This window comes from Rhinoraja longicauda, chromosome 6, assembly GCF_053455715.1.
Source record: "Rhinoraja longicauda isolate Sanriku21f chromosome 6, sRhiLon1.1, whole genome shotgun sequence".
Lineage (NCBI taxonomy): Eukaryota > Metazoa > Chordata > Chondrichthyes > Rajiformes > Arhynchobatidae > Rhinoraja > Rhinoraja longicauda.
In genome coordinates this window covers 70,966,719-71,038,807 of record NC_135958.1, presented here as the reverse complement: position 1 = coordinate 71,038,807, position 72,089 = coordinate 70,966,719, and the positions used below count along the sequence as shown (strand labels likewise).

Sequence of the window (72,089 nt, the reverse complement as noted above, 5' to 3'; positions counted from 1 at the left end):
GGCAGGTGGTTTGAGGGGGAGCAGGTGCGTTGGTGGTTAAGGTGCTGTAGATGTTGTCTATTTTGCTTTGGAAGAATGAAAGGAAAGTGGTGCATTTGTCAACTGTGAATGATTGGGAGATGGTGTCCAGGGGGCTGAGGAGTTTGTTTATTGTAGAGAAGAGTGTTTTTGGGTTTCCGGAGCCAGAGTGAATTATTTGAGAGTAGTAGGTGGAGTGGGCACGGGAGAGGGCATCTTTATAGTGCTGTATGTGGTCTTTGTAGACTCACAATGCAGGAGTAACCTACGGCACAGATCTACTTGCACTTTATTCTGTTTTAAAACTGTTCCAATTTGTTTCATTGGGTTGTTTAAATTAATACTGACTAGCTAATTAATTTATTGCATCGTATGGGAGGCGCATTCCCAATCTCGTTGTACCCCTGTACAATGACAATAAAGATATATTGTATTGTATTGTATTGTTTATATATCTAAAAAACGGAGTTACTCCAGCATTGTGAGTCTACATTGTAAACCAGCATCTGCCGATCCTAAATATATATAAAATACATATATGAACTTTATTCAGAATGTATAAGTATGTAGAAGATAGACACAAAAAGCTGGAGTAACTCAGCAGGACAGGCAGCATCTCTGGAGAGAAGGAATGGGTGACGTTTTGGGTCGAGACCCTTCTTCAGTCTGTCAGAGCCTGGTTTTGTGTCTATCTTCATTTTAAACTGGCATCTGCAGTTCCTGCCTACACATACACATTAGGGTTGCCAATTTTCTCATTCCCAAATAAGGGTCAAAAGGTGATGTCACCGCACCGAGCCCCACGTGACCTCACCCAGCCAGCGGCCACGTGCTCCCGCTCCACCAATGGTGGCCGCCCGGGCCGGGATGCAGGCTGCTACGCAATCTCCGTTCGGTGGCGCCCGGGCCTCCAGCAGCCCCGGGGCCTGCAGCAGCGTCCAGGCCTGCAGTGTCCGGGCCTGATACGGGACAAGGGCGGTCCCGTACAGGACAAACCAATTTAGCCCAATATTAGCCCAATATTAGCCCAATATACGGGATGTCCCGGTTCATACGGGACAGTTGGCAACCCTAACACATATATATATATATATAGAAAAACCTATATATAAACACATACACACATGTATATACGTGTGTGTGCATCTGATACACACACACGTATATATATATATATATATACACACACGTGTGTGTGTGTGTTTATATATAGGTTTTTCTATACACATACACTGACTTACTCCAGCAATTTGAATCTATCTTCATTGTAAACCAGCATCTACAGATCCTTCCTTCTGAATAAAGTTTATTTTATATATACATAGCAAAAACTCTTTTTGCATTATCTTCAATTATTCAATAGTGTAGTCAATACCATTCATTCCTAGAATATATGAATTATAGATATATATTGAATAATTGAATATATGTATACATATTCCGAATAAAGTTCATTTTTGAAAAAATGACGAAGGCCTCCAGGAGGCGGTGGGGAGGTTCGGACTCCGGCCGCGGGTGGCCGCTGTTGGCGGCAGTTACACCGACGCCCGGCTCCGCGCTCGGGCCTCTCCGTCCGCCGCGCACTCTCCGCCTTTAAAGGGCCCGACGGCGCGGCCGCCCGTCCGCCGGCGATGGCCGGGGTGTCGCAGAGGGAGGCGCGGAAAGCAGCGGTGCGGCGACAGAAGCGGGCTGTCGAGGAGCAGCGGGCCAGGATCAAACTGGTCAGGTTACGCCGTTTACTGTGGCCGGCGTCCGGTGAGGGGAGGGGAGGAAAGGAAAGAGGGGGAGAAGGAAGAGGGGAGGGGAGGGGAGGGGAGGGAAGGAGAGGAAAGGGGGAGGGGAAGGAAAGGGGGAGGGGAAGGAAAGGGGGAGGGGAAGGAAAGAGGGAGGGAGGAAAGGAAGAGGGGGAAGGAAAGGGAGAGGGGAAGGAAAGAGGGAGGGAGGAAAGGAAGAGGGAGGAAGGAAAGGAAAGAGGGAGGGAGGAGAAGAAAGGGAGGGAGGAGAAGGAAAGAGGGAGGAGAAGGAAGAGGGGAGGGAGGAGAAGGAAGAGGGGAGGGAAGGAAAGGGGGAGGAAGGGGAGTGAGAACCATATTTTTCAGTGGAGCACAAACATAAAGCATATTCCAGGGCAATTTATAATTTACCATTTCTCTCTGTTCTACAACACTCCACAGGGTTGTGATAGTCCTAATGACTGTGATGGTCACTGTGATAGTCCTAATGACTGTGGTTTAACTCTCCAAAATGCACCATCTTGCACTTTTCCGAATTAAACTCCATTTACTCTTCCTTGGACCACTCACTCAATTCTTCGTAACTTCCTTTGCCGTCTATGACATCACTTATTTTGGTGTCATCTACAAAGTTTGCTAACCATGCTTTGTCCATTCTCGTCCGAACCTTTGATGTGGATGACAAACAGCCCAAGCACCAACCCAAGGCACACCATTTGTCATGGACCTCTAGTCTGAAAAATGGTATTCCACTATCACCATCATGTTTCCTACCATTAAGCCAATTATATAGCCAATTAGCTACCTTGCCTTGGATCCCATGTGACCTAACCTTCCAGAGCAGCCTGCCAGGTGGAACCTTGTCAAAGGTCTTGCTAAGTATGTATGACCAATGTCTACTACCCTGCCCTCATTGACCTTTATTGTCATGTCATCAAATTAGTGAACTCCATTGCATAAAGCTCTGCTGGCTATCTCAAATCAACCCGTCTTTCCAAATGCATACTATCTTATCCCTCAGATTTCTCTCCAGTAACATGCCCACTGCTCTCTCGTACCCAGGATTTTCAGAAATAAAGGCACAATATTGGCCACTCTTCTGCGTTCCAGCACCTCACCCGATGGCTAAAGACGACGCATATATATCTCAGCTAGGGCTCCTACAATTTTTTTCTCTAACTACCCACTGTGTTCTTGGATATACCTGATCAGGCCCTGGAGATCTGTCTATCTTCACACCTTTGAGATATCCTAATATAATGCTGACTATCCCCAACACAACCCCATTAACTTTTCAGAGCTCCTTGGCCTTCATGTTGTTCTCCAAAATAAAAGCCGCCATAACAAAAGGAGAAACATTCATTGAGGACTTTGCCTTTCTATTGTGGTCACTAAGGAATCCTATTCTTTCCCTCATCCTTTTTTATACTTATTATATAGTATTATACTTAAAAAATCTATCTATTCTGACAAAGCTATGTTATGCCCCCTTTTTGTCCTGAGTTTCATAACTGTACTCCTGCATGCTCAACACTCTTCCAGGGATTCACAATGCCAGCTGTCTGTACCTTGCCTATGCCTTCTCCTATTTCTCTGACCAGAGCTTCAAAATCTCATCATCCACAGTTCCCCACTCCCGCCAGCCTTACCCTTTACTCTAACAGTGACACCAGAACTCTTGCTAATTCACTTTTAAAAGTCTTCCACTTGTCAGACCTTCCTTTTCCTGCTCCAATTGTCAGTTCCTGTTTAATGCCATCATAATCCTCCAATTTAGAACATTAATGTGAACCAGTTCTGTCCTTTTCCGTAACTATTTTAATACTAATAAAACTATATGATCACTGCTCCCAAAGTACTCTCCCACTGATACCTCAGTCGCTTATCCTGTCCCATTTTAGAAGAGTAGGTCAGGCTTTATTCTCTCCCTAATAGGGCCCTCTATATATTACCAGAGGAAACTTTCTTGAACATACTTAAATTTGAAATACTTGCGAAGATTTCACTATTCACTGCAAAGGAAAGTCACATGCCAGCTCTATTCTCTCTCGCTGTTGTTAGACAATAGGCGTAGGAGTAGGCCATTCGGCCCTTCGAGCCAGCACCACCACTCAATGTGATCATGGCTGATCATTCTCAATCAGCACCCCGTTCCGGCCTTCTCCCCATACCCCCCTGACTCCGCTATCCTTAAGAGCTCTATCTAGCTCTCTCTTGAATACATTCAGAGAATTGGCCTCCGCTATACAAGCCTAGCCGCTCCAGTCTTTCAACATATGACAGTCCCGCCATTCCGGGAATTAACCTAGTAAACCTACGCTGCGTGCAAATTTGGAGACCAAAACTGCACACAGTACTCCAGGTACGGTCTCACTAGGGCCCTATACAACTGCAGAAGGACCTCTTTGCTCCTATACTCAACTCCTCTTGTTATGAAGGCCAACATTCCATTGGCTTTCTTCACTGCCTGCTGTACCTGCATGCTTCCTTTCAGTGACTGATGCACTAGGACACCCAGATCTCGTTGTACGTCCCCTTTTCCTAACTTGACACCATTCAGATAATAATCTGCTTCTTATTCTTACTACCAAAGTGGATAACCTCACACTTATCCACATTAAACTGCATCTGCCATGCATCTGCCCACTCACACAACCTGTCCAAGTCACCCTGCAACCTCATAGCATCTTCCTCACAGCTCACACTACCACCCAGCTTTGTATCATCTGCAAATTTGCTAATGGCACTTTTAATCCCTTCATCCAAGTCATTAATGTATATTGTAAATAGCTGCGGTCCCAGCACTGAGCCTTGCGGTACCCCACTAGTCACTGCCTGCCATTCTGAAAGGGACCCATTTATCCCCACTCTTTGCTTTCTGTCTGTCAACCAATTTTCTATCCATGTTAGTACCCTACCTCCAATAACATGTGCTCTAATTTTGCCCACTAATCTCCCATGTGGGACCTTGTCGAAGGGTTTCTGAAAGTCTCGGTACACCACATCCACCGGCTCTCCCCTGTCAATTTTCTTAGTTACATCCAGAAGATTAGTCAAGCATGATTTCCCCTTCGTAAATCCATGCTGACTCGGAACAATCCTGTTACTGCTATCCAAATGCTCCGCAATTTCGTCTTTTATAATTGACTCCAGCATCTTCCCCACCACTGATGTCAGACTAACTGGTCTATAATTTCCTGTTTTCTCTCTCCCTCCTTTCTTAAAAAGTGGGTAACATTAGCTACCCTCCAATCCACAGGAACTGATCCTGAATCTATGGAACATTGGAAAATGATCACCAATGTGTCCGCAATTTCTAGAGCCACCTCCTTAAGTATCCTGGGATGCAGACCATCAGGCCCTGGGGATTTATCAGTCTTCAGTCCCATCAGTCTACGAAAACACAATTTCCTGCCTAATGTGAATCTCCTTCAGTTCCTCCGTCACCCTAGGATCTCTGGCCACTAGAACATCTGGGAGATTATTTGTATCTTCCTTAGTGAAGACAGATCCAAAGTACCGGTTCATCTCGTCTGCCATTTCCTTGTTCCCCATAATAAATTCCCCTGCTTCTGACTTCAAGGGACCCACATTTGCCTTGACTATTTTTTTCCTCTTCACATACCTAAAAAAACTTTTACTATCCTCCTTTATATTATTGGCTAGCATACCCTCGTACATCATCTTTTCTCCCCGTATTGCCTTTTTAGTTTACTTCTGTTGCTCTTTAAAAGAGTCCCACTCCTCTGGCTTCCCATTATTCTTTGCTATGATATACTTCTTCTCTTTTATTTTTATGCTGTCCTTGACTGCCCTTGTCAGCCACGGGTGCCTCTTACTCCCCTTAGAATCTTTCCTCCTCTTTGGGATAAATTGATGCTGCAACTTCTGCATTGTTCCCAGGAATACCTGCCATTGCTGTTCCACCGTCTTCCCTGCTAGGGCCTCCTTCCAGTCAAATCTGGCCAGCTCCTGCTTCATGCTTCTGTAATCCCCTTTGCTAAACTGTAATACTGACACTTCCGATTTTCCCTTTTCCCTCTCAATTTGTAGAGTAAAACTTATCATATTGTGATCACTGCCTCCTAATGGCTCTTTTACCTTGAGTCCCCTTATCAGATCAGGTTCATTACACAACACTAAATCCAGAATTGCCTTCTCCCTGGTAGGCTCCAGTACAAGCTGTTCTAAGAATCCATCTCGGAGTGTTTGTGGAACAAAATGCCAGAGGAAGTGGTGGAGGCAGGTACAAGTGTGGCATATATGACATTTGGACAGTTACATGGATAGGAAATATTATGAGGTTTATGGGCCCGGCCAGGCACAGGTAAGTGGGCTTAGCTCGGCTTGCTTGGCTTATTGGGTCGGAGTGCCCGTTTCTGTACTGTACAGACCGGTGAATCTATGATTCTAAATGGGTAAATTGCATTTCTTAACATTTTACACGTGCTTATTAACTCTTTTCCCCACTTGATGGGTGTGCATCCCTTAACCATTAAGTTCAATGGAGCATATTTCTAATTAGAATGGAGAGAATCATGGTAAGTGCCCGGGGGAAAATATTATGCATCTATGCTTTAATTATAAAATGTTTGCACTGGAAAACTTTTTTTTTTAGTCCCTCAAAACATGATTAAAGCCCATGAATAAGTATCATGTTGTCCTTTAATGAGGCATTAATGGCATTCTTTATCCTAATATTAAAACATCAAATGCCTGGAGAGCTGACATTGTTCTTGTCATTACCACATGGAGACAGTGCCATTACATAATAAATTACCTGTTGGCTTTCCAGCGCATTTATTCTCCATCATTGATCGTTTAACACCAGAGATTATGTATTTATAAAATTGCATTTTAATCAGTTCCTGTAAAACATGGGTTGACATTTTTTGCTTTCACACAAAATGCCTATGTGGTAAACAGTTGCCTATTTCTACTGCACTGCCATAGGTAGGTAACAATGAGGATGAAAAGGATTGGAAATTTCACTGTGTCAATAAGATTTTAATTGTGGGTTGTGATATCTGAATGATGAAAAGCCCTCAGCAATATAATTTTCTTCCTAATGTTATATGTGCATTAATTTTAATGGATGTGCAGGTTTGTAAACATGTTTAAACCAATTGCACAATGGAAGAAATTGTAGCCTGTGAACTTGAAAGGTGCCTAGAGGGCACATTGAGTTGTGTAACTTGCAGAAATTTAAGGTGATCTCTGAAAAATGGTAAACAGGAACTGCAGGAATTGAACGATAAAACTCACCTGACTTCTCTCTTTACAGTTTTGTAGTGCAAGGATTGAGTATCTATTAGGTGATAAACTCACAGAATCAAGCATTCTTTACATTGAGAATTTTCAAACTGTTTTCTTTCGATGTCCAAATTGTATAGCGTTTAACCTTAATTCTAAAGACCCAATGGTTGTAACATTAATAATTTGAAATTGTGAAGAAAATCCTTTTTACACCAAAGATAGCCTCAAAATGCTGGAGTAATTCAATGGGACAGGCAGCATCTCTGGCGAGAAGGAATGGGTGACATTTCAGGTCGAGATACTTCAGACTTAGTCGGGGGAGTCAGGTCTCTTTCCCCTGACACTCAGGCTGAAGAAGGGTCTTGACCCGAAACATCACCCTTTCCTTCTCTCCAGAGATATTGTTTGTCCCACTGAGTCACTCTCGCATTTTGTCTACCTTAGAAAATATCTTTGTAATTGCAAAACCTTTGCTGTTTTGAACTCTGTTATACCTACCTGTTCTAGATTCATGTTATAACTATTCAAAATGTGCGCTTGAATCTGCATCAGCAGCAACTGGTGGTAATCTGTTTACTCATTTTAAACTATCCCTAATTTATTCTCCTGCAGGTCTCTACAATTCTTCAAAAACCAGAAGAGCTACGAACAAAGGATGACGTCACCCTGCTTTCAGCATGTGTTGACACTGTGCAGGAGTTGGAGAAGCGAAAACAGAAGACTGAGGCACGAAAGAGGAAGCTGGAAGAAGTGGGTAATTTGTACAATTTTTCGTACATGGCTGCTGAATTCCATTCAAATATCGATTAGTTGCAGCACGAGACCTTTTCCTGATAGACAGTGGTTTATATTAGGGAATCAATTATTTAAAAAGCTAGAGATAGGCACAAAAAGCTGGAGTAACTCAGTGGGCCAGACAGCATCTGGAGAAAAGGAATGTGGCGTTTTGGATTGAGACCTTTCGTCACATTCCTTTCCTCCAGAGATGCTGTTTGATCCGCTGAGTTACTCCAGCTTTTTGTGTCTATGTTCGGTTTAAACCAGCATTTGCAGTTCCTTCCTACACATTGAAAAAGCTAGAACTAGTCTGCAGTTAAGATCAATACCTGGAGTTATTTCAACGGCGTACAAATAGATTTGTATTCCATCGCATGTATCAAAGTCTCACAGCATCCTATGCACTTTCAGCTTTGTAACCTAATCCTTTAATTATAGTCACCTTTGTTCTGTGGGAATAGTGGCAGCCAATTAGCCATTAATAATGTCCCACATTCACTAAATACAATAATTGGATAATCTGACTTGGTTGGTTGAAGGATAAATATTGGAAAGTACTAAAAATAGCTTCCCAGCCACTCTTCAAAATAATGCCATGGTTCTTTTATTATCTATTCATGGCACTAAAATAGCTGCTGCCATCAAGTATTTTTATCAGAAAATTCAAAGTTCTTTTGGGGAAAGAAAACGTTAGATTTTCTGGAAAATTAACATATTTTCAAAATATAGAAAATCTGAAATAAAAACAAAATGTGCTGGGATACTCAGAAGGTCAGTCGGATAAAAATTGTAAAATGTCCCTAATGTGAAGGATAGTGCTAGCGGGCGGGGATCGTTGGTTGGAGTGGACTCGTAGGCTGAAGGGCCTGTTTCCCCTCTGACTCTATAGACAAAACTAAGACCTTGGAGTTGGGCCCTAAAGAATTTCTAAATCAAGGGAGCTGCAACTGACACAATAGTTATCAATGTTGGTGACCCTTTCATTACCTAAAGAATATGTTAGAGTTCAGTACAAAAGCAAAATGTTTCTGCTGCTTGACAACTGAAATGTGGGGAAAAATGAGTACTGGAAATACTGATGAGTGGCCATTGACTTGAAATGTTAACTGTTTCTCATGCCACTGCTGCCTGATCAGCTGGGTATTTCCTGCTATTCCCGTTTTGATGTCGGAGTTCATTCATCCACTCCCTGAGCCTGTTATTCCAGGAATCGGTTCTTTGGCAGACAGACTGTTCCTTATTCTGAGCCAAATAATGAAATGAAGTGTAGATTCTTTTACCTGAGGAGAGCAGTGAGGTCTAATCTCACGACCTTGATGTATTAACTATTATTGGAACTGAATGTAAAGAAATGAAAGTTAATTTAATTTTCACTTTCACCATAACAATGCATAGTGAGAAACTATTAGCTCTATTATTCAGGTTACAAATTTACCCCCACTCAAATAAACAATAATGTAGGATGATATTGAGGTGTAAAAGAGGCTCCCGAGGTTTTGCAGGCCCTTTTGATTAAATGTAAAAGATACCTTGCATTTGATGAGCAAGGGAATTCTTCTAATGTCTCACCTAATATCTATCCCTCAATACATATTGCCAAAAAGGAATAGCTAATTATTTATCTCTCAGTGATTTGTGACCTTGATGTGCAATTTTTGTCTACCCAGAACAACGATAGCTAAACTTCAAGTCACTTAACGACTTTTGAATAATTTGATTATCTGAGCACATGAAGTGGATGCACATCCTTTCTTTGCCAGAAGTACAACTAAAACTTTCCCAGCTCCTCATCTCCACCAAGTCAATCTCCACCACCACACACTCTACACTGACAAACTGCATCACTGAAATAAAATCTTGGCTTCAATCAAATTTCCTCAAACTCAACTGCAACAAATCTGAAATCATCATCATTGGTCCAAAAACGCTCACCAAATCCACCCAAAACTTCATCCTCAATATTGATGGTCTCCCAGTATCCACCTCCCCTCACATCCGGAATCTTGGAATCATCTTTGATCAAACCCTCTCCTTCGACAAACACATCAAACACATCACAAAGACAGCCTTCTTCCACCTCAAAAACATTGCCCGTCTCCGTCCATCCCTCTCCTTCACAGCTGCAGAAACCCTCATCCACGCCTTCATCACCTCCCGTCTGGACTACGGCAACAGCCTCCTCTATGGCTCACCCTCAAAAATCATCAGTAAACTTCAATACATTCAAAACTCCGCTGCCCGTCTACTCACCCACTCCCTGATCCGTGACCATATCACCCCCGTCCTTTACAAACTCCACTGGCTCCCCATCCCCCAGAGCATCCAGTACAAAATCCTCCTCATGACCTACAAAGCCCTCCATAACCTGGCCCCATCCTACCTGACTGACCTCCTCCACAAGCACACTCCCACCTGCACCCTCCGCTCTGCTGCTGCCAATCTCCTGTCCCCCCCCATCCGGACCAAACTCAGATCCTGGGGGGACAGGGCTTTCTCCATCGCTGCTCCCAACCTATGGAACTCACTACCCCAAACCGTCAGAGACTCCTCCTCACTCACCACATTCAAAACATCACTGAAGTCTCACCTCTTCAGCACTGCCTGCAACCACTGAAGGTCACCTCACCTTCTGTCTCCTTTCTCTGTTCGTTTACTTATTTATCTATTTATTCACTTCTCTATGTTCTAGAAATCCCTGTAAAGCGTCTTTGAGTGTTTGAAAAGCGCTATATAAATGTAATGCATTATTATTATTATTATAAATAGATTATGACTCTCACAGAGAATGCAATATGGACAATAGCCACTTGCGGTCCACACCAGGATTAGCCAAAGTTACAACATATGTAAAAACAAAAGGATGATTAACATTTCTACAAATATTTTAGAGCATAAGCACATTTCGAGGCAAGGCACTTTAATACAATTTCATTATCAGAGGTGTCATAGTTCAAATGAAATATTAAACCAAGGCCCTGTGGTGCTTATTCTACTGCTTCTTAAGTTAAGAGTTCTCTTGCTCTGGTAGTAAAATATCAACACTAGTAAAACAGATCACTTTTCTCACTTGGCGTCTTTCCTGTTTTGAAGCAGATTTGTGGGTTCGCTATATTATAGACGTAACTAGATTTCTGTGATGTCTTGCTGAATTTGTAAAAGACTTTGGTGAAGCTGCACTTGGAGTATTGTGTTCAGTTTTGCTCACTCTGCAGAGAAGATTTATGATGTTTTTTTCCAGCACTTGAGCTACAAGGAAAGGGTGGGAAGGCTGTGGCTTTATTTCTTGGAGCACAGGAAGCTGAGAGATGATCTTATAGATGGTGTATAAAATCATGGGGGAATAGAGAGGGTGAATGCACAATCTTTGTCCCCGAGTAGGGGAATCAACAACTGGAGGGCATAAGTTTAATGTGAGAGGGAAAAGATTTAATAGGCACCTGAGGGCAATTTTTTATCGCAGAGGATAGTGGGTATATGGAAAGAGCTACAAGAGGATGTAGTCGAGGCAGGTACAATGACAACATTTAAAAGACATTGAACAGGTAAGCGGACAGGAAAGGTTTAGAAATATGGGCCAATAACAGGCAGATGGAATTAGTTTAGATGGGGCATCCTGGCATGGACAGGTTCAGCTGAAGGGCCTTTTCTGTACTCTCTGGCACTAATTTGAAGTCATTGGGGTGTTAAGATGAGACTGTCACGCGTTTAGAGCGTTTATTTAACTAACTTTAAGCAATTTGCAGAATGCTATTCTGCAAGATGTCGATGCAGAAAGGGTGCATGTTAATTCTTTACATACTGATATATTTTTTGTGATTTTCCTATGTAGGTCATAGATGAACCTGATGAATTGAAGAAAAAAATTAACCTGCTGGCAACAGCTATTCAGGCAGCACGATATTTAGTGATCTATTCTGGCGCTGGAATCAGCACGGTAAGGTAGTGATGTAACTAAGCTAGGAAGAAAAAAAGAACCTGTTATTTAGAGCTCATTAGAATCAACTGTTGAAGCAGCACTTTGTAGTCACGGCAAAATGGAATCATGAGAGACTGTAGATGCTGCAATCTGCAGGAAAAAACAAACTACTGCAGGAAATCAGTGGGTTGAGCAGCATCTGTAGAGGCATGTGAATTTTCTGTGTTTCCGTGGATTTCCGCATTTTAAAAATCTATTTCCCGCGCTTTTTGCATGATTTCCGCGTTTTTCACTTTGCCAAAATCGTGTTTACCAACGGAGAAATCGGATCGGAAAAAAAAGAAAAGAAACGATGTATAGACTTGTAATGAACACTAGGGTTCTGCTAGAGGTCGCTAGGGGTTCCGTGAGAAATCTCTCGTGCCCTGGAAGTCTCCCCGAAAATGTGGCACCTAGGCTGGGCAAGGCAGCCAATCTTGGCCTCATCGGAACTTCCATGGCCAATTTGTCAATTCGGCTGCTAGAGGTTGCTAGGGGTTCCGCGAGAAATCTCCCTGCCCTGGAAGTCTCCCTGAAAACGTGGCACCTAGTCTGGGCAATGCAGCCAATCTCGACCTCATCGGGACTTCCACGGCTGATCGGTGGGTTGAATTTGCAACCTGTGGCCGGGGTTCTGGAACTCCAGCCTAGCTGGAGCCAGCAAATCGATTCCCATAGCCGACTTCCTTGGCCGGCTCAATAAACCAGCAAAGCTCTGGAACCAAGAGTGCCAGAAAATCAGTGATGGAACTGTAATGAATAAATATTAAATTTAAGTGCAAGATATATAACTAAATTAATTAAAACGGTTAAAATGTAAAACATTTCGATCCTGACTGCGGGTGCTGTCTATGGAGTTTGTCCCCGGGTGCTCCGGTTTCCTCCCACATTCCAAAGAAAGTTGTCATAGTGTCGTACAGTGCGGAAACAGGCCTTTCGACTCAACTTGTTCATGCTGATGAAGCTTTCCTGCATTTGGCCCATAGCCCTCTAACCCCTTCCTGTCTTTTAAGTCTTTATTGTATTCCCTTCTATTGCTTTCCCTGGCATTTCGTTCCAGGTACCGACTACCATCTGAGTGAAAACATTGCCCCTGAAAATCCTCTTAAATCTCTCTCCTCTCACCTTAAGCCTATGCCCTCTAACTTAGAATCCTCTACCCTGGGAAAAAGACAGTGTGTTCACTTTATCAATGCTCCTCAATATATTGTACTCACGATCACCCTCAGCTTCCTACTTCCCAAAGAAAAACGTCCCAGCCTGTTCCCATTGCTATCAGAAGAAACCACCAGAGGCAGTAAATTGTACCTTTCCTTAACATAGATGTGACTATTGTGATTTCATTAATTTACATTGTATTGAGTATCCATGTAATAATAACACTAGAGTGGTGTAGTTTTCTGGGAGAGGATTTGTATAGACTTGTAATGAGATGCAGAAATTGGTTGCATAGTCTATGTAGGAAGGAAGCAGTCTATTTTGTTCGGTGGGTCTTTGAGTCATGGTTGTAGTTGTACAGCATGGAAATGGGCCATTCAGCCCACCATATCCTTGCCACAGCTCTGAACAAGCCTCATATCCCTTGTCAGTATGTACTTCTTATTTTGTTCCTTAAATTCTTATTCAGCTGCTCTTAAATGCATCATGCTATTCATGTCAACCATTTGTGGTGGTATGTTTTCACATTCTCCCCATAAGGTAAAGTGTCTCTGTAATTATTAGAACCTAACTTAAATGTATGGTGTTTAGGCTTTCCCACAAATGGAAACTTTGATATATCGACTCCACCTAAATATTATCATAATTTTAGAAAATGGGTCACTGGGTTAGAGGGTGGCAGAGCCATCAGCTTTTCCAATATTTCCTGTTGTACTCCTGATTTCCCCACACCACAGATTCTACCACTTTTCTTCACACTAGGGGCAATTTACAGTGGCCAATTAACCTACCAACCTACATATTGAGCACGCAGAGGAAACGATGTAGTCACTGGGAGTACGTGCAAATTCTAACCAGACAGCCCGAGGACAGGTTTGAACCCAATTATTGGTTCCGAGTTATTGGGTCTATTAGATGTCCCACGATGCTGCCACTGCTTGCGTTATTCTTTATGTCCGATTTGCACTCTCCGTTTTTTTCCACTGGAGGCTAGTGAGATTAATTACATTTCATGCCTTGCTAAACAAAGCACAGTAGCATATATCAGACCAAATATTTTTAAGAACATTGAGATTTCAAAGAAACAATTGGGGAAAGTGAAAGTAATTTAAAGTACTGTAAGTAAAGTATAGCATGGACACTTTATCACTGCTTCATTAATGAACAGACCTCCATAATAAGATCCGAAAAGAGGATTTGATATTTGCTGTATGTTTAATTCCATTCACAACTCTTCAGTTAGTGCCTAATTCAATTCCTTCGTGCAACAAATCTCAAATACTGGAGAGACAAGAATTTGCAGATGCTGGAAAGTTGAGTAAATAACAAACTGCTGGAGGAACTCAATGACTCAGGCAGCATCTGTGGAGGGAATGGACAGACGATGTTCGGGTCAGGACCCTTCTTCAGACAGATGGAGTAGGGGAGGAGAAAGATCGAATAGAGAAATGGGGTGGGGTAAAGCCTGGAAAATGATAGGTGGATACAGGTGAGGGGGGGGGGGGTGAAAGCAGACGGGAGGAAGAAGAAAGAGGGGGATAAAATGGTAATATGGAACTTGGGAATGGGTGATGACATACGGTGAAGAGAAAAGGAGCTGGGTGACGAGTGGTAAGAGATGGTGGGAGAAATGTCTGGGTGGGGGGGAAATAGAGAGTTTGATATTCACACCATTGGGTTGTAAGTTCACACGTCATCGGAGCAAAATTGGGCCATTCAGCCCATCGAGTCTACTCCGCCATTCGATCATGCCTGATCTATCTTTCCCTCTCAACCCTATTCACCTGCCTTCTCCCCATAACCTCTGACACCCTTACTAATCAAGAATCTGTCAATCTCCACTTTAAAAATACCCAATGATGGCCTCCACAGCAGTCTGTGGCAATCAATTCCACAAATTCACCACCCTCTGACCATAAGTCCTCCTCATCTCCTTTCTAAAGATACATCATTTTATTCTGACTGTGCCCTCTAGTCCTAGACGCTCACCAGTGGAAACATCCTCTCCATATCCGCTCTATCCAGGCCTTTCACTATTCGGTAAATTTCAATGAGGTTCTCCCCCCCCCCCCCCCCCCCCCCATCCTTCTAAATTCCAGCAAGTACAGGCCAATTGCCATCAAACTCTCATCATGCATTAACTCCATCCCAGGGACCATTCTCGTAAACCTTCTCTGGGCCCTCTCCAATGCCAGCACATCCCTCCTCAGATATGGGGCCCAAAGCTGCTCACAATACTCCAAATGTGGTATGGCCACTGCCTTATAAAGCCTCAGCATCACATTCCTGTTCTTATATCCTGGTCCTCTCGAAATAAATGCTAACATCGTATTTGCCTTCCTTGCTACTGATTCAACTTTCAAATTAACCTTTAGGGAATCCTGCACCAGCACTCCCAAGTCCCTTTGCATCTCCGATTCCTTCATTCCTCTGATTCCTGCCCCTTCACCACACGAGCTGGAGCATATCAGAGTGTCATAGTTGGTTAAGATGTATGCTGCCATCTACTGGGACTTTGTGCCTTTGCTGAACAATAGGTAGAGGAGTTTGACAAACGTGAAGAGCAATTTTCCCTTTTATTAAAAAATGAAATAAATCTTTCATCTCCCGTGTCAATGAAGTAAAGATTCTCATTATACTTTCAAACGCAAGATCTCCTCAATCAGCCTTGGTGCCCTTTTTATTTGTGTAAGATTTACTATCTGTTTCAAAGGTTTCCTGTTTATTACTTTCTCAACTAGAAAATGTAGCACTTTTAATTTGAGAGCAAAGATATTGATCGTATGATATTCGTTCTGAGCCCTGACTCCCAGCATTGTTTCCTTCCTAACAAAGGCACAGTGTGAATGGCCTGTCTGGACACTAGCCTGTGAATTAAGAGATGGATATATCATCTTTGTCTATATTTGTCTATGTTGTCTGAAGAAAACTGCCCCAATCAGCTACGTCGACTGTCCATTCCCTCCACAGATGCTGCCTGACCCGCTGAATTCCTCCAACACTTTATGTTTTGTTCATATTTTGCTGCTTGGAGGGTGAAGGTGAGTGGGTGTTATGTACGATTTCTGATCAACAAATAAATGATGGCCAAGACTCATGAGTATTCATTTACTTTGTTTACAATCTTCACTTTGAGGATATAAGTGAGCGGATATGAAATCACACAATTACCACTGTCAGCTTTGGCACTTCAATAGATATTTTAAAGTAATAAGTATATTTTGTGTATATTAAAAAAAAATCCAAGCCTAGAACACAGTGCATATTATCTAGGTAATGCTGAAGAGTATATTTGCATATGATTTCCATTCTGACTTTATTTTTGAGTAATATCGGTTTTACTGACTATTTCTTGTCTAAACCTGAATCTCAAGTTCATGTTCATTAGTCATAAGAGCAGAATTAGGACTTTTGGGCCATTGAGTCTACTCTGCCATTCAATCATGGCTGATCTATCTTTTCCTCTGAATCCCATTCTCCTGTCTTTTCCCATAATCCTTGACATCTTTACTGATCAAAAATTTGTCAACCTCTGCCTTAAAAATATTCAATGACTTGGCCTCCACAGCTGTCTGTGGCAATTAATTTGACTAAAGAAATTCCTTCTCATCTCCTTTCTAAAGGTACATCCTTTAATTCCGAAGCTATGGCCTCTGGTCCTAGCTTCTCCCACTAGTGGAAGCATCCTGTCTGCATTTATTCTGTCCAAACCATCTAATACCATTTTACAGAGCCACCTTGAGTGACCAAACCTTCAGCTTCCATACCCCAACTTTGCGAGGTCTACCTCTGCGTCTATCTTCTATACTCAAAGTTCGTCCATGCTTGCCACTTTGATCAAACCTTTGCCTTTCCCAATTTCCGATGATCGTATTTTATTTCTTTAAGTATCTTGGAAAATATTACATTACTATTGCAAATATGCTCTGCATTTTTACATTAAAACACTGCTCTATATTTTAAAACACTGCTCTATATTTTTTATACCTTGCACAGGCTGCTTCAATTCCAGATTACAGGGGCCCTAATGGAGTATGGACTTTATTGCAGAGTGGCAGGACAGTGAGGTAAGAAAAATATTTTTATGCAGGCGAGTATTTCAGATAATAACTTTTTTGGTTTAGATTTAGGGAATAAAGTATGCTGTTGAATAAAAGGATGAAAACCTGTAATGTCGTTAAATTTATGTTGAAAATCTATACTACAGTTTTGGAGATGGTCCACAGCTACTATTTAATGATAAAAACATGGCATGTGTAGTAGCCAGGAGCAAAATTGTACAACAATTTAGACTGCAAAATCTTCCCCAACCATATAGCTTATTCCAATCTTTGAAGTGTTACTTCCAGTGTACTTAATGTCGGCAGATGTTATAGTTGAGATTGCAGTAAATTACCAAAGCTTTTTCCAGTACTCCCAAAAAGATTTATCTAGCCTTTTTTAAATGTGCACTTTCTTTTATTACATCCTTAAATTATAGTATCCAAGTGTTAGCCCCAATAGTGTTGCTTGAAGGAGGTTCAGTCAGAAATGAGAGTTGTCAAAGAGCAGCATTTTCCACCTCACCTTAAGTCATTAAATTCTCGGAGCCCCATTCTTTGGTTGTTACAAATGGAAGCAATTGAACGCTTCATGATAATGCAAGAAAATAACTGCAGATGCTGGTACAAATCGAAGGTATTTATTTCACAAAATGCTGGAGTAACGCAGCAGGTCAGGCAGCATCTCAGGAGAGAAGGAATGGGTGATGTTTTCGTGTCGAGACCCTTCTTCAGACTGAAGAAGGGTCTCGACCCGAAACGTCACCCATTCCTTCTCTCCTGAGATGCTTCATGATAATGTGCTTATGCTAATATGCACATAGCTGTTATCGATCGGGTTGTACATTAGTTGCCAAAGTGCACGTCTTGGGATTATCTGGTAGGTATTGAGTTTCTAACCAGTAGTATTATCAATAGACCTTCTCTGTTCATACAAAAAGCAATATAATATATTTGTTTGTTGTTTTGAATGTTTTTTTGTCTTTGTTATAAAGCGCAGGAGACCTCAGTGAGGCCGAGCCCACGCTGACACACATGGGCATCACAAAACTTTACAAAGAAAAGTTGGTAAGAATTATGACTTGTATTTCAACATCTGTTCTTCAGGCCACTTTAATAAATGTTGAATTTAAAAGGTAAAATATGAAGTTTGGGCCTTGTCAAAGACAATTGAGGTAGACATTTCAAAATCCTGGTCACTTTGGTAATTAATAAAGTTATGTCGGCATAGCAAGGTTCATAATTGAATTCTAAAAGTGATTTTTCAATGAAAAATGAATACAATTTTAATATTCATATCGCAAGCAATAGATTTCAGAATCTTTTCGCAACAGGGTCAAATCCACTAGTGAAAGGAGCAGCAGATGAATATCATTAATGTATTTTAGGTAAGAGAAGGTCATCCAGAAATCATTGAAACAAAACTGAATTATTCCTAATTTATTTTAATAATAATATTCATTTATTGTCATTGCAACGAGTACAACGAAATTAAAAAAACAGCCAAACCTGACGGTGCGTACAAACATATATGCAATAAATGCAAAAACAAATAAATACATAAATACAATTAAATTAAGTACAAGATTTTTTAACGGTGTTGCCTAGTGCACAGGTAGTGTTCAGTTCTCGTATGGCCCTGGGGTATGCAATACTTTACATACTCTTTTTGAATTTGTACGCTACCTATCAAAATTCTCTTTACATTCACTTCAGGAAAACAACCTTCATATCTGAGATATTAGATACAAGGAACGGCAAGTGCTGGAGTACCTCAGTGGGTCGGGCAGCATCCAGAAAGAACATGGACAGGTTATGTTTTGGGCCTTTGTTCAACCATCTACCTTTTAAAAAACCCTCACCTTTATCCATCTATCATGCTGGGCTGTGTCCTGCCTTCTTCTCTTCCAGTTTTCTTCTTCTCCCCCCCCCTCTCCCCCCCCCCCCCCCCCCTCCCATCACAATCAGTTTGAAGAAGGGTCCCATCCTGAAACGTCACCTATCCATGCTTTCCAGAGATGCTGCCTGACCCACTGAGTTACTCCAGCACATTGTGTTAGTCTTACACATGACTAAGTGCAGGTCCAAAGACATTCAAAGTTTGACACCATCTAGGACAAAGCAGCTTGCTTGATAGGCAGCACATTCACCACCGAAGCAATACTTTCCCCCAAATTGGCTGCAGTATGTAACATTTATAAAATGCAGTGATTTGTCACAGAGACTTTGGCTTATTCTCATCTTGTGAAGTCTGCCATCTAGAGGCTCAAGGGCAGTAGACTCATCTGCAAATTTTCTTTCAAGTTACATACAGTTCTAACATATACATTCATAAAGTCAATTCATGTTGTATTTGGTGTGGCAACTCGAATTGCCCCGTAGCACCCATTCATACTTTCTGAAACTGGGTGCATCACTTTAGCCCTTGGCATCTTGAGTTGGATAATGTCCTGGCGGTGTGATGCCGTAGCTGCACCCTTGCAATGAATTCATGGACATTGATAGAACCCAAAGTTTGGTGGTGCATCTATTCCACTGTTAAATCTAATAGATTGAAGAATTTTCAATTGTCTTCAACATTGTGGCAGCCACAGGAATTCAAAAAGAATTCAAAATTCAGCCTCAGGAAAACTCCCAAATCAATTTTAAAATAACAAATTGTTTATTTAAAACTATAAATTACATGACTTGGAAATAGAGAAACCATTAAGTTGTAATTTGTCCTTTACCAACTGATCCATAGGCTGTAAATTGCCTTTGACACGAATGGGGTGTTTAATCCTTCCCCAGGTTTGTCAGAATGTAAGTCTGGATAGGTGATTGGGTGGTTTACTTTTCCCCCTTTACCCTTTTTTTTGTTTAATACACTGACAAATCCACCAAAGTGGATGCTGCTGCTAGACTCTGCGGAATCCAATAGATGCAGTAACACAGGTACTGGCATCTGTCACCCCAGCGGCTTCCCTGTAGATTCAAGATTTGCATGGGAGGAACTGAATGACTGTGTGTATCTCCATGAATTCCAGGCCGTTGCAGGAAGATTCATTTGGTGTTTTCCTTTGTCACCGGGGCTCCTTATCCAACAACATTATCAGATAATCTTCACCCCTTAAGCCCATTTGGGGATTCCCAATAGCTATTTGACAACCATCAGCGCAAGTATTGTGAAAATGTACTCAATGTGTTTCTGGACTTTGCTTTTAATTGAAATTTTCATCCCCTCTGGTGTCATTTTCTACTAACTTCCTCGGCTCTCTTTCATCGTGCCTGCGTTATGGTGACTACAATTGCACACAATATATCTGCTGCTGCCTAACTGCAACATAAATGTAAAATTTCACTCTGCCAAATCGAATGGTATGATATGCCTTTTAAAAACTTTTGCAATTTCACCTGTCACCTACAAAATCTTGTTTGCAGGTTTCTGTTATAGCACACACCTTATAATCATGCCATTTATTTCATTAACTCGACTTATGTTTTCTGAGCAAAATTTATCACTCAACTCTTCACAGTATTGGCCATATGTCATTCCATTCCATCCTGGGATATTTTACTATAATCGTTATCCTCTCCATATTTTGGAGTTTTGTGTCATCGAACGATTTGAAGTTGTCCCAGGTACACTGAAGTTTAGGTTGTTAATACGTATTTGAAAAAGTGTCCTTGTATTCATCCTGGAAGACTGGATAATGTTTATTTATTATGTTTGGTTTTCTAGTTAATTTCTTACCCATTCAGGCCCTTGAGTTACATGGGCTTCAGTTTTATATCTATTGTGATATACCAGATGCAAGTTAAATCTGTGTGCACAATAGCAACTGCTGTCATTAAGTTCCCTGCTAATTTTTAAGAATATCTCAGTGAAGTTGGGCAGACGCTGATTTATTCAGCCTGCCCGGTTATTTCCAGCTGCACTCGTAGTTCACGTGAAATCACAAATATCTGACAGACAGAGCTTACAGGGAAACTGGACATCTACATCTACTTCTTTAAACTTTAGAGATACAGAGTGGAATCAGGCCCTTCAGCCCACCGAGTCCATGCTGACCAGTAATCATCGTGTACATTAGCACTATCCTACACACTAGGGGCAATTTACAAATTCCAGAAACCTATTAACCTACAAACCTGTACATCTTTGGAGTGTGGGAGGAAACCGGAGAAAATCCACGCAATCATAGGCATACAAACTCCATACAGACAGCACCTGTAGTCAAGATCGAACCCAGGTCTCTGGCACTGTAAGGCTGCAACTCTACCACTATGCACTATGCCGCCCAATTCTTATTACATTCTGTTTTGAATGTTGGAGTGCTGGCGTTTTGGAAGTGTTCAATTTTTTAATTCCAAATTGGAACAAGTACCATATATATTAGGACCAGCAAGTTGAGAGTGTATGCAGATTAATGGTAGTGCAGTAGTCCTTGGAGTTTCTTAGCTTGGCCCAAGAGCTATGACACAGTAGTTCAGGGGCCAGCCATCTTCTGTTGCTTTAACAATGGCCTTCTATTAGCAAAGTTTGCTAATGATTGTTCAGAATTTGCTCCATTCTCGACTCCAGAAACTAAATTATTCCAACATTCCAAAGTTTTACACTATCTGGTTCAAAATACCCCAGGACATTGGAATCCCCTACCAAATCATTAATTTCCCCTGTTGGCCTAACGTGGGTACACATCTCGAGGGCAAATAAAGGATGGGCAATAAATGCTGGTCATTCTAGCATTACCTACATCCCAAAATAATTTGTATTTTTGTAAAAGCACAAATGAACAATTTCCTCTTTACTTCCTGCTGCCTGGAAATCTCTGGTGCACAAAGGAAATTGCTTTGATGTCACTACCGTAAAGTATGTCATTATATTATCCTTGAAAGTTTGTTAGGATGTCAAATGATCTGGAATACAACTGATAACAACCTATCATGGCAAATGATTTGAAACAGATGAACATTTGTTCATTGAGCAGGTCACTTTAGAAGATGCTTCACTGAATCTTTCACAGTGGCATTTAATGTCAGTTGCATTCTAAATGGCGTTGGTGTGCTGAAATACAATTAATGAAATGACCTAAAATTAATTGTGGAAAAGCTAATACTCTTAAACTTATCCTATAAATATAAAAGTAATAGATGTAATGAATGTAATAAATATAAAAGTAATAGATGTAATGAAATAAGAGTAAATACCTTGGATGGCACGATGGCTCAGTGGTAGAGTTGCTGCCTTACAGCGCCAGAGATCCGGGTTCGATCCTGACTAGGGTGCTGTCTGTATGGAGTTTATACGTTCTCCCCGTACCCTGTGTGGATTTTCCTCGGGTACTCTGGTTTCTTCCCACAATCCAAAAACATGGCGATTTGGAGGTTAATTAGCTTTGGTGACATTGTAAATTGTCTCTAGTGTGTGTCGGATGGTGTTATTGTGCGGGGATTGCCGGTCAGCGCGGACTCGGTGGGCTGAAGAGCCTGTTTCTGAGCTGTATCTCTAAACTAAACTAAGATGACAGTTTGCTACAGCTGAGGTTAAGAACAAACAATGAAATATAAGCAAGATACTGAAATATGCAAGAACTGTTCTAAATATTATAGAATTGCAGAAACATTCTGATTACAGTTGAAAGCTGCAGTTGTTAAACTAATGAACTCTTGATAAGTTCAACGGAGACTATCCCATGGAAATGTTAGGATTCTTGCCCAAGTTTTATGTAAGCCTTTTGCAAAGGTCCCTTTGCTGACTGAAGCCACATTCACATTTAACTGTGTCTCGGGTATTTTATTGTTGGCTCAGGATTTCCTGAGCAAGATTAATAACTATACAATGTGGCAGGACAAAAGGATGCCCACAAATGCAAGAGGTATTTGAGCTTTTTATTATTGTATAGTTAATGCTAATTATGTAGCCTAACAATCCTGGTTCACATTGAGGTTATGTTGCTGCAGTCTACCAACTTCTGTTTTGAAAATAGTTTCTTCTAATTCACTGAAGACCTGTTCATTTTAATTAATTTTCAAGATGCAATAGAGTTATCTTTCGTGAGTGTAGTTCGCCCTTGCTCATTGTGTACCATTGACAAGTTTGCAAATCTTCATTCTAAACATTTTTTGTCAGTTTTAGCTTTCTAAAGTCATTTGTTGCAGGTTTGAGTTTCTGAGAACCTAGTCCCACAATGTCTGTGCTAAACATGGCGCCAAGATCAACTCTTTTCTGCCTGCACGTAATCCATATCCCTCTGTTCCCTGCATATCCATGTACCTATCCAAAAATCTTTTAATGCCACCATAGTATCTGCCTCAGCACCATCCCCATCAATGCATTCCAGGCACACACTACCCTCTGTGTAAAATGAAACTTGCTCCGCACAACTCCTTTAAACTGCCCCTCTCACATTAAAGCAATGCCCTCTAGTTTTTGATATTTGGCTAGGGAAAACAGCTCTGACTGTTCGTTCTATCTATGCCTCTCATAATTTTATTTTCTTCTATCAGGTCTTTCCTCTACCTCTGCGTTCCAGAGAAAAAATCGAGTCTGTCCAACCTCTCCCTGCAGCTAATACACCCTAATCCAGGCATCATTAGTGATTTGTGAAAATTAGCTGTTTTGGGAAAATATATTCAAAATGCCATGGATGTTGCAAATTATGTTATTTAACTTGCAAAGTAATTGAAGCAAGGGAAATGTATTATAACAGAACGGTTCATTGTCACTTGCTGAGAGAATCACCCTCCAAAAACCCCTGAGACAGTTAAAGGGGAATGTGACTTAGGCCAGTTTCAGTCACTGCAAATTGCACTTTTGGCCTCAGTCTTGAATAAATTAATCTTTCAGAACAAAAGCAGGTTGACATTTGAATACCTTTTGTGTTTTTAACCAAATCAGAATTCTTTGATTGTGAACGGTTTGTATTCCTGTGACTCATTTCCTTTCAGGTGCAACATGTGGTGTCTCAGAATTGTGATGGGCTACATTTACGAAGCAGTTTACCTAGGAAGGCACTTTCAGAACTGCACGGAAATATGTACTTAGAGGTAAGGTAATGAAGGGCTTTGGAGCACGTGTTGTAATATCGTTCTTTCGGAAAGTTGTGAACACCCTTGTGATATGTAATGTATGTTATAGATACAATCATAATTATTCTTTTTTTAAATTCTCGAGATTAAATTCTCGCAAATATCAGTGTATTAGTTTAGTTTATTATTGTCACGTGTACTGAGGTACAGTGAAAACTTTTTTCTTGCATGCTATCCAGTCAGCGAAAAAACTATGCACGATTACAATCAAGCCATCCACAATATACAGATACATGGCTTCCATTATAATCAAGGACGAGTCTCACCCCAGACACTTCCTTGTCTCCCCTCTCCCATCAGGCAAGAGGTACAGAAGTTTTAAAATGCATACATCCCACAATTCAGGGACAGTTCCTTCCCAGCTGTTATGAGGCAAATGAACCATCCTATCACCAACTGGAGAGCAGTCGTAACCTACTATCCACCGCATTGGAGACTCTTGGATTATCTTTAATTCGACTTTACTGAACATTATCTTCCACTAAATGTTATGCCCTTTATCCTGTACCTGTGTCTGAAGAAAGGTCTCGACCTGAAATGTCACCCATTCCTTCTCTCCAGAGATGCTGCCTGTCCTGCTGAGTTACTCCAGCATTTTGTGTCTATCTCCTGTATCTGTACACTGATTATAATTATATGATCTTTCTGCTGACTGGGTAGTATGCAACAAAAAAAGCTTTCCAATCTATCTCAGTAAACGTGACAATAAACTAAAGGGTATAGCATTTAGTACAAGATAAAAGCCAGTAGACTCCAATTAAAGATAGTTCGAAGGCTTCCAATGAGGTAGTTGGAATTCAAGACTGAACACCACTGTGCTTAAAACCCTGCAGCAGCTTAAACAGAAATGGTGATATAAATGGATAAATGGTCATTATTTCAGGAAGGAGTCAGTTCCTTCAAGGGAAAATATGATTTGTTTTCCAAAATCATCTGTCCTTGTTCATTGACCTACTTTCATCTTCAAGTGGTGATTGGGAATACATGTGCATTGTAAACACAACATGGGGCCGGTTGTTTTCTTGTCATTGGTTTGATGGAGATGAGCTAACCTAATCTACTTGGAGGGAAAAGAGGATTGCCGTTGAGGTGAAAGCTTGTTTGAGCTTTCCAAATTCTGCAAAGTAAAAATTCAAAATAGTTTATTTTACGTGAAAGGATAAAATTGAGGAAAGGTGTTCAAAGAGTAGCTCCAACCACAGTACAGCAACATTTTGGCGATCAAATAGACTGATCTTTTTAGTGAATGAAGTGGAATTTTCTATTGAAAACACAATGACACTGTAGGTAGTGCAGCTCTCTAAAAGTTCCAGTGGCCCAAGTTTGAAGCTGACCTCTAGCTTTCTAGGCTTTCTCCGTTTCCACTAATTAACCCACGACAGATTTGACAAAGGCACCCTGTGGAGTATTAAAGAAAACTTGAAAACACACAACGATCGGGTAACACAATCAAGGCTGTACTTTATTAAAGAGTACCTGATACAACAGCTGTTGGGAACAGTCCAACTAGATTGCTCCTAGAACAAAGATTCACGTTATCTTTTACAGTTTTCTCTGCTTTCTCCGTTTCCACTAATTAACCCACGACAGATTTGACAAAGGCACCAGCTTTCCTCTGCTATCAGAAGGTTTTGATAACTTCACGGCTGCGTAGCGGTAGAGTTGCTGACTTACAGCGCTTTCAGCGCCAGAGACCCGGGTTCGATCCCGACTACGGGTGCTGTTTGTACGTTCTCCCCGTGACCGAGTGGGTCTAAAATCTTCGGTTTCCTCCCACTCTCCAAAGACATACAGATTTGTAGGTTAATTGGTTTTGTATAAATGTAAATTGTCCCTAGTGTGTGTAGGACAGTGTTAATATGCGGGGATCGCTGGTCGATGCGGACTTGGTGGCAATCGGCATGTCTTTGGTAATTGGAAGCACACCTTAGTATCCAGAGATAATCCATACATTCACAAGGAGACATGCAAATTCCACATATTGACAACAGAGGTATTAATTGAACCCAGACCATTGGCATAACCGTTCGTGTTCTAGATTTGATGAGTGAACACAGTGATGTAGGGCTATTGTATTGTATTTACTTTTAACCATTGTACTCCTAATTTTATTCACTCCAATTCACCGCTCCATGAAAAAAAATATTTTTTGCATGGTGAGCTCAATGAGATAGATGTGCCTGGTTTGGAAGTGGAAAAACAGGAGATGCTGAGAAACTGTTTACTCAATCCTCCTCCCATCCCAGAGCGAACATTACATTTTGCAATTTCAAGTAATACCTCCCTCTCGTTTCCATCCTCCCACCCACCCTCATCCCCTACCCCACCCAGATCCCTCCATCTGTGCATCCATCTTTCCCACCACCCCAGTCACCCTGCTCTTTCCCCATCCCCGATCTTCTCCTCTCTCTTTCCTTGTCCCATATTTCCTTTTATCTCCTCTCCCCCCCCCCCCCCCCCCATTCACTTCCATCCATATCCCGCCCTCTAGTTTCACTCCTCTTTGGTCCTTATCTGACATGCCTCCTTTTCACCTGTAGCATTTGCTGCTGTCACCATCACTATAACTTGCCAGGCTTTGCCCCACTTCCACTTTGCCCCACTTCCACCCCTCTTTTCCAGTTTTCTCCCCACTATTCTATCAGTCTGAAGAAGGATCCTGACTTGCAGTATCATCTGTCCATTTCTTCCACAGATGCTGTCTCACAGACTGAGTTCCTCAAGCACTGTTAAGAACTGAGATTACATTTGTTTGTGTAGAAGTAATAAATCATCGGATTTTTTTTCAGAGAGCTGTTATTTAGTATATTCACGCCTGAGGTCAATAGATTTTTAGACAGTAAGCATGTTTGGGTAATGTGAAAAATGAGTGGACAAATTGGATTGGGGCAGAATTGCCATAATCTTAATTTAGCGTCAGAGCAGGACTGAGGGCTGGTTTATCAACACCACTCTATTTTGTGCTTCTCAGTTCTAAACCGCCACTGAGTATTTGGGCAGATTTTCACAAAACTTTAAAATTGTCTTATAAAATAAAGCAGGCCAATATTTTCCAAGTACTGTTTGTGTTAAAGTGACCCCTCCACTTTAATGATTTTAATCTATTATTTCTCCTCCAAAATGCAATTAAAGATGTTGGCAAATGTCTCTGTATTTTATTTCCTGTCACGCCATGGTTTTTAATAGGTCTGCACGTACTGCTCTCCTAACCGGGAATACATCCGTCTGTTTGATGTCACTGAACGCACATCGCTACACAGACACAATACTGGAAGAATGTGTCAAAAATGTGGCGGTGAACTGCGAGACACAATTGTGCACTTTGGTGAAAAGGGAACACTGGAACAGCCACTGAACTGGAAGGGGGCAGCGGAGGCAGCCAAGGAAGCCGATGTCATCATTTGTCTTGGATCCAGTTTAAAGGTGAAGCATTGTTTTCCAGAAATGTCCTTTGTCACTGCAGATGCTGAATTAACTTATTGCTTTTGAACCTCTTGTGCCACATCCCATTGTATATTTTATGTAAATAAGAATTGTTGTAAAGATGGTTTTGAAAAAGGAGCTGTACAGTCTCTGTATAATTTTTTTTTTTAATGGAGAATTGCTGTTTAACATGAGTGCTGCATATATATGTATATAAATATATTTCTATATTATACACACACACACACACACACACACACACACACACATATGTGTGTGTGTATATATATATGTATTAAATTAATTCTGAGGAAAGTGAATTAGTCATCAAAGTAAATTAGGATTTTCAAATCTTTGAGAAAAGAGACTGAACAGGATTGATGCAATTATTCTATTCTATGAAATGGTTAATAATTGCATTGTAACAATGCTGATTCAATAATTAACTTCTGAAATCGCTGGTTCCGTATCTGAAAGCTAAGAACCAATATTCTATAATATGATAGTTTACAGTGCAGAGGAAAAATGAATATAAGAAACCAGCTTAATTGACAAACAATCTCAATTTCTTGTTTTGGGCAGGATCCTTGTATTTACCAGTCTTGTCTGTGGTTTTATTCAATTACGTTCATTTTCCATCCTTCTTCATAAGGGGTATTGTTACTAAGCGGTTTAAGCTTTACTAGTTATTGTACTCATTTGGCACCAACCATTGGCAGATAATGTAAATGTTTTGCTCCATTAATAATAATCTTAATGTGAATAGTTTTACCACATTAAGACTTTCATTTTCCCCAACATGGATCATCTTGCGATCTGTGTTACCCCCTGGAGCTCTTGGGAGTTTGTTTTAAGGTCGCCTTTAATTAAGGGCACTATTTTTAGACATCATTCACTTATGGGTGTTGTTTTTTTTTCTAACAATGCAGGTTTGAGAAGAATGATTTTTTGGATGTTGACTGACTATTTTAGTTTTCAGTTTTAATATTTTTACTTTAGTTCCAGACTAAACCTTTATTCAGCAAGCAGTTGAAATGTTAAATGAACCAAGTGTAACAAGCTATTTTAGATTAAACTAAAATGTCTTTTTGTTTTTAGGTTCTTAAAAAGTATGCATGTCTTTGGTGCATGAGCAGAGTACCTCACAAAAGACCCAAACTGTATATAGTAAACCTGCAGGTAAGAGCTACATTTGAGAGTATAAAGATAACTGCTCTCTGGTTAGATCGCATGGGATCCAAGGAGAGATGGCTGAACAGATAGCAAATTGGCTCCATGGAAGGAAGCAAAGGGTAATGGTGGAAGGTTGCTTCTCAGACTGGATGCCTGTGACTAGTGGAGTGCCTCAGGGTTCGGTGCTGGGCCCGTTACGGTTTGTCATCTACATCAATGATTTGGATGAGAACATACAGGACAAGATTAGCAAGTTTGCTGATGATACAAACATTAGTGGTTTTGCAGATAGTGAAGATGGTTGTGAACGATTGCAGCAGGATCTGGACCAATTGGCCAGGTGGGCGAAGGAATGGTTGATGGAATTTAATACAGATAAGTGTGAGGTGTTGCATTTTGGAACGTCGAACAAGGGCAGGACTTGCACAGTAAATGGTAGGCCACTGGATAGTGTTGTAGAGCAGAGGGATCTAGGAGTATAGGTGCATGGTTCCTTGAAGGTTGAGTTGCAGGTAGATAAAGTGGTCAAAAAAGCTTTTGGCACTTTGGCCTTCATCAGTCAGAGTATTGAGTATAAAAGTTGGGAGATTATGTTGCAGTTGTATAAGATGTTGGTGAGATCGCATTTAGAATATTGTGTTCAGTTCTGGGCACCATGTTATCGGAAAGATATTGTCAAGCTTGAAAGGGTTCAGAAAAGATTTACGAGGATGTTGCCAGGACTAGAGGGTGTGAGCTATCGGGAGAGGTTGAGTAGGCTGAGTCTCTATTCCACGGAGTGCAGGAGGATATGGGGAGATCTTATAGAGGTATACAAAATCATGAGAGGAATAGATTGGACAGATGCACAGAGTCTTTTTCCCAGAATAGGGGAATTGAGGACCACGGGACATAGGTTCAAGGTGAAGGGGAAAAAAATTAATAGGAATCCGAGGGGTAACTTTTTCTCACAAAGGTTGGTGGGTGTATGGAACAAGCTGCCATAGGAGGTAGTTGAGGCTGGGACTATCCCATCTTTTAAGAAACAGTTCAACAGGTACATGGATAGGACAGGATTGGAGGGATATGGACCAACCGCAGGCAAGTGGGACTAGTGTAGCTGGGACATTGTTGGCCGGTGTGGGCGGGTTGGACTAAAGCGCCTGTTTCCACACTGTATCACTCTATGACTATAACTGGGTTCCTACCTGAAAATATGTGTTTTGTGACATTTTACTGTTAACAAGTGAATGTATTCCAATAACGGCTTAATATTTTTAACCTTTATTGCTTAGGTTTAGTATTATTGTCCTGCGTTCTCAGAAACAGTGAAAATTTGTCTTGGGGGCAAGAGAATAATACTAAATCTAAACCTAAATCATTAAATAAAATTTGATTTTTGTCTGTTGTTAATTAGCACCTATTCTTGCTGTCATGATCCTGAATTTTGTGCTGCCTAACCATACATAGGTTATTGCTACACCATTAACTTTTATTCCTTATTTTGCTTTTGATTAAGATTTACCATCACATAACCTCAGTTTTTCAAACCATTGTCATGCAGCTTGCTTTTATGTTTAAGATGGGTTATGCATCCACAAAAGTGACAGTGTAAAAATGCCTTAGGAACAGTATACAGCTGACATCAAAAGCAATATATAATGAACCAGTCAACAATAAGCAGTTTAGTATGCATATTGTTCATTTTATTAAAGGATTAAATTCATAGCTCATTGGACAGAGTACAACCTTAATATGTTCTCTATGTTATTACTTCAACTGGAGGGCGTTTTAAAATTAATTCTACTCTGTGATCAGGTGACTGGAAATAAAGAGTTGTATGCGTGTGTGAAGGAAGCAAACTTTGACATTGAATGTATTTTTATATTGAACGCAGATTATACATTTACATTTAAGTTCAATGTTATGGTCATGGGGCCTGTCAACTTTATGGGCCTGTTTCCTTGCTGTAGAGTCCTACAGCAGGGGGACAGACCTTCTGCCCAACTTCTCCATGCTAACCAAGATGTCCATTTACACTAGTCCCACTTGCTCATGTTTGCCCCATATCCCTCTAAATATTTTCTATCCATGTACCTGTCCAAATACTTCTAAATGTAATAGTACCTGCCTCAATTACCTGTGGCAGCTCTTTCTGTATGTCCGCCACCCTGTGAAAAAGCTGCACCTCGGGTTCCTAATCACTCTCACTTTAAACCTATGGCTCTTGATTCCCCTACCCTGGGTAAAAGTGCATTCACCCTATCCCCTCGTTATTTTATACACGCCTGTAAGATCACCCTGCAGTCTCCTGTACTCAAAGGGCTAAATTCCTAACCTCTCCCTATAGCTCAGGCCCGAGAATCTTGGCAATATCCATGGAACTCTTTCCAGCTTAACATCCTACAGCAGGCTGACCAAAACCGAACACAATACTCCAAATGCGGCCTCACCAACGTCTTGTACAACTGTAGCATAACACTTCTACACTCAATACCCTGACAGATGAAGGCAGATTAACTTAATTTCAACTGTGACACATTTAACCTACTTAAAGCATTAGAAGGGTGCATTGTTGTCTTGGTTCACTTCTCCCTATTGGACAGTAAATTAATTTACCTTTGATATCATCTTATTTTGGCCGCAAACCTATTTTAAAGACATTATGTGCAAGCTGTAATTTGGCACTTCTCCCTCATCTTTTGCAGTGGACACCAAAAGATGGTGCAGCTACCCTGAAGATTCATGCAAAATGTGATGATGTCATGCAGCTACTACTGGAAGAACTTTGCCTTGAAATTCCACACTATGAGAGGTATTTCCATCTTTGATTTTGAATCATCTTCAGGCTTTTCTCCAGTTCGTCCTCAGACTATCCATTTTTGAGTTTTCACCAGAATGCACTATCTTTTGCATCCTATACTCTCATTGACAATAACAGGTATGCACATCTCAGACCTTTTCCTTTTATTCCCTCAGATTCACTCTTTCAGCAATCAAATCCTTAGTTTGGGCTCTCGCATTAGATTCTCTTTTGAAATCTCTTGCACCAGCACTTCCAAACTCTCACCTATCTTGGTTTTGGTCCATAATTTGCAATGATCTTTGGGAACTGTTCAGCCATTCCCCAAATTTCCCTTTGTCTCTGCAATCTCTCTGGATCACTTTCTCCAGAATAGTTTGCCCTCACTACATCAGTCCACGGAATGCTTGAATCACGTCACGTATGATCATGTCTTTGTCTCTATCAGAACAATTCGCTGGATCATCCAGAGAGTGGTGAGTCTGTGGAATTCTCTGCCACAGAAGGTAGTTGAGGCCAGTTCATTGGCTATATTTAAGAGGGAGTTAGATGTGGCCCTTTTTGCTAAAGGGATCAGGGGGTATGGAGAGAAGGCAGGTACAGGTTACTGAGCTGGATGATCAGCCATGATCATATTGAATGGCGGTGCAGGCTCGAAGGGCCGAATGGCCTACTCCTGCACCTATTTTCTATGTTTCTATGTTTCTATGGTAAACAAATCTTTCCTCCAATATCCTAAAAATCCATACCTTTATCTCCAAAGTACGAGCTCAAAGAATTACTGCTGCTGCGCCTTCTCCTTTGCCCGTCAAACCAATCCTCATCCTGGCACAACTCCATCTTTCCCTCATTTCTTTCCTTTCTGACTTGTGCCTTTAGGTAATGCTTGATGAACTTGCCAACCTCCAATACTCCCACCAAATCGCTGACCTAGTTTTCATGGCTTCTTTGCTAGATGATATAGTAAGTAGTTTCCTTTCACTGTTGTGCTCTCGTTCAAAATTGGTGATATAACCCCAATCCTCAAAACAAACACCACCCGCAAGTACAAAAAAAAACCTCGCTGGAGGAACTCATTTCTGGTTGAGATCCTGCATCAGGACAATATGATGGATGTGGGATAGGCTGATAGGTGGAACCAGTTGGAGAGGGGTTGTTGGGTAGGTGGAACTATGTGGAGGAAGGTGGGACAGAGGGTGGTAGGTGATTGATGGAACCAGATAGGGATGTGATGGGTAGATAGAACCCGATGGAAGAGAGAATCGGAAAGATGGACAAAGCCAGAAGAAAACTAGTTGGACAGTGAGTGTATGTGGGAGAAGATAGGTTATCTGAAAATGGAAAAGTCAATGGTCATGCAATGGTCGTAAGTTTCCCAAGTGGACTATGTTGTTCCAATTTTTAGTCTTTCCATATCAATGGCTGAGGACAGACAGGTTCGTGTGTAAGTGGAAAGAAAAAATAAAATGCCATGTAACGTAAAGCTTAGATGTGAAATGGAGCACAGGCGCTGTGCAAAAAGATTGTGTAGTCAACACCTTGCTTCATCAAGGCTCCATTGCGGGCGCCTACTGCAGTAGACTAGGTTGGAAGAGATGCAGGTGAACCTCTGCCTCATCTGGAAGAGCTGATTAAGTCCCCTTTGTCTTCATACTACCTTCAAGTATTTTGTCCTTGCACATTACTCCCTCATCTCTCCAAACTTCCCTTTCTCTAATACTTCAGCTCTGGAATCTCTTAACTATCTATAATATTTGAACTGAGCAAAATCGCTTCACAACAGACTTTGACACCATCAACCACAATCCTCCTACTCCTTTTGTTAATTTGTCACTGTCATCTTTCCAGTTATAACCAGCACTACCTATGGGTTCTATTCTCACCAAGTGCCATTTACTGCCTAAAATTCCCCAGGATGCATTTTGGCTTCCACATTTACATGATTACTCTAGCTAACCACCTTAATCAATATTTTCTTCCTGTGACACACATTTTGTTACCTTGCCACTAATTCCATTCCATTCGCAGGGCCAAATGGCCTCCTCCTGCGCCTATTTTCTATGTTTCTGTTTCCCCTTGCCACAATCAAATTAACCCTCGATTGAGCTTTCAACTGTTGATCCTCTCCATCACTAAGACAACCCACTTCTACAATAATTGCCCATCATCCATCCTCCCACAGCTCATCTGTGACTGAAACCTTCATCGGGGCTTTGTCAGCTACCGTGTGGCGTTGCAGCTTCAATGAACATGTTCATGCAAAACACTGCCTATATCTCATCATCCTCCAAGTCCTGTTCATTCATCACTGCTGTGGCCTCCAAGGCTGTGCATTATTTAAAAATACCATCCTTGAGTTAAAATCCATTGCTTCTTCTGATCTTTCACTTCCTTCAGACTTATAATCCTCTGATCTGTTTTCTACCAACTCTGATTTCTTGGGTGCCATCTTTATCTCAGCATCAGCAGCAATGGATTTGGCTATCAAGGTCCTAATTCTGGAATTGCCTCTCTAAACCCCTCCTGTAGTTATCCTTCATCTCCTTTTGGATTTGCGATTCTTTTTTTTAAACTGTACAAACTGAAGGGTTTTTGGATTTGACTTAAAACAATTGATGTAATTGGGTGCCATTATAATTTATTGTACTGTACGTGTAGTTGGTGACAAAGACACAAAGTGCTGGAGTAACTCAGTGAGTCAGGCGGAATCTCAGCAGAACACGGGTTGGTGAAGTTATGGGATGGGATGATTTTGTTATTAAACTTTGGGGATAGTTGTTGATTAATACCTAAAAATGACCGATGCCTGATTCTCTTGCAGGTCAAAAGATCCTATTTTTAGCCTAGCTACTCAACTGAGGCCAGGCGAAGAAGACAGTCACAGTCGTAAACTACTAACTAAGGACAGCCCAGGAAGTGTGGGCTCCACTGTCTCAGGTGGTTGGTATGGCAAAGGCTGTGCAAAAGGCAGAAGAAAGAAGAAAGTCTAATCAGGGAATTGTGACGGTCAATGTTTACATCTTTAATCTTTTTCCCCTCCTTCCCCATACAAACTCCATCCTGGGGAAGGAGCAGAATCAATAGCAGATTTCTGCAAACCCTGATGCCAATACTGGAGAGATGGACTCTGCCGACCATTTGACCAGAACATAATTTTTACACATCTGGTCCATCTTGCCACTTGAAATTGGTATTGATCTGGTATCTACAGATAATCAGGCTGTTACCATATCAGTGGGCTATTACATTTTAAAACTAGTAGGATACTGTTTTAAAATCATGTGACATTTGGGGACTAAATATTCAGTATGATGTGTAGTAAAATGTTCCAAGGAATAATTTTTAAACAGTATAGAAATTGGGAAGAGATGGAGGGAATACTGTTCCTCTTAAAAATGGGCAAAAAATGTTGACAATGTACGATTAGGGTATCCTCACTGTCAATAGAAATGCTAGTTCCTCTGCACCCAGCACTAACAGCAATATAGAAAGTGTATCAATGACTTAAAACAATTGTTCTTCCACCGTCTTTCCAGAGGGAACTCTGCATATTATTTTCAAGCCACGTACTCTTGAGTCAGTGGCATACAGCCTCTCCCTGGTTTTCCTGCAGTAAGAACACAAGACCAGGGTGAACAACATACTATTTCTGCTAATTTTGCACCCACTCTAAAATTTAAAACAGTATTTGTTGCAAAATATACAAAAAAAAGTAGGAAGCCAGTGACGTTCCGAAAGTTTTCACTGCAGTCAGCATGTGTTGTGCCCAAGAACAAGAATAACTTGAACAGAAAATCTATACCTGCAACAGTAAAAGTACTGTTTCAACATATGAAGTAGTGTAATAATATCTCTCACCAAACCTGGTGAGAGACTTCCTGATAAATTAGCTTGCTGCTTTTGTTGGGGTCTAAGGACACGTTCCAACAACTTAAACTTACGCACTGAAATTATAGCTGAGTGCCAAAGTAGCTTTTGTAAATACAACAAACAGCTTGTGTCAGATGGCATTACTAATGAAATTAGAGTTTCATCTACAGAACACAAACTCTCAACCAATTTCCATCAGTAATGGCATCAGAGCAGATAAAGCAGAAAACTTGCCTCCAATCCTCATGGTGCTCTGAAAGGTTACTTTTTAAATTTTGAAAATAAAAGATAATAAATCTCAAGTATATTTGCACTAATATATATTTCAATTTTACAATACCATTTGTATGTCTTTGTTTATTTTGTTACACATTTGGACTACTTATAGAATTTTCAAAAACCACCAGTTTTACACCGGGATTTTTCTAGTGATTGATCGCTTTTCTAGTTTTACTAATCTTGCTCATTGTTAGAAATCTCTAATATGTTTCTTTATGGTTTACTGTGATGTTTCAGGCTAAGCTATTGATGGGTTGATCATTTAACAACAATTTATCTGCCTTGCCTCATGTAATCCTTGGGTCTGTCTTCAGCAATTCGCTGTGATACCCAAATCGCAAACAATATCGCAAGTTGGGCCGCAAACAATACGGATTGTGTCTGTTTCTTCCAGCTGAACAAGGCACTTGTTAATGAGCAGAAACTTTAAAGTAATACTAATGATAATTTTCATAGGGAGAGAAGGTTGTAATCCTTATACAAATGCTATGTTAATATGTTTCACAGTACTGGAATATGATAGTGTGAAGAAGACCTTTTGATGAAGTCTTGTTTTGTAAACTCGATTCTTCATTTGGCGGCAGTGTCCCCCGTCCTCCCCCCCCTCACCTAGAAGGACTGTCCCTGGATGGAGTGAGTGGCGAAGGTATAGGGGCAGGTGTTACATCTCCAGCCGTTACCGGGAAAGGTAGTTTGGGTGGGATGGGATGAGTGAACCAAGAAATTGCGGAGGGAATGATCTCTGAGGAAGACGGACATGAGTAGAGATGGGAAGATGGCGGAGGAGGGTGTTGTATTGGAAGCAGAAGCTGGTGGGGTAAAAGGTAAGGGTCATAGAGTCATGGAGTGATAGAGTGTAGAAAATGCCCTTCGGCCCAACTTGCCCACACCGGCCAACATGTCCCAGCTATACCAGTCCCACCTGCCTGCATTTGGTCCATATCCCTCCATACCTGTCCTATCCATGTACCTGTCTAACTGTTTCTTAAACCGAGCCTCAACTACCTCATCTGGCAGCTTCTTCCATGCACCCACCACCCTTTGTGTGAAAAGGTTACCCCTTGGATTCCTATTGAATCTTTTCCTCTTCACCTTAAACCTATGTCTTCTGATCCTCGATTCACCTACTCAGGACGAGACTGTGCATCTAAGGGGATCTTTGTGTCTGGGGGGGAGGGGGAATGAGGGCAGAACTGCGGGACACAGGAGACGATGGGGAGGGATGACAGAAGGGGGAATTCTTCAATTACTTTGACTGCTTCTGCAAAATTGGCCAAATCCCAGGGTTCAGCAGTATGATTGCCTCGAGAATAATTCTCATTGATTATACTGTCTCTTTAGAGTGTGCTATTTGTTGAAAGGACTTTTGCTTCTCAGCCCTCTATTGGCCATTATTCTGGTTCAAATCATAATGGAAAAAATTGCTGTTTTAGGATCAATTTCTTAGCCACGAGACAATATGGAATGTTGGGGCTTATCTTTAAAACCATATTTATAAAACGGGTATTTTTTTAACTCTGTCAAATAGATTTGAGTGTTGATATACTGGCAGTTAAGGAACAAATTGAGGCAATATATCAAGTGGTTGAAAAGATGAAATAATAAACAAGAAGAAAAATACTGTGAATAGTCGATCCCTGAAATAAAAACATTAAATGCCTCTAAGTGAGTAGTTTGGATGTCAATATCCTGGAAGTGAATGGGAGGATCAGTGCACTGAATGATATGCTGGTAGGCACTGCATTGATTCAAAGTCTCCTGCTAGTGATTAACTGGGAGAATGTGTGCATTATTAAAAGATGCTGCTGTTTTGATCGGATTCTCTGGGACATTTTTAAAACCCTTTTTGACAGGTTAAACCATTTGGCAAAATCTCTGCGTTCCTGCTTTTAATAATGCTGAATGAAATTGCTTTACAAATTTTTTTATTTTTTTTAAAGTAATGCTTTGGCAAGGTTGTCAGGATGGGATTTGGGCTGATTTATAGTTTAATAGAATCCTGACCTCCCAATGCAATTCTCAAATGGGTTTGTTCTCCAATGTCCTGACTTAAAGAAGAAAGATGTTCAGCTGTCTAGCATTATCAACCCATGCTTTTAAATATGCAAAAACAGTAAGGTTCAAACACACAGCTGTAAATTTAACATCTGATTTGCTCTACTTGTGTAACATTGGTAATGCGATTGTCTTTCATGTTTCTGTCACTTGAAAGGGTAATTTTTTTTCAAATATGTGCCTCCAGAATCCCAAACGTAATGTGCATGATAGGATTTCACTTTACGGAACAAGAAAACTTGGTGATATAGCTGGGGGATGAACATACAGTTAGGGACTTGCTGGAAGAAAACAGCCCAACTGTATAGTTGCACTTTATTTGATACAAATTGTCAATCATATTACAACTGTAATTTTCATTTCTAAATAAACAATCCTAAATTGAGAGTCTGCATCCTTATTGTTCAGTGTAAACTAGGTAGTTTTAGTTTATTGTCAGTTGTACTGAGGTACGTTCAAACTTTTTTGCTGCGCGCTATCCAGTCAGCGGAATGAGGAAATTCACTCTAAATAAACTGCTTTACAGAGCATACCTTTTCTGCTATAAGATGAACCCTCTCTATAAAATCTCCCAAGGAAAGTTCAAGAGTCAACAGTGTCATCTACTGACATTGTAACAATGAAATTCTTACTTGCTGCAGCTTAACAGGCCTGTAAACATAATACACAGTATGTAATAAACAAAAAATCAATAAATTAATTTAATACTATGGCTCAATCATCAAGGCAAATATTAGGGCAAAATATTTCTACGTTTGGGCTTTTTTTGTTCTAGCCACCAGTCATTTTATTTTCTTCTTCCCTCCAAAGTTATTAATTACATAACCTTCAAAGTTGCTTGTTGCTTTACTTTAACAAGTTAAATCCACTTATATTGTCTTTTAAGGGATTTTTTGAACATTCAGGTAGAGGTCGATAGATTCTTGATAACGTTACATTATCTCAGTATTGTGTTTACAGACCTGTTATTCTGCCGTAAGAATTTCATTGTTATTGGCACATATGACAATTAAATACTCTTGACTCTTGAAACAAGGGGGTGAAAGATTACCAGGGACTAGTTGGGTACGTGAACTAAAGGTTAATCAAATCTGCTATAATCTTTCGAGTGACAGTCAGTGCTACTATTGCTCCAAATTTATATGTATATAGATCTAGTTGTTTAATGGTAATAGGTTTACAATATTTTAGTCTGATTCATTTTCTTCAAGATAAAGAGCAAATCTGCTTTTACAGGGAATCATTTCACTGTTGCAATTGGTCCTTGAAGCTTGATTTGCACCCACCTGTCTTTTCAACTATTTCATCACTATCCAAAATGAGTTACCTGTTAAGATCGAAGGTATCACAAAATGCTGGAGTAACTCAGCAGGTCAGGCGGCATCTAGGAGAGAGGGAATGGGAGACGTTTCGGGGGGCGAGACCTTTCTTCCGACTACCTGGTAAGATGATTCGATCCATGCTTCTCCACACTTGCATTCTCCGAATGCAATCTTTTTTAACATGCTAAAGAACATTTAATTCAACATTTAATGTAATTCTAAATGTATTTCTGCAGCTCTTCTATTTTACAGTATGGAACTGGCTATATTTGCAATGAGCTTCACAGAAAATCTGTCTGCACATCCATGGCTTCAGCTCCCTGCAACAGGAATACTGATTTGACTGATAGATGCCCTATAAAAATACAAGTGATCTTGAGTTAAATTAAGATTGCATTGTGTTAGGAATAATACAGCAGGTTATTCTAAGTACTGCTAAAGCAGTCACCCTGTGAAATATGTAAGAGAGCTTAAAACAGAAAATTGTAATATGATCCCTTAGAATTGAGAATGAGAAGTTCAATGCTAAAGATTTGAGCTTCTGGACGTTCGTCTTTGCCTACAAAGGTAGAACAATTTGTTAAATGCATGTAGGATCCATTGTTTTATAAATGGAGACATTAAGAGTAAAAGCGTACCTACTAATTTTAAAATCACTAGCAATAACTCATCCAGAGTTGTATGTCCAGTTCTTTGACCTACCCTTGAGCTTGTTGAGGCCTAATATGAAGTTTGAAGAATAAAGGTTCACTTGAATAATCCCATGGATTATGGATTTCAAATGTGGCTCGGGAATTTTCTCCTGTTGAGTTTTAACAGAAACTGGACCAAGTGGACCCGTTGGGCCCAAATCTCTCCTGCATTGGTGCAGCACCCTCCCCCCTAACCCCCCCTCCACCTCCCCCTTCCCCTCCCCCTCTACCTCCCTTCCCCTAGCCCCACTCCATCCCTCTCAACCCCCTTTATCCTCCCTCCGTCCCTTCCTCCCCCTCCCTCCCTGGGAGATAGATTTAAACTTTAAATTGTGAATAACATTAAAAATATAACACCAATCGCAATTAAACTTCTTCCATTAGCACCAAAGGGACGTCGGTGAGTAAGGTGGGCCTAAAATTGTCGCGCTATTGTGTATCGTTTTGGCTGTAGTTCAGGGACAAACAAACAAACAAACAAGAGTTTTTGTATATAGATGTTCAAAATGAATGCACAGATAGGTTTAGAGCGGATGGCAGGTGGGACAAGTTTAGATGGGCCATGATAAGCTCTCAACCAATTTCCATCAAAAATTGCAACCAGGCAGATAAAACATTGAACCCTGACTGTGGCGGTGGTGTTCTGCAAGTTTTATTATATATACATTGCCATTTCATATATATATATACATTGCCATACATTGCCATTGCCTTTTCCGTGCATCTTTGCCACCGATTTGAATTACTTGCATTTTCAAAACGTTCTTTTTAAGTGATTTTTCCACTGATTTGGCTTTATTGCTGCTTTGCCGCCCTGTTCACTGTTGAAGCACTTGTGTTTCGTTATGATATTCTAAGATAGACAACTGATGGATTGATCATTTAATAGCAATTTATTCCAATATAGTACTCTCATCTTAATGCAATCCCTGTTTTTCCCTATACAGTATTTCCCAGAGAGACTCAAACTGCATTATATGGCTGGAAGCGAGGAACATTTATGTACTTCGATACACTTTCTCCTGACTAGGAACTTTAATGGAATAAGGACCATTTCCTGACACAAACATTCAGTTATGGAGTTATGGATACTGGGACATGGTGGGTTTTCAAAATAAAAAGATGACTTTATCATGAGGTCATTTATTTATACTGGTGAGGAGGAGAGGAATGCATTGGGTCAATTACTGTGCATGTAAAGCCCTGAAAACATGACCAAATCCCGTGGACCACTAGCGTGATTGTGGAGAAGCCAATAATTCCCTCTCATCATTCGGTCTGTTTTTGCAGGAAGCAAAGGGTTTTGCTTCTCGGCCTGCTACCTTGACATTTTTTCCTGTTCAAAATCACAGTGGAAAAAATACTGTTTTGGCATCGATCCATGAGACAGAATGCTGCGGCTTATTTCTTACACAATTCATATACAAGTCTTTTAGCAAAACTATATAAAATCTTTTTGTTTGTGCAGGAAGATGCTGGTTTACATCGAAGTTGGAAAAGTTTATCTTGGTGGTTTATTACATTTGAGTATTGGCGTTTTAGCAGTTAACTAACAAATCGACTCAATCTGTCAAAAGAAGGATCAAATGACAAACAAAAAATCCAAAGTACTCTCAATGTCCAAAATCTGAAATAACATTAAATAGTTATATCGTATGGTAAATAAGTGGATTGAATGTCAGTATCGCGGAAGTGAATGGGATATTAATGGATTGAGAGTTATGTTGGTGGTGATTAAGTGCCAACAAGCGGAAGAAAACATTTGAAACACCCTAGTAATAATGAATGGGAGAATGTGTGCTTTTTAAAAGATGTTGCTATTTATATCCAATTCCCTGAGGATTTCATTGTGGCCCTGCCCATGATATGTTTAAGTTAGGCCTCACACAACAAAAACAGCATTACAGTTTTGTAAAAGCTGTAGCCCAAAGACATACAGATTATGAGGTGCATTCACCACCATAAATTATCCATAAATTATACATCTATAATGTATAATGTGTGATTATACATTATAAATTAGTAAGTTCAAATTCAGTAACATCAGTACATTGTGGAATGGCTCTAAATGTTAAGCATCCTTGCTTTGTTTCTGGCTTTGTGACACTACATTTATTAATCATCTGACCAGCACCTTTTTGTACACAAAAAGCACTGGAAAAAGCTTACGTGTTTCTACATTTATAAAGATTTTTACAATTCTGTTTCTTTTCCACAGCCCACTTCTAGTCGGCTAGACATACAGCAACACCGGACCTTCAGCCCGCCAAGTCCATGCTGACCATCACCACCATTTTACGCTACTATATTCATCCGATTATTTCATTCTCTTCACATTTTCCTAGTTGACATTTCCGTTCGGGTACGCATGCAGCTGTGGAGAAGGGTGGGCTCAACTTGGTCCATCACAGTACCCTCCCCACCTTCAAAAGCATCTACAGAAGGCACTAATTCAAGTAGACCACATTGATAATCAATGACCCCACCATCCGGACCTTGCTCTCATCTCTAGAAGTGCAGAAGCCCGAAGTCCCGAACCACTAGATTCAGGAACAGCTACTTTCCTGCAACCATCAGGTTTTTTAAATCAACCTGTAGGAGCCATTTTGCAGGACCCTAAAAAGTTAAAGGAAAGAGTTGAAAAGGAGATGCAAGCCTTTAAAGCAACATTACCTAAACAATGCTTATGTTTAGAAGATCTTTCTCAGGCTGAAAGTGCGATCATCTCTTTCAGTCAAAGACAGAGGTTCGAACCAGAGCTGTTAGCACTGAAAGGTGGTAATCCAGTCAAAGGAAGCAGCCATTTGTACAAACTGGATCCAAAGCTGCAGGATGGACTTTTGAGAATCGGAGGTCGTCTGAACAAATTAGCGATGCCTGAAGAGGCTAAGCATCCTATTATTCTGTCGAAGGACCTTCATATTTCTACACTACTGTTACGACATATTCACGAACAACTCGGGCATGGAGGAAGAAATCATATGCTGGCTCATCTTCGTAAAAGATATTGGATTATCAAAGCTAACTCCGCTGCAAGAAAGATAATTACGGACTGCGTTGTGTGTAAACGGCAGCGGGAAAGAGTGGGGGAACAAAAGATGGCAGACTTGCCTCTGGAAAGGATTCAACCTGACAATCCTCCATTTACAGATGTAGGAGTTGACTACTTCGGTCCCATAGAGGTTAAGAAGGGACGAAGTCGAATTAAAAGGTATGGTGTAATCTTCACATGCATGGCTAGCAGGGCAGTGCATCTCGAGGTTGCGTATACACTTGACACAGATTCCTGCATCGATGCATTAAGAAGATTCATTTGTCACGTGGTCAAGTTTCATCTTTAAGATCTGATAATGGCACAAATTTCATCGGAGCGGATAGAGAATTGAAGAAAGCAATCAATAACGCAGCAGGATAAGATTCAGAAAGCCATGCTTGAGAAGGGAATAAAATGGTATTTTAACCCTCCAGCAGGATCTCATCATGGTGGTGTTTGGGAACGACTGATCCGCATTGTTCGCAATGTGCTGCGTTCTGTTCTTAAACAACAGGTTTTGGACGATGAAGGGCTGCAAACATTGATGTGTGAAATAGAAGCAATCCTAAATGATCGACCCATTACCAAGAGTTCGGATGATGCGATGGATTTGGAGGCACTTACACCAAACCACCTTCTTCAACTAAAAGGCAAGCCAATATTGTCACCTGGTCTGTTTGTCAAGGAAGATTTGTACATCAGACGTAGATGGAAACAAATACAATACCTGGCGGATCTTTTTTGGAAACGATGGGTACAAGAATATTTGCCTTTGATCCAAGAACGGCAACGATGGTCTAAGGTGAAAATAAGTTTTGTCGCAGGTGATATTGTTCTGGTGGTAGATTATACTGCTCCACGTAACTCCTGACTGATGGGTAAAATATTGGAGACCTTACCGGACGCACGTGGGCACGTGCGCACCGTTCGGCTGCAGACCAAGAACAATATCTTGGAAAGACTGATAACCAAGATATGTCTGCTACTGGAAGCTGATACTTGACTTAACATGGACTGATAATTTTGCTGATCAATTACTGTAATAGATTAGATGCCAATGTATAGTGCAGCTTGGATTATGTATGGAGTTTTTTTTTGTTGGCTCCTCCTCTTTTTTTTGTTTTGGTAATTGTTGCGCTATACACTTATAACAATTAGGGGCCGGTGTGTAGGAGCCATTTTGCAGTTATTAGTTATCTTTGCTTATTAATATCACTACCTTGTATTCTGCTGTAGTTTGGACACTATAGAGTTAATGCAATGCTTACGTAGGGGCTGGGCGGAGCCAGAGTACGGGCAGTTGGGTACGTGCTGGGATAGTGGGTGAGCTGGGAGGTGCTGACAGAGGGTCAGCTAGAAGCTCCGCCAAAAGATTTATCAGCCATGATGTAATCGCCTGTAAGTTTTATTAACTAGAAGATTAATACAAACTGTGTCGAAGTTATATCTGGCAATTCGTAACGATCGCATAGACTGTGGTAAGATCAGGCGGCACGGTAGCGCAGCGGTGGAGTTGCTGCTTTACAGCGAATGCAGCGCCGGAGACTCAGGTTCGATCCTGACTATGGGTGCTGCACTGTAAGGAGTTTGTATGTTCTCCCGTGACCTGCGTGGGTTTTCTCCGAGATCTTCGGTTTCCTCCCACACTCCAAAGACGTACAGGTATGTAGGTTAATTGGCTGGGTAAATGTAAAAATTGTCCCTAGTGGGTGTAGGATAGTGTTAATGTACGGGGATCGCTGGGCGGCGCGGACTTGGTGGGCCGAAAAGGCCTGTTTCCGGCTGTATATATATGATATGATATGATATATGATATGGAATTTTACCTAGCAATTAATAACCAGTCGATGACAAGAGATATGCCAATATGTTTATTGCACCTTCAAATAAAGAAGACTAACTATTAAACGTCTGGGAGGATCTCTGTTATTAGTTGTTCGAGTTATTACGCTTATTGCTGACCCGGTCTATGCAAGTGGCAGCTTGGGAGCTAATTGAGATAGACGAGAAACTGGCCGCTACACAACCCATACATCCTCAATCTTACCCCTGTCACGGAACATTACATGCCACTTCTTGCATGAAGACGTACAGGTATGTAGGTTAATTGGCTGGGTAAATGTAAAAATTGTCCCTAGTGGGTGTAGGATAGTGTTAATGTACGGGGATCACTGGGCGGCACGGACTTGGAGGGCCGAAAAGGCCTGTTTCCGGCTGTATATATATGATGATGATGATGACCTGTTTTGTGTTTTGCTCTAATATCTTGTGTTTTTTTGCACACTTTTAATTTTCACTGTCTTGTAGAATTTATATATAATTTATGCTTTTGCATGTTGTCTGAATCTATGTGACTGTGATGCTTCTGTAAGCAAGACTTTCATTGTTCCTGTATCTCACCGTGCTTGTGCATAAGACAATAAACTTGACTTGACCCAAAGGATTGACTGTCCATTTCCCTTCACGGATGCTGCTTGATCTGCTGAGTTCTTCCAGCATGTAAACACAAAATGCTGGAGTAACTCAGCGGGACAGGCAGCATCTCTGGAGAGAAGGAATCCATTCCTTCTCTCCAGAGATGATGCCTGTCCCACTGAGTTACTCCAGTATTTTATGTCTACCTTCGATTTAAACCAGCATCTGCAGTCCGTTCCTACACGAGTTCCAGATTCCAGAATCTACAGTCTTTTGCGTCTCCACCATTGCAATAGTTTGGGGTTTTAGACAATGACAGATGAGTTGTGTATTTAAACTGACTAAACGGTGCATTTGGTATATACCAATCAGTATAAATACTTGCATTTACAGGCAGTTATTATTGAATAATATCCACAACCAGCCACTTTTTCATGAATTTTGCCAAGTGCCATCTTTGGGTAATTGGAGGATACATGCTGATTTGGTGCCCAAATTTTTGAATTAAATGCCAATTTATTTTTGGATATCTAAAAGTAAACCTATCTACAGCCTTCTCAGCTGTAAACTTCTTGTTAACAGTGGTGGATTTAAATTAAAACATCTTTTAGGTAGTTTCCAACGACCCATTCCTTCTCTCCAGAGATGCTGCCTGACCGCTAAGTTACTCCAGTATTTTGTGATACCTGGCACCAGCAAGTTCTGCCCTTCTAAGTTCTTTACTTAAACTTGATCAATCTGGGTTGTTAAAGTAGCCTGCTGTTTTTCTTTATTGAGCAGCGCTGTCTAAGAATGCAGTTTATAAGCATGCAAATGTAAGTCAATTCCTTCTTGAATTGAAATGTTTATTTCCTGTGGGGAGAGGGGAATGGCAGTAGAACAAACTCTCCCTGGGATTCAGTAATTAGTTTAAAAATCGACCAGAATTGTGACCTAAAAGGAAGACGTGCTTTGCTGTATCCTCTCATTCAAATTTGCTTTAAAAAATTACAATTGTGTTGTAAAGGAAGACTGGTGAGTTGGTGGTGACCAATTACAGGGCAGGATGTCATTGGCCTTCCTCATTTCCGTTTTATTATCAGACTTGTACAGCTATCACTGCTCCAAGTGTGTGCTAGCAATCCCAGCTCCGGGTGTGGATCTTGCAGACAGCTGCCAGTGCAGGAGGAAAACAAAAACTCTTCAATTGTCTCTGCAGTTTTTGACGAAGAACGAATGAACTAATTCGCTCTTTATCTTTGCTCTCTATCTAAACTTGATGTTCGTTCGCTAACAACCAGTTGCATCAAAGGAGAAAATGAGTCTCATCTTCCATCTACACGTTCTGTTTGGTGAGTTGCCGTTTTCCAAAGAGAAGAGGATAATTCCGTGTGTTGATTTATAAGTCATTCTTTACACAACCTTGAATTAATTCAGGAAGGATGAATTATGAGGAATGTTTACTTGAAGCTCATTTTAAATGAAAAGTTGTGTAGAGGTGCTCTATCATATTCGTTCTAGTAATTCATCCTAACACCAGTTACTCCACTCAATTCGTATAGTTTTTGTCATTGGTTTTGAAATTCAGTTTGTTGTCCTGCTGGAATTATTGACTTTGATAAGGTTCTATTGCATTTCTCGGGCATTAAGATGACTCCAATGAAAGCAACTGGTTTATAAACAGTTTAAGGTCAACACATTAGATATACGAATGCAAACTGTGAAAAAAGTAGATCTTTTTGTCTTTCGAAGCATTCACTGCAGCTGGTTGAACTTGCACGGCCAGTCCACAATAACAGTTGAACTTTCCCTGAATGTCTGTTAAAGCATTTTATGTAGTTAACTGCACGGAAATTGATTCCAAGATAAAAAAAATTACACAAAGTTACAACTTTGTGTGTGATCACCTAAATATTTTTAGTAGAGATAGAAGTAAAACGACAGTTCACAACGATCCTTGCAAAATGATACTAAATGGTAGCATTAACCACACATATTACCATTGCTCTCTCGTGAAACATTACCTGAAGTCATTTTCAGGAGGGTGCACAGAATATATTGTGTAATAAATTGAAGAAGATGAATGATTGGCTGCATTTTTAAGAAAAATATATAAAGGTGGGATGAGGCTATTCAGCCCTTCGTGTGTGTCCTGTCACTCAAAAGGTAATGTCCGATCTTTTATCTCGGCAACCTTTTCCAGCATAAACCCAATCTCTCGTGATTCCCTTGATATTAAAAAAATCTAGTAACGCCCATCTTAAAAACATTTAATGAACGAGTCTGTGCAGCCCTTGGATGGAGGATTTGTTACCCCCTCAGTAAAGAGATTTCTCACCTCTCCGCTGAAGGGTTAAAACCCTAATTTGAGATTGAGATCCTGGTTCTGGACTCCACAGCCTGGGGAAATGCGTACTCCACATTGCCCTTGTCAAAGCCCTTTTGTATGTTTTGCAGAAATCACATCTCATTCTTCCAAATCTATAGAGCATAGGGCCAGCCTCTTTAACCTCTAGTTGCACAACAAACTTGCGATCCCAGGCACCATTCTGTTGAACCTTGGTGGCACTCTATCTCTGCTGCAAGGATATCTTGCCCTGGGAGGAATGTCAGCTCATAAACAATGTTTCAGATGCGGTCTCACCAGGGCATTGTTGGATTGAACCAAGATGTCTCGGTACTAAAATCCTCTTGCAGTAAAGGCTTAATGTACTATTACCATTCTAAGTTTACTGTATCTTCATATTGACTTTCAGTGATTCATGATAAGGACACACAAGTCCTCTGCACACTAAATTCTTCCCCCATATGGTCCACTTTTCACTGTTTCTACCAAAGCAGATGATCTTATATTTTCCATGTTATATTCTATTTTCCATATCTTCACCTGAATGTTAAAATTGTCGATATTTTCCAAAACTCTCTCTGCATCTACCTCACAAAGCATATGCCATCCAATGATGTGTCTTCAGCAGACTTGAAGCTGTTACCCATCCAAATCATTGATCTCGATTGCGATCAGTTGGGGCAGCTACAATGATTCCTGCAGCACTCCACTCTTTTACAGAATCACAACATGAAATGATATTATTCCTACTCTGTTGTACGTGTATATCTCTGTTAACCAGTTCTCAAATCCATGCCTGCTCAACATTGACCTTGTCAAAGCCCTTATGTGTTTTGAATGTCTCTTATTCTTCCAACTCAACCGGGAACGTCACCCATTCCTTCTCTCCAGAGATGCTGCCTGTCCCGCTGAGTTAATCCAGCATTTTGTGCCACTCTATCACATCCCAACTACTGTGTATCTATTTTTTTTTAAATCATCACCTTTATGAGGCATCTTATTGAAGGCCTTCTGCAAACCAAAAGCATGAATTTTTCTTCTATCTTCTCTGCTGATTACATCCCGAAAGAACTCTAATCAAACATGTATTTTTTATTCACAAATCTATGCCGATTCCACCAAATCTTGCCATTTTCCAAGTGCTCCGATATCACTTCCTTAACAGATTCCAGCACTTTCTTGCTAATTGATGTTGAGCTTAGTGGTTTATAGTTCCCCCCCTTCCCTCTTTCCCTCTCTTAAATAGTTGAGTTATAACTTCAATCCAGTTCCTTTCTTAACAACTATACTTTTAATAAATTGTAATTGCTGGGGCGGTCACGGTGGCGCAGCGGTAGATTTGCTGCCTTACAGCGAATGCAGTGCTGTCGACCAGGTTGCTGTGAACCTGCGTGGGTTTTCTCCGAGAACTTCTTCCCTAGGGTGCTCATGTGCGGGGATCGCCGAAGTGTCTGCCTTGTTTCCGCGCTGTATCTCTAAATTAAACTACTGCTACATTCTTTTGAGTCTCTCACTCACTCGCCTAGTGGTTTTCAACTCTTGCCAGGAGGTTTTCAACTTTGATATAGCAACCACGGATATTTGTTGAGTTTTCCTGCCTGCTCCTTATTCTTCAATATAATTTATTCGCTGTCTTTTACAGAATAACGTTTATTACTTTTTACATATAGCAGCTCTTAAATTCTGTTATAATGTTTATTGCATTCTAGTTTCCCTTCTCAACACCCCAGTGCTCAGATATTGTATATCTGATCATTACAGAAGAACTGATCTCTCCTGGGTCTTTAGCTTAAATTTATACACCGAGTCTGCGATCCCCGCACATTATCTATACACTAAGGACATTTCTTTTTTACATTTATATAATTTTACCAGGCCAACTAAGAGAAAACCGGAGATCTCGGAGAAAACCCACGCGGTTCCGTTGTGCAAACTCCACCCGTAGTGGGAATCCAACTCGGGTCTCTGGCGCTGCAAGCGCTGTAAGGCAGCAACTCTACCGCTGCGCCACCGTGTTGGGGTTCAATTGTTGTTTAACTCTCCTGTATAAGCATACAGAAATGAGACTTGCATAGCTATTGATGTAACACTGTAAATATTAGCAATGTTCTCTTCTTACAGTGTTGACCCCGTTTGCTGCATGCCAGGGCAACAGAGGTGAGTACTACACACCATAGCACAGATTACATGCAGCTTTTCCAAATTGTCTTCAATACTATCAAGATTCTTTGACAGAGAAAACGTTTGCTGCATACACTTGTGATTCTCCCAATTTTGAGGGTACATATGGATGCCCCAAAGGTAATATCTCTGTATGACAGTGGAGTAACATGACCTTAAAGTTCTAGGATCTTAGTTCTCATTGAACCCGGACCTTAAGCTATGCCACGGACCAAGGACACTAAAGAATGCTGTACTCCATCATGCACAGGGAGTTAACTCCATGCTAACTATGCATGGAGTTAACGGGCTTAACTCCGTGTTATGTTTTCTGTTGCCTTGAAGACCATCTCCAAGATGAAGAACGGAGACAGCACCTTGTGTCGTAGTTCTCTTTTAATAGTTCCAACTATTAATATGGCTTCTACAGGCTTCTCGGAAGGCAGGGGAATGGAGTTAGGGGGAGAGATAGATCAGCCATGATTGAATGGCGGAGTAGACTCGATGGACCAAATGGCCTAATTCTACTATTATATCTTATGATCTTATGATTTAGTTTCAGTCTGACTTCCCGTCCCTGCTCTGATTGCCCGCTTGTCTCGGGGAATTTGTCCACTTTAGAAAGTGCACTGACCCAACTGGGTGCCAACATTGCACAATATCTGACTCTCAGTTTCCATCCAATGTGGAACTAAATGGCAATTATTTTGGATGGTATGAATTCTGGAATTCCTCTAAATTTTCTTACTGACTTGAATCAGAGGACCCAGGTTAATGAGAGCGGTAGAGTTGTTGCCTGACAACGCTTACAGCGCCGGAGACCCAGGTTCAATCCTGACTACAGGTGCTGTCTGTACAGAGTTTGTACGTTCTCCCCGTGACCTGCGTGAGTTTTCGAGAACTTTGGTTTCCTCCCACACTCCAAAGACGTACAAGTTTGTAAGTTAATTGGCTCAGTATAAATGTAAAAGTTCTCCCTAGTGTAGGATAGTGTTAATGTGCGAGGATCGCTGGTCAGCGATTGATCTTGACTAAGGATGCTGTCTGTAAAAATAAGGGGTAGGCCATTTAGGACTGAGATGAGGAAAAACCTTTTTACCCAGAGAGTTGTGAATCTGTGGAATTCCCTGCCACAGAAGGCAGTGGAGGCTATTCCACTGGATATATTCAAGGAGGAGAAGATTGGACTTTATTACCTTCCATCACAGTGAGGAATGTGGGGAGCTGCTGTGGTGGATGTTTATGTTGACTTTTATTTTATGTGGCTGTGTGTCTTGTTGCTTTTCACTTAGTATGGCTGCAGCGTAACTCAGATTTCACTGTACCTTAATTGGTACATGTGACAATAAACTGACCTTGAAACCTTAAGTTAGATATAGTTCTTGAGGCTATTAGAATCAAGGGATATGGGGAGAAAGCAGGAATGGGATACTGATTTTGGATGATCAGCCATGATCATATTGAATGGCAGTGCTGGCTCGAAGGGCCGAATGGCCTACTCCTGCACCTATTGTCTATGTTTCTATGTTCTATGTTTCTATTACCCTAGATGGTTCACCTGGTAGAGCCGCTGCCTCACAGCGCCGGAGACCCAGGTTCGATCCTGACCTCGAAATGCTGTCTGTGTGGAGTTTGCACTTTCTCCCTGTGGCCACGTGGGTTTCTTCTGGGTGCTCCTGTTTCCTCCCACATGCGAAAGACATGCGGGCTTGCAGGTTAATTGACCTCCATAAATTACCCCTAGTGTGTAGGGAGTGCTTGAGAAAGTGGGATACCATGAAACTAGAGTGACCAGGTAATCAATGGTCTGAATGAACGGTGTGCCAAAGGGCCCTTTTCCATGGTGTATCACTAAACTAAAGTGCTGCTTATAAATAGATTTACGCAAAAAAGATCGTTACTTTTATGGGAGATTGCGAGCTTGCTGCTTAATAAAAATAAAGCGTACCCATTTAAGAGTGATGAGGCAAAATGCTCTCTTCTGTGTCTTTGGAAACCCTACCTTCAAACGATGGTAAAAACAGAGCTTTGAATAGTTTTGAGGCAGAGTTAGATAAACAAGGGAGTGACAGAGGAAGGCAGATGGGAGTTGATGTTACAAACAGTTATGAACTCACGGAACAACAGAGGCATTCAAAAGGCATTCTGCTTCTAATTCGCATGTAATCATAAATAATTTCATTTTCCATTTAAGCTACTCATGACTGCATCAGATCTGCAGGTTTGGTTCAGCTGAGATGTGGTGAATAAGAGGGAGTCAACATAGTGAAATCACCATTGACGTCATCAAAATGATTAGACTTGTTGTTCAACCAGATAAGAGAAAAATATTATATATCTGCTCAATACCAGTACCCTTTCAGCAGGGAAACGTCCCATAATGCGTGTCATCCACAAGCATCGGCCGACCATGGGGATCTTTCTGATGCCCAGATCAGAATTACAGCTGAACAGTGGATGCCACAGTTATCCTCGGAGAAACTGTCTATTCGCAGTAGGTCGGATCAAAAGTGTATGCAGAAACCATGAGAAATGTGAGGACTGATAAGGCGTCCCAATGCAAAGCATAACAGATAAAAACAAATGACACTGGAAGGGAAGGAAATGAATGGAAAATGTACATTGACCATAGCTTCCTGTTTGTTTTTCTGGCCTAATACAGGAATGCGTGTTGGAATATTCCACACTCAGTTGATGATGTTCTGACTCTTAACGTTTTGAAAATAATTGGTAAAGTGAGGAGTTTGCTGGTAGCATTGAACACTGCAGGGGTTAAGTTGAAAAAAATATGTAAATGAAAATTCTAGATTGTGAATATTAAACAAATGTTTATTTATTTATGAGCAATGTAACAGCATGGAATTAAAGGCAAGTGTTGTTAATGTTATAAATGCTATGGAATGAAAATGTTACATTATGGAAACTGATATTATCCAATGGGTCTATACCAGAACCAATCTCAATGTAATCCAATGTCATACACAGCTGCATCATTCCCCAGTGCTCCTCAATCTTTCCCGCTGCTAGAAAACATCTCCCCTCGAACGAACCACCCGTGGGAGTGCAGCTAATTTTCCAAACTTTAGGAGGCGGAACAGTGGAGCAGCAGTAGAATTCCTGCCTTACAGTGCCAGAGTCTCTGGTTCGATCCTGACTTCGGGTGCAGTCTGTACAGAGTTTGTATGGTCTCCCTGTGACCACGTGGGTTTTCTCCAGGTGTTCCGGTTTCTTCCCACACTCCAAAGATGTAGGTTAAATTGCTTCAGTAAAATTGTAAATTGTCCCTAGCGTGCAGGATAGTGCAAGTGGTATGGGGTGATCCCCACAGAATTGGAATGGGGATGAATCATCCTCAATCCCAAGGGACTGCCCAAGAAGAGGAAGAACAGTGTCTTCGCAGATTAACACAATGTTATAAGACTGAAGATGATCTGACAATCATCTGTCATTCTCTGAATCCCCCATTCCATCCCATTGTGTCCATAACGTATCATGAGAGTATTAGCAATGGATGAAGAGGGCAATGTAAAGGCTCCTCTTATTGTGTATAGGAAGGAATTGCAGATGCTGGTTTACACTGACGATAGACACAAAAAGCTGTAGTAACTCAGAGGAAAAGGCAGCATCTCTGGAGAGTAAGAATGGGTGACGTTTCGGATCGACACCCTTCTTCAGACTGAGAGTCGGGGAAGGGGGAAACTAGAGATATGGATGGGTACAAAGAGCATGTAAGGTGTGAAAAGGACAGATCAAAGCAGACAATGAAAAACATGGTCGGAGCAGGAGGAATCACAGAGGGACAGCAGTTCGAGAACTATCATCGGAGAGAGGAGGAGAACTTCTTCAATGTAGGCATACCTTGAGGAGATTTGGTCTGATTAACTATCTGGGAACAAGATAGAAGTTGGACATTTAATATCTTTATTTAGTGCAGAATCGTGCAAAGTAAAATAAACAGGAGAATAAAAGGAGTCCTGTTTTGGCAGTTTCTGCAACAAAAAAAAAGCTTTAAGCACCAAAATGAAACCTATTTGTCCATCACACTTTTGAAGACATTAAACAAGGATAAAAGGGCAGCTGTCAGTGAACATTTAAAATAACCTTATTAATACTTTTTTTAATATCATCTTTAAAAATGGTTAAAAACACAATTCAACCATTAACATGTAACATCTTATTTATAGCTCAGCGTTCTAAGACTGTATCTGGCTTGGTCTAGTACAACATGGATTGATGTTATTTAGGTGACTTTTTCTAGGCAAGTTTGATGCAATTTTTCATGTAGAACTTCACCTAACACAGAGCAATGCATTGTTTGCAGTTTCCTGGTATTTGAAAATAACTCTGCGAATATAATTTCCAATTTCCTGGACACTCTTTCTTTTCTACGTGTCGTGCTATGTCCTTGAGAGGTGAAATAGTGAACTTGATTAGGATTATATTACTTAATGGGGAGAAGGCCTCCTTTCAAATTGTTATTCAGGAAGGATATGCGCTGATAATCCTATTGTCATTGACTGTTAGTGTTAGGCAGCTGATATTCTTGTTCTCTGGAAAAAGTCCCATTTAAAAATTGAAATCCATCCTATTCATCTGGAAAGAAAAGACAATTTCCTTTGCTCTCCAATTCCAGATATTATTCAAATAAACACAGTTTTTTTGGGATTCTCAGATGGACAATAATCAAACACTGAAACAAAGGAAACTGATAACACGCACGATCTCTTGGACATTGCAGGAAGCAGGAGCAGGAAAAGGCAAATCAGCCCCTCACACTTCCTCAGCAGTTCATGGCTTTGCAATCTTTCTAAATAGTGGTGTCACGTTTGTATGAAACACACAATCCATAGAATACATATGGTAGTGTAGGAAAATAACTGCAGATGCTGGTACAAATCGAAGGTATCACAAAAAGCTGGAGTAGCTCAGCAGGTCAGGCAGCATCACTATTCTTGTACCAGTTCTTAATGGGCCTTCTCCCTATTAAGTAATACAATCCTAATCACGTTCATTATTTCACCTCCCGAGGAACTCAGCACAATACGTAGAAAAGAAACCATGTCCAGGAAATTGGAATTTGTGTTAGCAGTTATACAGTGCGGTGGTCAATATACACACAGCTGCAGGCAGGGAAGTGCCAACATCGACTTCACCATCCGCGTTGTTTCCTACAAAGGTTCTCAGCTCATCTATCTTGGGCATTAGCCCATCTTTAGTTTGGTAAAACTCATTCAAGAGCTTTGCAGAGACACAAGAACTTGCAGATGCTGGAATCTTGAGCACAAATGAAATTGCTCCTGTAAAACATAAAGTGGGGGAGGAACTCATCAGGTCGGGCAGCATCTGTGGAGGGAATGGACAGTTGATGTCTTAGCTTATGGCACCCGAAAGTGCTCCAGCAAGTTGCTTTCAAAAGCATTGTATCATTTTGTGCAAGTATAAGTGGAGCAGTGAGCTCCCCTAACCGCCACCTCTCTCTCCTGAGGTGTCCATACTCTCAAATCTTTATATGACATTCATTATTACACAAACAGAACGTTTCTGTAAAATAAATAATCGATTGATTGAATGCTTTATCTTGTGTTCCCGATATGTATTCTGTCTCCCTGACTACCTAGTTCATCCCAGCAACTGAAAATGTAACCAAAGATAGACACAACATGCTGGAGTACCTCAGCGGGTCAGGCAACGAGAAAAACGAGGGGCGACGTTTCATGTTGGGACACTCCTTCAGACTCGTGTTTTGGGTCTGAAGAAGGGTCCCGATCGGAAACATCATCCATCCTTTTTATCCACAGATGCTGCCTGACCCGCTGAGTAACTCTAGCACTTTGTGTCCATCTTCGGTATAAACCAGCATCTGCAGTTTCTTTCTACATGTGAAAATTCACGCAGTCTGGCTGCAACTTTTATATATCATATATGGTCCTGGACAGCATATGGTCCTGGACCTATCCCTGAAACCTCATCTATCTCTGCTGCCTTATCCGAAATCCTCAAAGTGGCCTTGCCGCTTCCAAACGTGACTATTTCAACATAGTCCTGCTAGCTTCACTTATAGACAATAGACAATAGACAATAGGTGTAGGAGTAGGCCATTCAGCCCTTCGAGCCAGCACCGCCATTCAATGCGATCATGGCTGATCACTCTCAATCAGTACCCCGTTCCTGCCTTCTCCCCATACCCCCTCACTCCACTATCCTTAAGAGCTCTATCCAGCTCTCTCTTGAAAGCATCCAACGAACTGGCCTCCACTTCCTTCTGAGGCAGAGAATTCCACACCTTCACCACTCTCTGACTGAAAAAGTTCTTCCTCATCTCCGTTATAAATGGCCTACCCCTTATTCTTAAACTGTGGCCCCTTGTCCTGGACTCCCCCAACATTGGGAACATGTTTCCTGCCTCTAATGTGTCCAATCCCCTAATTATCTTATATGTTTCAATAAGATCCCCCCTCATCCTTCTAAATTCCAGTGTATACAAGCCTAATTGCTCCAGCCTTTCAACATACGACAGTCCCGCCATTCCGGGAATCAACCTAGTGAACCTACGCTGCACGCCCTCAATAGCAAGAATATCCTTCCTCAAATTTGGAGACCAAAACTGCACACAGTACTCCAGGTGCGGTCTCACCAGGGCCCGGTACAACTGTAGAAGGACCTCTTTGCTCCTATACTCAACTCCTCTTGTTACGAAGGCCAACATTCCATTGGCTTTCTTCACTGCCTGCTGTACCTGCATGCTTCCTTTCAGTGACTGATGCACTAGGACACCCAGATCTCGTTGAACATCCCCTCTTCCTAACTTTTGTGAGGTAGAGAGGTATATTGCTCTCTACCTCACAGAACCTTCCTCAAACTGAATCCTGTCTATCCTTCATCCTGCACCTACTGTCCTCCCCCAGCCTCTTGTTGAGCAACACCTTAATTTTAAAATTGTTCCTAGACCCCTCTATGGATGCACCCTTCCCTATCATTCTGATCTTCACCAGTCCCATCAGCATCTGTGATTCTCTAATTCCAGCCTCTTGCTTATTCTAGAATTTAATTGCTCCATCTTTGGCACTTCACAGACTGCTCTTTGCCCCTCTCCCTGGGACCTACCTCTTTGACCAAGCTTTTAGTTTTTTGCCCTTTGTTTTTTTTATTGAGTGACAGTTTTTTGTTTGATAAAGTCCCTTGAAACTCCCTGAGAGTATGATGCTCTGTTAAGGGTACAATGCATGGAAATTGTAAGATAGCAGCAATCCATACATAACTGAGTAGTAATATTGGCATAGAGTTCATGCAGATAATTGCAATCACAATGGAGGAAATGTGACTGCAACAGGAGTAAGTGTACACAGGAATCCGTGGGCTGTTTTAGGCAGTTCATTCCTCCTTTATAGAATTCACTCTTTATAACTTTATGTATTGCAATCTGAACTGATGAGATCATAAGGAGTAGGAGTAGAATTAGGCCATTCGGCCCATCAAGTCTACTCCACCATTCAATCATGGCTGATCTATCTCTCCCAACTCCTTTCTCCTGCCTTCTCCCCTTAACCTCTGACACCTATACTAATCAAGAATCTATCTATCTCTGCCTTAAAAATATCCACTGACTTGGCCTTTTTGTCTTTGCAAACGATCCACTCTGTGAAACCCAAAATGTTTTTAAAGATGATTTCTGCTCATACCAAAAATCTAAGTTGGCATTTTCATTCTCTCAGGAAGATGTTTCATGATTGTATGGATTTTAACATGATTTTTTATAAAATATGGTATTTCAGGTTAATTCATGGCGTAATGGTTTCAACATTCATGTTGCACTACGACATTCACTAGAAGTTGTACTTTATGCTTTCCTGTTCGCTACCTGTGAGAGTTTTCAAACAGATTGGTTGACTTTACCATTGCCTGATACAATACAATACAATACAATATATCTTTATTGTCATTGTACAGGGGTACAATGAGATTGGGAATGCGCCTCCCATACGATGCAATAAATGAATTAGCTAGTCAGTATTAATTTAAACAACCCAATGAAACAAATTAGAACAGTTTTAAAACAGAATAAAGTGCAAGTAGATCTGTGCCGGTTCACTGTGCGATGTGACCATCCGGCTCAGCAGGACTGGTTCATAGCAGCTATGGCCCTGGGGATGAAGTTGTTCCTGTCTGGAGGTGCGGGCGTAGAAGACCTTGTATCGTCTGCCTGATGGTAGAAGTTCGAACAGATTGTTGCAGGGGTGTGAAGAGTCAGAGAACTGACACTTGACAACCAGTTGGTGGCGCGAAAGGTAAATGCACACCACTGACTTTGCTGTATCTTTGAGGGCATGTTTTGTGAAGATCAGATGAGAGCATTGTCAGTTTGCACAGCTTGCAAACTTCAGGCTATGGTGACAACTGTCCTGGTGAATCCCCAACTGGGCATCACTGAGCAGGTTATTCATGAATGTGTGCTGCTAACACTGTTAGCAACACCTTCCATCACGTTACTGGCTGAGAGGAATCAGAGAGGATCCATACCAACCTTCCTTGAGATATGGGGAAGAAACCCACCTGGTCACATGAAGAATGTGCAAATTCCAATACACTATTATTTATGCATGTAACCAAGCAAAGGTTTAGGAAGGAACTGCAGATGCTGATTTACACCAAAGATAGACACAAAATGCTGGAGTTACTTAGCGGGACAGGCAATATCTCTGGGGAGAAAGAATGGGTGACGTTTCAGGTCGAGACCCTTCTTCAGACTGAAGATTGATGTTTCAGCATTTTGTGTCTCTCACCAAGGAAAGATTGATGGATCTTGGGAGCATGATTTCTTTTGAACTTTTATTTAATTGCATTTTACAATGGAACAATTCAGAATTCCAGGCAAGAACACAGATTGAATAACTCTGAGCAGTTGCAAGCAATTATCCTACACTTAATCCTGATCAGAATCTCCTTTAAAATGAGTGTCTGTTGTCAATTAAAAATAGTGTTGAGAAATGGATCTTATCTCTTTGCACACAACGCATCATAACCTATATGGTAAATAGCACAACAGCCCCAAGAGGAAATTCAACTTGTCATGTTTGGTAAGCACAAATATAGAATTTTATTCAGAGTATTGACCACAATGAATCAAATGTGATAATCCAGACAATGAAAAAGGAAGCAAAGCTATTATGTGATGAGGGGCCCCTTGTCTATGACAGAAGATTTATTCTCATTCACAGGATGTGAACTTCACTGGAAACACCAGCATTTATCGCCCATCCCCCACGGCCTTGAGAAGGCAGTGGGCAGCTGCCTTGTCCAGTTGCAGTCTGTCTAATGAAGCTACTCCTATGCTGGAGAACAACCTTTGAATTGCAGAAGGAACTAACTGAGAAGCAAAAGAGTAATTAAAGGAACATTTGATGACAGTTATTCACATTGAGATATGGATTGACTGGGATTTAGAAGGATGAGAGGGGGTCTTATTGAAACATATAAGATTATTAAGGGATTGAACATGCTAGAGGCAGGAAACATGTTCCCAATGTTGGAGGAGTCCAGAACCAGGGGTCACAGTTTAAGAATAAGGGGTAGGCCATTTAGAACAGAGATGAAGAAAAACTTTTTCACTCAGAGAGTTGTAAATCTGTGGAATTCTCTGCCTCAGAAGGCAGTGGAGGCCAATTATCTGGATGCTTTCAAGAGAGAGTTAGATAGAGTCTTAATGATAGCGGAGTCAGGGGGTATGGGGAGAGGGAAGGAACGGGGTACTGATTGTGGATGATCAGCCATGATCACATTGAATGGCGGTGCCGGCTTGATGGGCCGAATGGCCTCCTCCTGCACCTATTGTCGATTGTCTATTAAACTGGGACCACTGCCAGGCATCCTCTACTGGGCTTCCATGGATGTGCTGGAGTCGCCCAAGTGTAGTTGAGAGTAGTTTCGAGATGCAGCGTGGAAACATGCACCAGTTCACCATCCACGCCGACCATTGATTACCTATTCGTACAAGTTCGAAATGATCCCACTTTCTCATCCATTTCCAATACGCTAGCGGCAATTTACAAGGGCCTATTAACCTACAAACCCACGCATCTTTGGAATATGGGAGGAAACCAGAGCACCCAGAGGAAACCCATGCTGTCACAGGGAGAACGTGCAAACGCAAACAGACAGTACCCAGGGTCAAGATTGAGCCCAGGTATCTGGCGCTGTGAGACAGCAGGTCTACCACCTGCACCACTGTGCCGCCCTTATTAAAGTAGTGGAACATTCCCCCATGTGATTACACTTGCTTACTGTAAAATGTTGAATGTTGGACACCAATAATGATGTTGCCACCACTCCGCACTGGTCCATTTACGCTTTTCTGTGAGCTGTATTTTCAAAAGGAAGTTTAAATGATCGTTTTAAGTGTGGTTTATGTTTTCCTTTTTCTTCTTCAGTTCCAGCATCCAATCCTGAGATTTCTGCACAAATTACCTACAAGATAAAAGAATCAATAATCACAACTGTTTCCTGTTTGTCACCACAAGGAAGCTTACCGATAAGGTACACATTGTATCGAAACACAACGTTGATGCAGAACTATGTTGCAGTGAGCCGGCGTAAAGCGGAGTTTGTTGTGAATCTATCTTTCAGTGAATTACTGGAGACCCTTAAATGCAAAGCAGATAATGGATTTGGTTCAAAGTACAGCAGAGGGCTAGTTATAGGTATGAATATTGACAGTCTAATTAGTTTTTATAATTTTTTCATTTTCGATTTTCACTTTGAAGTGAGTGCTAATTGTTGTGCAAATTGTAAAAGGTATCAGTGTCCAAATACAATTACAAAGGCACACCAAAACTAGACATGCCTGTTACTAAAACTCCAATAATGTGATGTTTGATGGTAGAAGGACTCTAAGTGCTGGAGTAACTCAGTGGGTCAGGCAGCATCTCTAGACTGGATAGGTGATGTTTCGGGTCGGGGCCTTTCTTTAGACTGAAGTTGAGTCTGAAGAAGGGTCATGTCCCAAAAGGGCACCTCTCCATGTTCTCCAGAGATGCTGCCCCACCCGCTGAGTTACTCCAGCATTTTGTGCCCTTTTGTGTATACCAGCAAGTGCAATTCTTTTTTTCTACACTCTGATTTTTGATGATGACGGATTGGCAGTTTCTGGACTATTGAATTTTATTTTCTATTTATCCCTCAATACAATTTTAATTCCCATTTCTTAGATATTACATAGTGGTAGTACATATTTTCCAGTAAACCTGATACGTTTAAAGTGAGCATGAGAAATATAACCCTGGCAGGTCCTGATGAGGAATGGAAACAGAACAGTGTGAGCGAAATGCTAAACCATTTATTTTGCAAATGCAAAGCCTGATTATATGATTCTTATCCTTTTAAAAAAATCCCTCTGCTTTCTGTATGACCCCTTTCCCTGTCATCGCTTCCAGTCCAACAATCCTCTTAGATTTAAATGTTGGGGCTCTTCCAGTGTTGTAGAATCCACAACAGGAATGCACCACAGTTGCTGGCATGACATTAAACTCTGGATTCCTTCACCATCTCTTTCCTCCTTAATTTGTCCTTAGCACCTACCTTTTTGTCACCTATTTTATTTTCTTCTCTCTCTTCCTCCTTGCTCTACCTTTTGCACTTGCGTTTAGCTTGATTGTATTTGTGTACAGTACTATCTGATTAGATTGGGTAGCTAGCTTTTCACTGTGCCTTGGTACACGTGACAATAATAAACCTAAACCTAAATCAAAGCACTAGAATAGATGGGGGGGAATGCACCTAGAGGAATCAAGAATCCAAGGATATAGGTTTAAGATGACGGAAAAGATTTAATAGGAACCTGAGGAGCTATTTTTTTCATACAGAGGATAATGGGTATATAGAACAAGCTGACAGGGGAGGTAGTCGAGGCAGGCACTAGAAGAACATTTAAAAGACATTTGGATAGGCAGTCTGAAGAAGGGTCCTGACCTAAAAAGTTACCTATCCATGTTCTCCAGAGAAGCTGCCTGACTAGCTGAGTTACTCCAGCAATTTGTGTCCATCTTTGGACAAGTACATGGATAGGATTGGGTTTAGAGGGATGTGGGCCAAACCTGGGCGGGTGGGACTAGTGTAGATAGAGCTTCTTAGCTGGCATGGGCAATCTGGGCCGAGGCCTGTTTCCGTGCCATTTGACACTATGACTCCATGACAAACTATTTTGCTATGTTGAAGATCTTACATAAACCAGGTATTATTATTGGCAGAGAACCAATCCACACAAAAGGTTGCTTCTGACTGCTGTCTTTTCTCTCAATAAGTTAGCGGCAGCTTGACTTTTCCTGCAGATTTCTTGGGTTTCTGCTGCCTGACTTCTACCTTCCCACACTGATAGCAAACATTTCTTGCTGGACTGCTGTTCTGTGATCCATAAATGCTATGGATAAAGCTCCCACTAATATTTTCATTGTGCCAGTAGCACAGCAGTAGAGTTGCTGCCTTACAGAGCCAGCGACCCGGGTTCGATTCCGACTGTGGGTGCTGTCTGTATGGATTTTGTACGTTCTCCCCGTGACCTATGTGGGTTTTCTCCGAGATCTTTGGTTTCCTCCTGCACTCCAAAGACGTACAAGTTTGTAGGTTAATGCTGGAGTAATCCAGCAGCATCTCTGGAGAGAAGGAATGGGCGACGTTTCGTGTCGAGACCCTTCTTCAGACTGTTATTACTGCTCACTATTTGGATGAAAAGCAGTGGGATTGATGTGCTGGGGAAGGCATACTTTTACAATGGAACGATCAACTATTTAATTAATTCAGAGATGCCTCTGCTGGACGGATTTTTAGTTATAAAAACAATGACAGGAAATTAAACATGTTATTTTCTCATTAGTAGCCATTTCTACGTTATATATACCCATTCAAAATGCGAAGTATTCCCAGAAATGATGATTATGCAAAACTTGATTTTAACAGTAATTTCACTGTTGCAGTACATTAACATTGCTGTTCTGATTTTTTCTTTTCAGATTTGTCTGTTAACTTGACCTCAAAGCCAGATCCTCCTATTCTGGGCCAGCAGCTGGCACTGTATTGTGCTGTAACTTACGAACCTAAAGAAGGCTACACGTGGTATTTTATTCACCCAACAAAGAATATGACCAATGTCACAAAGCAGAACCAATTCATTATTGAAGCCGCAAACTCAGGGATATATTATTGCTCTGTGCATGGTTATTTTAGCAACAGGATTGAAGTACCAGTGCAAGGTAAAGTCCTTCTGAGGTGCTGTCATCAACTATTCAAATCTGAATTTCTTTTGTAGGAAGGATTTTTGTATTCATACCGAGATTAGCAGAGCTGACAAATGAAACATCTTTTCATTTTCTCAATTTTCAATCATTTTAAAGTCTGGTATAACTACCTTGAAACCATGGAATTTCTGTGCTGCCAAATGCATCTTGAAGAAGGTGGGGGGGGGGGGGGGGGGGAGGGGGGGGGGAGATTTACTAGGAACCTGAGGGAGCAACCTTTTTACACATAGAGTGGTAGGTGTATGGAACAAGCTGCTGGAGGAGGTAGTTGAGGCAGGGACTATCACAACATTTAAGAAACATTTAGATAGGTACATGGATAAGATAGGTTTAGAGGGATATAGGCCAAATGCAGATATATGTAGATGGGGCATGTAGGTCGGCATGGGCGTTGGGCCGAAGGGCCTGTTATTGTCTGTATGATTCTATGACTCATAGAGGTGTGCCAATTTAGGATGTACAACATAGAACATAGAACAGTACTGCACAAAAACAGGCCCTTCAGCCCACAATGTCTTTCCTGAGTATGATGCCAAAACCATCTTGTATCGACCTGTACATAATCCATATTCCTCTATTTGCAGCATATCCATATGCCTGTCCAATTCTCTTAAATGCCACTTTCATATCTGCCTCAAGCACCAATCCCAGAGTTCCAGGAACTCACAACCCGCTGTGTAAACAAAGTCACCCTGAACATCATCTTTAAACCTTGCTGTTAACTTGACCTCAAAGCCAGATCCTCCTATTCTGGGCCAGCAGCTGGCACTGTATTGCACTGTATCCTCCGAAACAAAAGAAGGCTACACGTGGTATTTTGTGCACCCAACAAAGAATATGACCCAAGTCACAAAGCAGAACCAATTCATTATTGAAACCGCAAACTCAGGGATATATTACTGCTCTGTACATGGTCATTTTAGCAACAAGATTGAAGTACCAGTGCAATGTAAAGTCCTTCTGAGGCACTGCCTCAACCACCAACCCCAGAAGCATGTTTCAGGTACTCACTACCCTCTGTGTAAAAAACGTTATCCTGCACATCTCCTTTAAACCTGCCCCTTTCACCTTACAGTATGCCCTTTAGTATTTGATTCTTTCCATCGCGGGAAAAGGTTCTGACTGTCTACCCTATCTATGCTTCTCATAATTTTATATATTTCTGTCCTGTCTCCCCAGTACATCTGGCGTTCCAGAGAAAACAATCAGTCTCTCCAACCTCTCCCTGTAGCTAAAATCCCCTAATTCAGGCATCAATCCGGTAAACCTCCTCTGCATCCTTTCCAAAGCTTCCATATCCTTCATGTAATGAGTAAACCTGAACTGCACACAATGCTCCAAATGCAACCCCACCAAAGTCCCTTTAAGCTGCATCATGACTTCCTGACTCTTACATGTAATGCCCCAACCTGTGAAACCAGATATAATACTGTATGCCTTATTGACTTCCTGACTGGCGGGCATTTCAGCATTAGATTCATAGAATCCCATTCGCATGCCCAAAATGCATATTTGTCCATGTTAAACTCCTCTTGCCATTTTTGCAGCCAGTTTTACCAACTCATCAATATCTCTCTGCAGCATAAGACTGCCTCCTGCACTATCAACAACTACCCATCTTCATGCATTCTACCAACTTTACTGATCATGACTTCCATATCCAAATCTAAGTCATTATGTACATTGCAAATGGCAGGAGGTCCCTGCACCATCCTTCGTGGGGCACCGGTGGTTACAGGCACACATAAGCATTTTATCGGGATGCATCACAGCATGGTTTGGGAACAGCTCCATCCAAGACGGCAAGAAATTGCAGAGAATTATAGATGCAACCCAGACCATCACACAAACCAACCTCCCTTCCATTGACTCCATTTTACACTTCACGCTGCCGCGGCAAGGCAAATATAAAGCAGTGAGGGGAATGGTGGGACAAAAGCTATCAAACCATTGATGGATCCTGCAGAGGAAAGTTAGATGGTTTGTTGGAGCCAGATGGGGAGGGAAGGGTGGCAACAGCGACTTGGTGGGAAAATGTCTGTTTTCTCTCTGGAACGTCAGAGGTTCAGGGGAGACTTGATAGAAGTCCATCAAATTATGAGAGGCATAGATAGGGTAGACAATCAGAACCTTTTTCCTCAGGGTGGAAATGTCCAATACTAGAAGGCATAGCTATCGGGTGGTAGGGAAGTTTAATAGGAAAGTTTAATGGAGATGTGGGCCACAAATATTTTACACAGAGTGCTGGGGTCTTGGAATGCATTGCCAAGGTTGGTGGTGGAGGTAGATACATTAGTGGTGATACAAGGCTTTTAGATAAGCAGGGATAGTGGAATATAGATCATGTACAGGCAGATGAAATCAATTTAACTTGGCATCATGTTCAGCACAGACCCTTCTCCAAATCTGTCTGATGACGGGTCTTGACCCGAAATGTCAGCTCTTCCTTTTCTCCAGAGATGCTGCCTGACCCGCTGAGTTACTCCAGCATTTTGTGTCTATACTTCTATGTTTTAAGTGGAGACAAGAAAGGGATGTAGATTATGGAATCTGATTTTTTTTAAAGGATGGTGAAGCGTGGAACTAAATAAGGGAAGGATGGTGAGCATGTGAGATCAGTGGTAGGAGTGCGTGGTGACGGGCAGATGTGATGTGGGAAAGAGTGATCGGGGCTGAGGCAGGGAAGTCTTGGTAATTGTATGAATTTTACACTCAGCAGGCAGCATCTGTGAAGAGAGCATCTTAGTTAACATTTCAGATCATTTTGTGGGAATACAATGCTGTTCCCTTGTTAAATAATTAGCGTCCTGCTTAAGATATCAGGCAAAACAAAAAATGGAATGCAGATACAATAAGAGTTCATGTGCTTATTGTTTCAAAGCCTAATTTCAAAGCTTTGAAACAAATTAGCAGAGGTAAGTTTATGCATTTCAGTGGAATGAGGTAGACATTTTATCAGAACATAAGGAACAGGAGCAGTATTGGTCCCATGTCTCTGCTGCTCGATTTAATGAGTACATGCTGCTCTGATCTCGCCCTCCACTAGTTCCCTGCCTTGATTCCATTACAGCACAAAAATCTTTCTCGGCCTTGAATATATTCAATTTCTCTTGTGCAACAGAAAGAAAACAGTAATCTGTCTGGTTCTTCTTTCCAGATTCCAGTTTCCAGCCAGTGGTGGCGGGTGTCAGTGTAGGAGCCATTCTGCTACTCATTTTGATTATTGGGTTGATCTGTTATTGTAGTGCAACTGAAGGTGGGTAATTAGAAATAAAGCATTTATTGAATTTCCTCATGCTTAATTTTACTTTGATCTGATAGGAATTGTTTGAACTATAATATCAATTTTATTTGCAATTTTGTATGTGATATTCATCTTCAGAACATTATTTGTGTGGCACAGTGGCGCAGCGGTCGAGTTGCTGCTTTACAGCGCCAGAGACCCAGATTCGATATTGACTCCGGATGCTGTCTACAAGTGATGTCTGTATGGAGTTTGGTGGTAAGAATAAGAAGGCAGATGATTATCTGAATGGTGTCAAGTTAGGAAAAGGGAACGTACAACAAGATCTGGGTGTCCTAGTGCATCAGTTACTGAAAGGAAGCATGCAGGTACAGCAGGCAGTGAAGAAAGCCAATGGAATGTTAGCCTTCATAACAAGAGGAGTTGAGTACAGGAGCAAAGAGGTCCTTCTGCAGTTGTACAGGGCCCTAGTGAGATCGCACCTGGAGTACTGTGTGCAGTTCTGGTCTCCAAATTTGAGGAAGGATATTCTTGCCATTGAGGGCATGCAGCGTGGGTTTACTAGGTTAATTCCTGGAATGGCGGGACTGTCATATGTTGAAAGACTGGAGCGACTAGGCTTGTATACACTGGAATTTAGAAGGATGAGAGGGGGTCTTATCGAAACATATAAGATTATTAAGGGGTTGGACACGTTAGAGGCAGGAAGCATGTTCCCAATGTTGGGGGTGTCCAGAACCAGGGGCCACAGTTTAAGAATAAGGGATAGGCCATTTAGAACGGGGATGAGGAAAAACCTTTTCAGTCAGAGAGTTGTAAATTTGTGGAATTCACTGCCGCAGAAGGCAGAGGAGGCCAATTCTCTGAATGCATTCAAGAGAGAGCTAGATAGAGCTCTTAAGGATAGCGGAGTCAGAGGGTATGGGGAGAAGGCAGGAACGGGATACTGATTGAGAATATCAGCCATGATCACATTGAATGGTGGTGCTGGCTCAAAGGGCCGAATGGCCTCCTCCTGCACCTATTGTCTATTGTCTATTGAGTTTGTATGTTCTCCCTTTGACTGCATGGGTTTTCACTGGGTGCTCCAATTTCCTCCCACGCTCCAAAGATGCATAGGTTCGGTAAAATTGTAAATTGTTCCTAACATGTAGGATAGTGCGAGCGTACTGGGTGATCGCTGGTTGGCTCGGTGGGCCGAAGGTCCTGATTACATTGTCACAGGGAGAATGTACAAGCTTTGTATAGACAATCACCCGTGGTCCAGATCGAACCCAGGTCTCTGGTGCTGTAAGGCAGCAACTCTACCGCTGCGCCATTATGCCGCCCCTTGTGGGAAGTGCAAACGCCCAGTGAAATTATTTTCTTACAAACAGTCCAGTAGAGTATTGCCACACTAAGCACATCCCCGATTAGCAAATTGTACGGAAATTGTACATGTGGTGCCATGTAGACTCCATGAATAAAAAAATGTGGTAACTCAAGAGGAAAATAACAACTAAAAAGGACACCTTTATTATTATTACATAAGCAAACTGAAAGATTGTTTATTTTTGCATTCATTGTTTAGTCCTTGTTATGTAGTGTTCCTCACTGTAAGAATTCCACAAAGGCTGCTCCACTTCCTGCAGAACAGGGTGTGTCGCTGTTGGATTCTTCAGTTGGAACACTTCAACTATGAAAAAGAATTTCTGGCAAGCAAAGAACTGCCATAGCTAAGGAAATGCACGCAAGTCCAATTTCTTGTCTTTCTCGATTCACTTACAGTAACATTGGTTTAGAAAATGCAATTAGGTGCAAGCAGAATCATCTCCTGGATGATCTACAAAATGGTAATGGAAGTATTTCCAATGAAAAGTAACCTGAAAACAAAATCCAGACATTTGTCATCCACCTACTCCAGTAACATTGTGCTTCATACATGTTATTTTCTACAAAATGTGGCTTCTGAAACTGGAATCTTAAAACCTACTGCCTTTAATTGCCTGTGAACGTTTGGGCCTCAAATCCCTCTGCTCTTTCACCTCGTGCGGCCTGAATATAATCCTTTACTGTTTATTCATCAACTTCCTCTATTTGGGCTTATAAAGGAGTCATAGTTTAATAGACAAATCCATTTTTAATAGCAAACATGCCTGAACAAATAATCCCTCTGGAAATTGGTGTGCACTGTTTCTTATGCACACCTTCCGACCACCTAAAACATGTTGGGGCTTTACTAGATGAAGAGGTGCTTAAAACCTGCTTAAGACCTCAACAGGATTACTCTTTTATGTCGAAGCAATGATAGACTGTGGATTTCAATGGTCAAAAAGGCATTTGGTACTTTGGCCTTCAGTCAGGATATTGAGTATAAAATTTGGGATAGATGCAAAAAGCTGGAGTAACTTTTTGCTTCAGCTTCCAGCTTCCAGCTTAACTTACAGCTTTTTGTGTCTGTCTTCGATGCAAACCAGCATCTGCAGTTCCTTCCTACATACAAAAGTTGGGATGTTATGTTACAGTTGTACATGATATTGGTGAGGTTGCATTTGGAGTATCGTGTTCAATTTTGGTGACCCTGCTACAGGAAGGATATTGTTAAGCTGGAAATAGCGCAGAGAATATTTACGAGGATGTTGCCAGGACTCCAGGGCCTGAGCTATGAGAGGTTGGGTAGGCAAGAGGCTGAAGGGTATTCTTATAGAGGTGTATAAAATCATGAGGAAAATATATCGGGTGAAAGCACGGAGTCTTTTACCTAGATTAGAGGTTTCAAGAATCAGAGGACATAGGTTTAAGGTGAGAGGGAAAATGTTTAATAGGAACCTGAGGGGCAACTTTTTCACACAGATGGCGGTGAGTATATGGAATGAGCTGCCAGAAGAGGTTGGTACTATGAGAACATTAAGAAAACATTTAGACAGGTACATGGTCAGGAAAGGTTTGGAGGGATATGGGCCAAACACGGGCAGGTGGGACTAGCGTAGATGGGGCAATTTGGTCGGCATGGACAAGTTGGCCCAAAGGCCTGTTTCTATGCTGCATGACTCTATGACCCCAGTGTAATTATTTCTGACACTTTCTTGCGGACCCATGAGATTCCTACAACGATGTGACCAAGAACATATTGTTTAACTCCTTGGTGAATGCAAGTTTCCTGTGGCTCACCACTTTAAATGACTCACCTGTTCCCACCTCTTCATTTCTGCATTGTTGCCATGAACCTCAGTAAATTTCAGTGCTGCTAGTGGATCTTACGCCTAGGTTCTCTCATCCAAGCATTGATCTAACTATCTGCAGACCAGGGCGGCACAGTTGGTAGAGCTGTTGCCTCACAGTGCCAGAAACCCGGGTTCGATCCTGACCTCAGGTGTTGCCTGTGTGGAGTGTGTACATTCTCTCTGTGACCACATGAATTTTCTCTGGGTACTCCAGTTTCCACCCACATCCCAAAGATGTGCAGGTTTGTACCTCATATTTCGCCTGGGCAGTTTGCAGCCCAGCGGTATGAACATTGACTTCTCCAACTTTAGATAGTTCCTCTGTCCCTCTCTTCCCCTCCCCCTTCCCAGTTCTCTCTCTATCTTCCTGTCTCCACCTATATCCTTCCTTTGTCCCGCCCCCTGACATCAGTCTGAAGAAGGGTCTCGACCCGAAATGTCACCCATTCCTTCTCTCCTGAGATGCTGCCTGACCTGCTGAGTTACTCCAGCATTTTGTGAATAAATACCTTCGATTTGTACCCAGCCTCTGTAGTTATTTTCTTACTCTACAAATTGGCCATGCTTTGCAAATTTAATTTGAGTCTTAAACACGTAGGAACATAAATAATCTTTTTGGTAATTTTTGCAATGAATCCTGAAAAAATGTTTTCGATGGTTATGGTTTATGTGTCAATGCTGACTCTGGAAAGATATTTCCATTAAAAAAAAATCTCTTTTAGCCCACAGATTCAATATTGCATAAGTCATGTGATGTGCATCTGTCAATGAGGTTCTGCTTCATTATCCTCAAGCAAAGGACATTTGATCCAGGAAATTCTATACAACCATCATGACCAATGCCTCATGTTATTGCCAAACAGTACGGGTTATGTTAGAGCAGCACACAAGTCTGTTGATAAGTTACATCACCCTCACCATTGGGTTCGTCTGCTATTTTATGTTCTACGAAGAAATCGGCTTGAAACGGCAATAAAGTCAAACCCAAGTATCAGTCAAGGCTGGGGTGCATCCTCACCTGATACGACAACGCCTGCCCATCCTGAAAGTCTGAAGCTACCAGGATACTGGAGAAATCAGATTAATGTTAATGACTGTAGTTTCAGATTTTGCACTTCCAAGATTCAGGTATAAAGGAGAGCTTAAGATGTGATGCCATTCTTCCTGCTGTGTCTACACAGAGTTACATATTCCAAAGGAAGATCAAGGTATCCCAGTCTGCTTGCAAAAATGTTTGTGGATGCTGTTTCACAAATACAAATCATGCTGAGTTAAAGAGATTGGTGAAATAAATCAATGTAATATTCCCAGAGCTCCAAACCTATTTACAAAATGTGTACAGCACCAGTTTTAACCTATTCCCTACATTTTGCAAATGATACAAATAATTAGACTGCAGGCAAAGATTGGAACCTTAGAAGAAATTTGTTAAAGAAACACAGTGTTAACACAATTAATGTTATTTGTTGTACATTGAAACATTTTGGCAGGTAGAATGAGCTAAATGCACTCCTTTTATACTTTATCATTTTTGGATTTAGAAATGGACATTCATTTTATTTGGCCCAGAGAAAAAAAAACTAGTTAAAGCAACGCAAATACTGACAAGTGCTTAACACCCTGCATTCTTATAAGGAAGAAAGTTCAGGCTAATTCTGCCTTTGGATTTATATTTGGTAATTTGGTTATTTAAAATTGAATCGGATGATTATGGTACCCAGAAAAATAAGTCAGTTTAACACCCATGCTTGCAACAATTTCTTTGTATTTGTATTAATTTTCCTAAGTTTTGCGATATGTTTTAGAGGTTATTTTGGTGGATTAGATAGAGCCACATCACAATACTTCCCCCTGTTGTTTTCTCCATTCCAGACAGTTAAGGAGCAGTTGATGCATGCCTTCCAAGAGGGAGAAACAAGAAACGTCGGGTTCATACACCAAAGGACACAAAGTGCTGGAGTAACTCAGCGGGTCAGGCAGCATCTCTGGAGACATGGATAGGTGATGTTTCAGGTTGAGACTCGTCTTCAGACTCGACCCAAAACGCCACCTATCTATGTTCCCCAGAGATGCTGCCTGACCTGCTGAGGTACTCCAGCACTTTGTGTCCTTCCAAGAAGGACATTGCTTGTCCTTTACCCTGATCAACCCAGGCTAACGTTGGTGACGGGGAGGCTCATGCTAGGGAATCAGACATTCGGTGATTCCACTGATAACCACTGATAATGAAGTGTCTTGTTACAAAAGTTGTAGTTTAAAAGAAATCTTTAAAGGAAAGATCTTATTTTTGTGTCTAGCCACGAATGGCAGGAGCTTACCTCAGTTGTCATGATGGTCCAGAATCTTGTATTTATAGACAATATTCATATAAATATTTAAATGGAACAAACTGTCCATACCTTTTAAGACATGTAATGCACATATTTGCATTTTCCAAAAAAGATAAGTAACAAACTTTGTTAATATTAGACTAATAGTATAAGACTATATACATTTCATTTGCTATTCTTTCTATGTTTTTGAGGCTTTATTTACAGTACCCTATCTGATTGATTGATACTTTATTATCACATGTGACTTGTCACAGTTGTTTTGCACACCATTCACAAAGTATGCAAAGTGTCGCCACCTACAGGGCGCCGACAAAGTTACAAAGTGTTCAATGGAGTCCACAATACTCCCTCTGTTCTCTCAGCAGTCCCCCCACATCGGGTCCCTCTTTCTTCTTGGCAGCCCCCCTGCCCCCCCGTCCCCCCTCCCCCCCCCCCCATCCCACCCCCCCCCCCCATGCCGGGTCCCTCAGAAGGCATCAACAAGATA

At 41.2% G+C, this 72,089-nt stretch overlaps 2 protein-coding genes across 5 annotated transcripts; both read left to right on the top strand.

Moving 5' to 3' along the window:
* The first annotated feature begins 1,573 nt into the window (after positions 1 to 1,573).
* Positions 1,574 to 37,961, top strand: sirt7 (sirtuin 7). The gene is made up of 10 exons (XM_078401319.1): positions 1,574 to 1,739; positions 7,620 to 7,757; positions 11,614 to 11,718; positions 16,894 to 16,964; positions 17,933 to 18,005; positions 23,868 to 23,966; positions 27,195 to 27,431; positions 28,530 to 28,610; positions 31,292 to 31,398; positions 34,208 to 37,961. The coding sequence occupies exons 1-10, from the start codon at positions 1,650 to 1,652 to the stop codon at positions 34,374 to 34,376; spliced, it is 1,170 nt and encodes a 389-aa protein (XP_078257445.1). The 5' UTR covers positions 1,574 to 1,649; the 3' UTR covers positions 34,377 to 37,961.
* Positions 37,962 to 46,179: 8,218 nt separating this feature from the next.
* LOC144594940 (uncharacterized) lies at positions 46,180 to 71,281 on the top strand. Of its 4 annotated transcripts, XM_078401875.1 has the most exons (7): positions 46,180 to 46,384; positions 49,501 to 49,536; positions 59,964 to 60,233; positions 62,538 to 62,777; positions 65,980 to 66,078; positions 66,205 to 66,324; positions 69,992 to 70,118. In XM_078401875.1, the coding sequence occupies exons 1-6, from the start codon at positions 46,351 to 46,353 to the stop codon at positions 66,279 to 66,281; spliced, it is 756 nt and encodes a 251-aa protein (XP_078258001.1). In that variant the 5' UTR covers positions 46,180 to 46,350; the 3' UTR covers positions 66,282 to 66,324; positions 69,992 to 70,118. The 4 variants fall into 4 exon arrangements, with proteins under 4 accessions (XP_078258001.1, XP_078258000.1, XP_078258002.1 ...); XM_078401874.1 differs by lacking the exon at positions 66,205 to 66,324 and having other exon boundaries at positions 69,999 to 71,281; XM_078401876.1 differs by lacking the exon at positions 66,205 to 66,324 and having other exon boundaries at positions 69,992 to 71,281.
* Positions 71,282 to 72,089: the final 808 nt, after the last annotated feature.

What these genes read in the sequence shown, in the direction of transcription:
- LOC144594940 (XM_078401874.1), top strand. Translation starts at nt 46,351, where the DNA reads ATGAGTCTCATCTTCCATCTACACGTTCTGTTTG. An exon ending in CCATCTACACGTTCTGTTTG is followed by an intron (nt 46,385 to 49,500) that starts GTGAGTTGCCGT and finishes CTCTTCTTACAG; the next exon opens with TGTTGACCCCGTTTGCTGCA. An exon ending in CAGCAGAGGGCTAGTTATAG is followed by an intron (nt 60,234 to 62,537) that starts GTATGAATATTG and finishes TTTTCTTTTCAG; the next exon opens with ATTTGTCTGTTAACTTGACC.
- sirt7 (XM_078401319.1), top strand. Translation starts at nt 1,650, where the DNA reads ATGGCCGGGGTGTCGCAGAGGGAGGCGCGGAAAGCAGCGGTGCGGCGA. An exon ending in GAAAGAGGAAGCTGGAAGAA is followed by an intron (nt 7,758 to 11,613) that starts GTGGGTAATTTG and finishes TTTCCTATGTAG; the next exon opens with GTCATAGATGAACCTGATGA. An exon ending in CTGGCGCTGGAATCAGCACG is followed by an intron (nt 11,719 to 16,893) that starts GTAAGGTAGTGA and finishes TACCTTGCACAG; the next exon opens with GCTGCTTCAATTCCAGATTA.